This window comes from Chelonia mydas, chromosome 7, assembly GCF_015237465.2.
Source record: "Chelonia mydas isolate rCheMyd1 chromosome 7, rCheMyd1.pri.v2, whole genome shotgun sequence".
NCBI lineage: Eukaryota > Metazoa > Chordata > Testudines > Cheloniidae > Chelonia > Chelonia mydas.
Genome location: NC_057853.1, coordinates 121,723,063 through 121,791,380, shown reverse-complemented (window position 1 = coordinate 121,791,380; position 68,318 = coordinate 121,723,063). Strand labels below are relative to the sequence as shown.

At 61.0% G+C, this 68,318-nt stretch overlaps 1 protein-coding gene across 5 annotated transcripts; it reads left to right on the top strand.

The window, feature by feature from the left end:
• Positions 1-17,859: 17,859 nt before the first annotated feature.
• On the top strand, positions 17,860-67,102 carry LDB1 (LIM domain binding 1). 5 transcript variants are annotated; one of them, XM_043551093.1, is made up of 12 exons: positions 43,396-43,526; positions 57,445-57,547; positions 58,332-58,376; positions 58,867-58,942; positions 59,245-59,347; positions 59,921-60,093; positions 60,608-60,730; positions 61,088-61,171; positions 61,792-61,915; positions 62,308-62,456; positions 65,599-65,831; positions 65,882-67,102. In XM_043551093.1, the coding sequence occupies exons 2-11, from the start codon at positions 57,528-57,530 to the stop codon at positions 65,827-65,829; spliced, it is 1,128 nt and encodes a 375-aa protein (XP_043407028.1). In that variant the 5' UTR covers positions 43,396-43,526; positions 57,445-57,527; the 3' UTR covers positions 65,830-65,831; positions 65,882-67,102. The 5 variants fall into 5 exon arrangements, with proteins under 5 accessions (XP_043407027.1, XP_037760174.1, XP_037760175.1 ...); XM_043551092.1 differs by lacking the exon at positions 43,396-43,526 and adding an exon at positions 17,860-18,075 and having other exon boundaries at positions 62,308-62,450; positions 65,599-67,102; XM_037904246.2 differs by lacking the exon at positions 43,396-43,526 and adding an exon at positions 17,862-18,075 and having other exon boundaries at positions 65,599-67,102.
• Positions 67,103-68,318: the final 1,216 nt, after the last annotated feature.

Here is a 68,318-nt window from a genome sequence, read left to right as displayed (position 1 = left end):
AGGGACTATTTAGAAAAGCTGGACGTGCACAAGTCCATGGGGCCGGACGAGTTGCATCCGAGAGTGCTGAAGGAATTGGCGGCTGTGATTGCAGAGCCATTGGCCATTATCTTTGAAAACTCGTGGCGAACGGGGGAAGTCCCGGATGACTGGAAAAAGGCTAATGTAGTGCCCATCTTTAAACAAGGGAAAAAGGAGGATCCTGGGAACTACAGGCCAGTCAGCCTCACCTCAGTCCCTGGAAAAATCATGGAGCAGGTCCTCAAAGAATCAATCCTGAAGCACTTGCATGAGAGGAAAGTGATCAGGAACAGCCAGCATGGATTCACCAAGGGAAGGTCATGCCTGACTAATCTAATCGCCTTTTATGATGAGATTACTGGTTCTGTGGATGAAGGGAAAGCAGTGGATGTATTGTTTCTTGACTTTAGCAAAGCTTTTGACACGGTCTCCCACAGTATTCTTGTCAGCAAGTTAAGGAAGTATGGGCTGGATGAATGCACTATAAGGTGGGTAGAAAGCTGGCTAGATTGTCGGGCTCAACGGGTAGTGATCAATGGCTCCATGTCTAGCTGGCAGCTGGTGTCAAGTGGAGTGCCCCAGGGGTCGGTCCTGGGGCCGGTTTTGTTCAATATCTTCATAAATGATCTGGAGGATGGTGTGGATTGCACTCTCAGCAAATTTGCGGATGATACTAAACTGGGAGGAGTGGTAGATACGCTGGAGGGGAGGGATAGGATACAGAAGGACCTAGACAAATTGGAGGATTGGGCCAAAAGAAATCTGATGCGGTTCAATAAGGATAAGTGCAGGGTCCTACACTTAGGATGGAAGAATCCAATGCACCGCTACAGACTAGGGACCGAATGGCTAGGCAGCAGTTCTGCGGAAAAGGACCTAGGGGTGACAGTGGACGAGAAGCTGGATATGAGTCAGCAGTGTGCCCTTGTTGCCAAGAAGGCCAATGGCATTTTGGGATGTATAAGTAGGGGCATAGCGAGCAGATCGAGGGACGTGATCGTTCCCCTCTATTCGACATTGGTGAGGCCTCATCTGGAGTACTGTGTCCAGTTTTGGGCCCCACACTACAAGAAGGATGTGGATAAACTGGAGAGAGTCCAGCGAAGGGCAACAAAAATGATTAGGGGTCTAGAACACATGACTTATGAGGAGAGGCTGAGGGAGCTGGGATTGTTTAGTCTACAGAAGAGAAGAATGAGGGGGGACTTGATAGCTGCTTTCAACTACCTGAAAGGGGGTTCCAAAGAGGATGGATCTAGACTGTTCTCAGTGGTAGCAGATGACAGAATGAGGAGTAATGGTCTCAAGTTGCAGTGGGGGAGGTTTAGGTTTTATATTAGGAAAAACTTTTTCACTAGGAGGGTGGTGAAACACTGGAATGCGTTACCTAGGGAGGTGGTGGAATCTCCTTCCTTAGAGGTTTTTAAGGTCAGGCTTGACAAAGCCCTGGCTGGGATGATTTAACTGGGAATTGGTCCTGCTTCGAGCAGGGGGTGGGACTAGATGACCTTCTGAGGTCCCTTCCAACCCTGATATTCTATGATTCTATGATTCTTTGATTCTATGAAAGAAAGGGTCTGACCCATCCCCACCGGCTCCTGCAGGCTGGCGGGCGTGGCGGGCACCTCCCAGCATGCCAGGTTTGACACGTCTCAGCTACAGCTCACTGAAGAGGAATCTGGAACCCACCCCGGAACACAGCAGGTGGGCGGCATCAGGTCGCACAAGCGGGTGAAGGGCCCTGGGTCCAGGCCCCCATCTCAGCTCCCCCGGGGGCCAGGACCTGCTGCATCAAAGGCAGGCGCTGAACATCTCCCAGCCAGTGGACACTGCTGCACTGACCCGGCTGTGGGGAAGGCTTCGTCCTCACCCCTGTTAGTGGTTGGTCCAAGCCCTGTGGCAGGGGGTATTTACGGCTGTTTGTAAGGGGGACGCTGGCCTACGCTCTTCCTGCCCTGGTGCCGTCCAGCCGTGGATCTCAAAGCACCATTCATGGTGTCGCCTTATCATTGCTCCCATTTCACAGGTGGGCAAACTGAGGCACAGAGCGGGGCCAGTGTCACACAGGAAGTCCATGGCAGAGCTGAGAGTAGAACCCAGCCATCTTGGCGCTTGGGCCTGTGTGTTACCCACACGGCCCTCCTTCCCCGGCACAGACAGAGCCTTTGAGGGGGCAGCCAGAAGGGCTAGAGACGGGGCAGACTCCTGAGCACTGTCACCCGTTCTACCAGCTCTAAAGCCCTCCGCCTTGGGGGGCTGCCGGCAGGGAGGCAAGGCAGGGGGCTGGCAGAGCTCACCACCGGTGCTGGGGTGCCTGCCAGGCTTGGAGGGACAGACCCTCTGTTGTGGCTCCCCAGTGCTGCCTGTAGGTGTCGCTTCTGCGCTTTCTCCCCCAAATCAGAGTGTGCAGCCTCCTCCCAGCCTGCCGGGGGTGGTGTGACACACACACACACACCCCTCCTCCCAGCCTGCCGGGGGTTGTGTGACACACACACACACACACACACACACACACGCCCCTCCTCCCAGCCTGCCGGGGGTGGTGTCACACACACACACACACACACATGTTCTCTTGCAAGTGTTCACAGCTGCCCCAGGGAGCTGGAGGGAAACACCCGTTCAGGCGGGCGAAAGAAAGACTGAAGGAAAGGCGAGGAAAGACCTTGCAAGCCGGAGCATCGGCCCAGCCGGCCGCTCTCTGCCCTGTTCTAAGGGTATTGCTCAGGCAAGGACCAAGCTAGAATCTTGGGGTCCATCCGTGCCCAGTGGCCTGGCATAGGCCTGTTTTGGAAAGGGCAGTTGGGGACACAGCTAATGTCCCCTGCCAGATCCTTCACCAGGAGGCTGAAGGCCCAGTACAAAAACCCGGTTCCCTGCGACCCAGGGTTTGTAGGGAGCCCAGTGTCTGGGGGGCTGTCGGTGGGGCAGAGGGGCCCATGCAGGGCAGCCTGGATGTAAGAAGATCCCCAGGAGGCTGCTCCCTCCCTTGGGTGGCTCCTCCTGGGGTGCTGTGGGGAGCCCTGGGAAAGGGGAGCTGGGGCCGCGTTTCCATCTCTCCATGGCCGTGGCCATTTGTGCGAGAGGTTGCGGAGAGCACTGGCCTGGCCGCTTGGCCGAAGGCCTCGGTGCGGGCCCAGAGCCGGCACGGCACGGGCAGGGGGCACGGCTGATGCCCAATGTCCACAGGCTGCGTGCCCCAGCCCTGCCTGGAGTTGCTGTCTGGCCGGGAGGTCAGAGGAGAAGCTGGGTGCCCCAGGGCTGGGAGCGGAGTCCAGCTGCCAGGGCTCACCCCACAGCCTTGCTGGGGGGGCAACAAGGGGCCAGGCAGCTCTACCTGTGCTAGCCCTTCCTGGGGTGCAGAGCCCCCCTTCTCTCCTGCCAGCCTGACCACACCCAGCCTGGTGGGCTTCCTGGCTGTTTCAAATGCCCCAGCTCCACCGCCAAGGCTCTGCCTGCAGCACCAGCGCCTGCCGTGTCTCGGCACTCATCTCCTACCTCCCGCCTGCGTGTGGGCACCTGTCACGGGGCACCTGCCCCACACTGGGCTCTAAGGAGTTGATAGAGCCTTAGGGAGGCTACGCAAGAGGCAGCCAATCAGAGAAGGGCTGAAGGGAGCAGCCAATCAGAGCCTGGCAGGCCCATATAAAAAAGGGAGTTGGGGGGCAGAGGACGGTAGTTTTCTGCTGGGAGCCCAGGGAGGAAGGACTGTGTCTCTGGAGGGCTGAGAGACCTGCCCACCCCCTGGACAGAGCAGTGCTGCTAGCAGGGACCGGGGGAGCGAGAGACAGCTCCTGGCTGGCTGCTGGGGTTTGCAGGCTGAGGCCCTGAGGCAAGGGCAAAGAGGATGCTGGGGCCACGAGGAAGTGGCCAGATAATTTGCTGCAATAGCCACTAAGGGAAGTGTCTGAACAGCGGACTGCAGGTCCCCTGGACGGGGGGAGCACAGTGTGTGGCATGGCCGGAGGGCTGTGTCGCTGAAGAGAACGCCGCAGTCCTGAGAGAGACGTGAGTCCCAGAGCAGGAGTGACAGCACCACCCGCTGAGCTAATTCCCAGGACAGCCAGCAGGAGGCACCGTGGTGGTGAGTGAACCCGGTTACAGCACCTATCTCCTCCTCCCCCCCGCCTGCATCTGGACACCCATCTCCAGTGCCAGGCCTGTGACACTGCACCCCACGTTCCTCATAGAAATCGAGTAATGGTATGAATATGACAGAACTAAGATATGTTTTATGCAAGATGGGTCATGTGAGGTATCATTGGAAAGGTTATAATTTACTGACTGTGTTTATCCAATGTGTGTGCCTGTATCTTCTCTGTCTCTGAGGTTAGGAATATTGACTTGTAACCATTACAACTGTGTGTATTTTGAGGAGTGTCAACCAGGCAGTAGGCAATCAGCCTCAATGGGCCACTGGGAAGAACCATAAGATTGGGAAGATACGAATCTCCTGCCTTCCTGAGACGCTCCTGCGGTTGCTGCTTTGATACAACAGGGTCAGGTGATCATGTCACCTGGTACTAGACCCCCATCTTGAGCTCTCAGTGTTTTTTCCATGGGGAGGTGAGGGGTCAGACTGGGAAACAAGATTCCCACCTTATGTAAATTCTATTTAAGGCTGGGAAGGAAGTCAATCAGGACTCTTCTCCATTGCCTCCCCGTCCAAGAAGAAAGATTGCTAAACAGACCTGAAGGAAAAGGAACTAAACAAGGGAAAGGCCAGGGCTGAGTCCAGGCTGAGACAGGGGTCTAGCCTATAAAGAGAAATAACTGGAACTCTAAGCTACAGAAACTCTGCAACCTGCCTAAAACAACATTTAGGGTGAGCAATTACATTTTGTAACCTGACAGGCTTCAGAAGGGGAGCCGTGTTTGTATCAGCAAAAACAACGAGGAGTCCTTGTGGCACCTTAGACTGACAAATTGATTTGGGCATAAGCTTTCGTGGGCTAAAACCCACTTCATCAGATGCATGGAGTGGAAAATACAGAGGCAGGTATAAATACACAGCGCATGAAAAGATGGGAGTTGCCTTACCAAGTGGGGGGTCAGTGCTAACGAGCCAATCCAATTAAGGTGGAAGTGGGCTATTCTCAACAGTTGACAAGAAGGGGTGAATACCAAGGGAGGGAAAATCACTTTTGTAGTGCTAACGAGGCCAATGCAATCAAGGTGGCCCATTTCAAACAGTTGACAAGAAGGTGTGAGTATCAGCAGGGGAAAATTAGGTTTTTGTAGTGACCCAGCCACTCCCAGGCTTTATTCAGGCCTAATTTGATGGTGTCCAGTTTGCAGAGTAATTGCAGTTCTGCAGTTTCTTGTTGAAGTCTGTTTTTGAATTTTTTTTTTGTTGAAGAATGGCCACCTTTAAGTCTGTTGTTGAGTGTCCAGGGAGATTGAAGTGTTCTCCGACCTGGTTTTTGAATGTTATGATTCCTGATGTCTGATTTGTTTCCATTTATTCTTTTGCGTAGAGACTGTCTGGTTTGGCCAATGTACATGGCAGAGGGGCATTGCTGGCACATGATGGGTGCCATGGTGTGCCAGGTGCTCGGGGAGGAGGGGGGACCACAAGCAATAGTTATCATCCCAGCTCTGGTCTCCAGGCCAACACGGATCCAACATTGCTTTTCCTCCACATTGCTCGTTTCCAGTTGGGGTGAGCTGGCAGGGTGGGGGGTCTGGAGGGGCAGGTTAGGGATTGCATGGGCACCCTGCAGGCAATCCTTGTGCTGGGGCTGTTCCCCTGGATTACGTCCCCCAAAGGCATAGAAGGATCTTGTTAAAATCACGATGATTTGTAGTGGGGCAGTTTACCAGGCCGGCGCACCCCGCTGTGGAGAAAGGAACCGCAAGCTCCAGGGACAGAGAGAGAGCTCCTTGTGCAACATGCATCCCAAACCAGAGTGCGGCCTTTGCCTTCTGTTCTCTTTTCCGGCGCCCACTGATCATTGTGAACTCCGCACAGAACTGGGCAGTAATGGCTCTGCACCTGCCTGGCAGTGCGGGGCGATCTCTGGGCCTTTGGAAAGGGCTCTGGAGCCTGAGGCGGGCGATTTCCCTCCTCAAAACTTCAGGATTGCTAGATGCTGAGGGCGCAAATGAACTGTGCCCCCTGAATGCTTCCTCCAGCACTTTTCCCTGTTCTGCACCTGTGGCTACAAGGAACCTGGCTTGACACCTCACCCACACAGGGCAACCATCTGAGCAGGGCGGCTGGCAGCAAGGACATGGGCGGGGAGGGGGCATGTTGGCCAATAGTTGTGCGATTTGATATTTCCAGGGCTTCTCTGGCATGTTTTAAGCAAGCTGAGAGGGGTGGGCTAGACACTGAGGGTTGCCACACATGGTGATGCCCTGGCAGGACCCGGGCAGTGCTGGTTAAATCCCCCTGTACTGTTGCATTGTGATATCACAGTAGTTCCTAACCATATTGCTCGAGCATGAAGGAGTGAAATCAGGAAGGCCAAAGCACAACTGGAGTTGCAGCTAGCAAGGGATGTGAAGGGGAACAAGAAGGGTTTCTACAGGTATGTTAGCAACAAGAAGAAGGTCAGGGAAAGTGTGGGCCCCTGACTGAATGGGGGAGGCAACCTAGTGACAGACGATGTGGAAAAAGCTGAAGTACTCAATGCTTTTTTTGCCTTGGCCTTCACAGACAAGGGCAGCTCCCAGATGGCTGCACTGGGTAACACAGTATGGGGCAGAGCTGAGCAGCCCTCTGTGGTGAAAGAACAGGTTCAGGACTATTTAGGAAAGCTGGACACGCACAAGTCCATGGGTCCAGATCTAATGCATCTGAGGGTGCTGAGGGAATTGGCTGATGTGATAGCAGAGCCATTGGCCATGATCTCTGAAAACTCGTGGCGATCAGGGGAGGTCCTGGACTATTGGAAAAAGGTAAATATAGTGTCCATCTTTAAAACAGGGAAGAAGGAGAACCTGGGGAACTACAGACCGGTCAGCCTCACCTCAGTCCCTGGAAAAATTATGGAACAGGTCCTCAAGGAATCCATTTTGAAGCACCTGGAGGAGAGGAAGGTGATCAGGAACAGTCAACATGGATTCACCAAGGGCAAGTCATGCCTGATCAACCTGATTGCCTTTGATGATGAGAACTGGCTCTGTGGACATGGGGAAAGCAGTGGACATGATGTACGTTGACTTTATCAAAGCTTTTGACACGGTCTCCCACAGTATTCTTGACAGCAAGTTAAAGAAGTATGGGCTGGATGGATGGACTATAAGGTGGATAGAAAGCTGGCTAGATTGTCGGGCTCAACAGGTAGTGATCAACGGCTCGATGTCTAGTTAACAGCTGGTATCAAGCGGAGTGCCCCAGGGGTCGGTTCTGGGGCCGCTTTTGTTCAACTTCATTAATGATCTGGATGATAGGATGGATTGCACCCTCAGCAAGTTTGTGGATGACACTAAGCTGGGGGGAGAGGTAGATAGGATACAGAGTGATCTAGACAAATTGGAGGATTGGACCAAAAGAAATCTGAGGTCCAACAAGGACAAGTGCAGAGTCCTGCTCTTAGGACAGAAGAATCCCATGCACCGCTACAGTCTGGGGACCGACTGGCTAAGCGGCAGTTCTGCAGAAAGGACCTGGGGATGACAGTGGACAAGAAGCTGGATATGAGTCAACAGTGTGCCCTTGTTGCCAAGAAGGCTAAGGGCATATGGGGCTACATTAGTAGGAGAATTGCCAGCAGGTTGAGGGAAGTGATTATTCCTCTCTATTTGGCACTGGTGAGGCCACATCTGGAGTGTTGCGTCCAGTTTTGGGACCCCCACTGCAGAAGGGATGTGGACAAATTGGAGAGAGTCCAGCAGAGGGCAACGAAAATGATTAGGAGGCTGGGGCACATGACTTATGAGGAGAGGCTGAGGGAACTGGGCTTATTTAGTCTGCAGAAGAGAAGAGTGAGGGGGGGATTTGATAGCAGCCTTCAACTACCTGAAGGGGGGTTCCAAAGAGGATGGACCTAGGCTGTTCTCAGTGGTAGCAGATGACAGAACGAGGAGCAATGGTCTCAAGTTGCAGTGGGGGAGGTCTAGGTTGGATATTAGGAAAAACTTTCACTCGGAGCGTGGTGAAGCACTGGAATGGGTTACCTAGGGAGGTGATGGAATCTCCATCCTTATAGGTTTTTAAGGCCTGGCTTGACACAGCCCTGGCTGGGGTTGGTCTATGCGGGGCCTGGGGCCCTCTAAGGGGCCGGGAGCACGTTTCAGGGAGCCTGCTAATTAGGACCAGCATTGGACTCACTGGGGTTCTCAGCAGAAAGCCAAAGTCCCGCTGCATGGGGCTGAAGCTGTTGACCTGAATTTGATGGGTCAGTTGTTATGGCTTGCTACTGATCGCATCACACCAGAAGATTTATAGGTTCTTGTCCAATTCAGACTACAGGGTCTGAGAGCTCAGAGTTCCATATTGGGAGAGGACTCTTGGGGTGCTTGGCAAAAAACACTTACACTGAGGACAATACCAAATTGATAAAAGCTTTATTGAGATCAACAAAAGAATAATAAATGCTATGAAACTTATGACTGCAAAACAGTAAAAGAATTCCAAAACTCCTGGTGGTAACATTTCTATCATAAGTACCTTAACCTAGCATACTCGCACCCTTCCCTGAAGACCCGGTAATAGGAGGAGAAGGACCAGCCTTACTCCTGGCATGCCCGATAACAGGATGGTGCTGGCTTCCCCAATCGTTAGGAATGTTGAGTAGTTATACTCTACTGCACAAACTGAGCTGATAGCGTGAGAGAAGAGAGTCTATAGCATTTAGGGGAACAAAGAAAAGAAAAAGCCCCCTAAGATAGCCTTCCATGGCATTTTACAGGATCCTGACACTAAGGAATTCAGGCCCAACCTACGATACCCAAATGTTAATTCCGTACCCTAAGAAATGTATGGGTCCCCTTCTGCTGTAGGTTAGTGGGTTATGACACTTACGCTCTACATATTAATAAGGATTGTCTCGCTCCCAAAACTGCCCCCCTAGGCTCTCTTGGTGACTTCCAGGTTTGTGGCGTGCCCTGTGGTTACCAACTGGCTGCGGACACCGGAGAAACCTGTTCAGTGTTGTGTGTAGTTCCTCCCTTTGGTTCCCCAAAGTTCAGGGACCATTTCTATCTGTGCCAAAGGTTGCCAGCTTTTATGCTGATTTACCCTTAATGGATCAGACTTGTATCTGTTTAGCTGATCTGACCAGATACAGGCCATTAGTATTCTTGCATTTCAGCAAAACTTATTCTATGTATAATTATTAGGAAACACACATCACCTGCCTCAACACACCCTAATTTCATAGGAACTCTTACTGATAAAAATATAAGAAAGAGAAACGGATTATTTGATACGGCTGGCTGGATTAGTAGGCTAGAATAGCTAGCAAAGCAATCCTATGGGCTACAAAGCCCAGGGCCCTGACCACGCCACTCTGGGCTGAAGCCGAAGCCTGAGCAATGTGACATCACGGGGGCTCCTGGGGCACCAGGCAGCTGCTGCCCTGCTGGCTACGCCATAACACCAGCCCGGGCTTTTATACACAGGACCAGTTGCTGTGGCACTGGCGGGCCGTGGCGGTTTTATAGCGTGTTGGGGGGGCCTCCCATGGCATCACATGATACCAACTGGAAGAGGTGCCCACCCAGCGCCGGCTGGGCCTCGGTCTCCTGGGTCCCTGGGATTGTCTCTGCCTTAGCATGCAGGGGGTGACGGGATCCTGCCTGGTGGGCAGTCTCTTATGCAGCTTGGCTTATGAACTGGGACAGTGCCTTTGTGACATTATTGACATAATCTGGGACCATATAGATCATTGTTGCAACCAAGGTCCTGGAGTGGCACCAAGTCTTGTATAAAGGAGGTCAAATAAGGTGTCTAAGATGAGGTTATGATATGCTGGTTAGGATTATGCAATCTGTTTGCATGTATCATTTTTGTATTTAAAGATATAAGTATTGGCTCTATACTGTCTGTTTTTCAAACTTATGCTCTGCTTCTGGGTGACACCCCAGACAAGTTGGTGTCAGCTCTGCCTAACCTGCTTGATGGCCCATTAAGGACCATCAGCTACACAACTGACCCATTGAGAGAAGGCAGACACGCCTTGCAACTCAGCCAGGTGTGCAGTGACCTGCCTATGGACAGAACTCTGTGTTTCCAGGCCGTGTGAGGGACAGCTTGTCCTTGGGACAAAGAAAGACCACATGGCAAGAGACTATAAAAACCTGATAGGTTTCAGAGTAACAGTCGTGTTAGTCTGTATTCGCAAAAAGAAAAGGAGGACTTGTGGCACCTTAGAGACTAACCAATTTATTTGAGCATAAGGTTTCGTGAGCTACAGCTCACTTCATCGGATGCATTCTGTGGAAAGCTTTCGTGAGCTACAGCTCACTTCATCGGATGCATTCTGTGGAAAGCTTTCGTGAGCTACAGCTCACTTCATCGGATGCATTCTGTGGAAAGTAGATCTTCTACACTTTCCACAGAATGCATCCGATGAAGTGAGCTGTAGCTCACGAAAGCTTATGCTCAAATAAATTGGTTAGTCTCTAAGGTGCCACAAGTCCTCCTTTTCTTTTTATAAAAACCTGCTGCAGCTCCTCCATCTGGTCTTCAGTCCTGCTTCTGACCTCTGGAGGGACTTTGCTGCACTGAAGCTTTGAACCAAGGACTGAAAGACCCACCCCAGCTGGGGATGTTCTCCAGAGACTTGATTTGAGCCTGCCGTTTATTCCATCACTGCTACAAGCCTGAACCAAGAACTTTGCCATCACTGTCTGTCATTGATTCCATTTAACCACTTCTTGCTCTCATCTTTATCTTTTTCCTCTTATGAATAAACCTTTAGATTTCCAATTCTGAAGGATTGGCAACAGCATGATTTGTGGGTAAGATCTGATTTGTATATTGACCTGGGTCTGGGGCTTGGTCCTTTGGGATCGAGAGAACCTCTTTTCTTTTACTGGGGTATTGGTTTTCATAACAATCTGTCCCCATAACGAGTGGTGATACTGGGAAACTGGAGTGTCTAAGGGAATTGCTTGTGAGACTTGTGGTTAGCCAGTGGGGTGAGACCAAAGTCTGCTCTGTCTGGCTGGTTTGGTGCCTTAGAGGTGGAAAAAGCCCAGCCTTAGGCTGTAACTGCCCTGCTTGAGGCAATTTGTCCTGAATTGGCACTCTCCGTTGGGTCCCGTCAGAACCAGCCTTGTTACAGCCTTTCATCAGGGTCTACCATCCCTCCCTCTTCTTGGGGCACCCGGCTTCAGGTCCACGCAGACTCTGGGTCGGGGCAGCCTGCAGCAGTCAGCGGTCGCCCAGGTGTCACCGTCTTCCTCCTGCTCCCCACCCCTTCCTAGGCAGGTTTGCCCCCTGCCGGCACAGCTGGCCCTCCAGGTACTGGGTTAGCTTGGGATGAGCCGGGAAGGGCTCTCCCCTCTCCTAGAGCGAGGTGGTCCCCTTCCCAGCCCCATGGCAGCAGGGAGCTGGCAGGACTGCAGGCAGCGAGGGGGGCATGACAAGCTGGCCCAGAGACAGTCAGGGGTCCAGGAGGGGCAGATCGTAGAGGGAGTCGGCCCTGTTAGGGGATGAGGCTCGGCCTCACCTGGGCCAGGTTTCAGCTGCCTCCCCAGGTGATGGGTTTTGGGGCTTGGCTCAGGTGGTGCCCCACAGGATGCGTGAGCCTCAGACCAGCTAGGCCTGCCTGCGAGTGGGGGCCTGCTCACTCGGATGCAGCCAGCCGCTCCAGGCACCCGGGGCTCTCTGCAGCAGCCACATGGACACACCTGCCTTCCCCGAGCCATGCCACGCTGGGGCCGAGAGCACCCAGAGCAAGCGGCAGGAGAGCTGAACCTAGGCAGATGGCCTGGGGGCTGAGGCTGAGCCTGCCCCAACGGGAGGGGTGCTGGCTGGAGGAAATGAGGCCAGAGTAACCCCTTCCTGGGACCCCTTCCCCTCCTGCTCACGGGACAGTGGGCACTGGCAGCAGGGGCAATGCTGGGGCAGCCCCACACCCTCCCTGGGAGGCTGCAGCCTGTCTAGCTGGCGGGATCTGAGCAGGAGCCTCTCTCCCTGTGTGCCACCCTTGCAGATAGGCTGCCTGGGGCTTTAATACCGCCCCACCCGCTGAGGGCTCATGGAGAGCACCTGGAGGGGAGAACTTGGGGGGGGGGGGGAGGAAGGTCCATCCCAGGAGGAGCCTGTAAGTGCTCCCCTGATGGCTCTGTCTCTCCTCCCGCTTTGCGCTTCCCACCCGGCACCTCGGTGGCAAACAAAAGCTCTGCAGCCACAACTCAGGGTGAGGGGCTGCAGGTGGGGTGTCCAGACCAGGGGGCCCTCACTGCTCAGATTCCCCAGGAGCAGGGGCCTGACCCCCACCTCCTGGCCAAATTCCTCTCCTCCTCACCCCCTGCAGCATCAATCTGATACAACGCCCACTCCACTTCCTGCACTATGCTGGCATGCTGTGCAGCAGCCCTGCCCCACCCCAGAGGTGGCTGCATTGCAGCAGCAAGTGACAAGATACAGCAATGAGTTTCCAACTGAAACCACAGGTCGAGTTTCGGGAGGCCCTGGCCAATTGTTCATGCTGAGGTTTGGGCCGTAGGCCAATGTCTCCGGTGCTAGCTGTGCCCTGAACCCAGCCCCAAGGCTGCTGAGCCGGTAGCTTCCGCAGCTAAGCGGCCTCGCTGAGAGGCCAAAGCCGTGGTTCTAGGCCTGATTGAGGGCTCTGCTGCACTGGCTGGGGGTCCTATTAGCCCCTGCATGTCCAGGCAGCAGAGGTGCCCATGGGCAACCTCTCTCCTCCTGCGCCTAGGGGAAGAATTAGTCTGCTTTACTCAATGAGTCGACCTTGCTGCAGTCTCCCTCCCTGGCCCCGCAGGGCTGGGCCGCGGGGGCCCTGAGTCACGGCTCCAGGCTGAGATTGCAGGGGCAGAGGGGGCGGTTGTGATCAAGCTGCACAGCACAGGCCAGAGACCTGCCCCGTGTTCCCCTTTGAAAACACAGCCAGTCTCGATATAAAAGTTGATGGAGAAGCCACCATGGCCCTTGGGGGCTTGTGCTGATGGCTAATTACTCTCCCCGTTAGAAATGTCGGCCTTCATTTCCTGACTGAATGTGTCTCGCTTCAGCTCCCAGCAGTTGGATGGTGTTAGCTCTCCGCCAGACTGCAGAGCCCGCTCCGCTCCGTAGGGACTTCCAGCCTGTGGGTGTCCCCCCGTAGCCTCCCAAGGAGGAGTTCAATAGACAGAGGTGTTTGCCAAGCTGTTAATCATTCTCGTGGCTCTTCTCTGACCCCTCTCCTGTTGAGCGACATACGTCTTGACTTGTGGGCACCAGAACTGGGCACAGGATGCCAGGAGGACACTGCCGTCCTAGGCCCCAGCGCAGGGGGGTCTCTGGCATGTCTGGTCTGGGACCCTGCTGGGAGCCCCAGATGGCCAGGAGGCACCTGTGCTGCCCCCCATGGAGCCCAGCTGCAGGGCTGGAGCCAGGTCTCTGCCCTGGAGCGGGCAGAGGCAGCAGACCCCAGGCTCAGGCAGGCCCCATGGAAGGGGCTGGTAAGCCTGCGGAGGGGGCATGCTCCGCCTATGGGGACCCTGCGGAGGCAACAAGCCGTGGCCAGGGGACCAGGAGCAGCTGGCCCAGCTCCCGGAGGCCCTGAGCACCCCTTGGTCCTGGCAGCCCCTCACTGGGCGGCCTGGACTAGATAGCTACTTGGGCCAGGCCTGCGTGTGCCTCCTCAGGGCTGCACGGGTTCCCACCGGGCTGGTATTTGACCAGCCTGCCCAGCGATTTATCGATTTGCCAGGAAAAATAATTTAATCTGCCAGGTTTTTTTTACATGGGTCGAAAGATTTGCATTGTTCTCCCAATACCCGGGGCTGGCTCCGGGTAAAAGTTTCTGTGTCCAGCCACAGCCGCTGCAGCGTTCCGGCTTCCACAGTGCGCGTGCTAACAGATCAACGCCGGTGAAAATGCAGCAGCTGTCTGCTCACCACCACGCAAGGGCCCCACGCGTGTGCGAGAGAGGGGCTGAGTCACGCACGAGTGAGGAGACGTGCAATGTTCTGTAAGTGGCTGTTGGGGGGCGGGGGGGTTGCTGAGTTGCCCTGTGGTTGGGGTGGCGGTGGGTTTGCCTTGTGGCCTGGTTCTTTTTGCAGGTCCAAGGTGGTAATGCTTCTCAGGCTCTGCGCGTTGGGGGTCTCTGCGCGTTGGGGGGCTCTGCTCATTGGGGGGTGGTTCTCAGTGCTGGGGGACTGGGCTGGGGAGGCTGCATGCTCCACCCCAGGGAGGTGGGGGGCAGGGGGAGGATTCCCTGAGCAATGTCCCAGTCACCCCCCCCCCCACAGTGTCAGCAGGGTGATACTGGGGTGGGCATCCCAGAGAGCAGGAGGCCCCTATAAGCTGCCATGTGCCCCCACCCCAATACACAACCCCTCTTCCCTGCTGTTCCAGAGCCCCCCAGGCTGAGCTCTGCCAGGGAGGGGCTGCGCCCCCCAGCCTGCCCTCACAGCAGTGGGGGCAGCAGGCAGCTATAGGGCAAGGGGTGCTCCTGGCCTAGGGGCAGCCATAGGGGGTGGGCTGGAGGCCCCATGCCTGTGAGGTGGGGGCAGCACAGAGCCAGTGATAACCACGGCCTTTGTCTTGTGGCCCCCCAAGCTGGCACAGGCTGCCCCCCAACCTGGCACAGGCTGCCCTCACCCACGACAGGGCCCTGGACATCTTGGCGCTGAGCCAGCAGGGCCCCGATTCCTGAGTCAAGCTGTTCCCCAAATGCTCACAGCCCCGAGACAAGAACCCTGCTCCACAGCCGGGGAGAAACTCTCCCCAGGGACCAGATATTCCAGAGGTGCCCATCGGGGGGCATCTTACACCTTTTCCCGGGGTCAGACTTGATGCTGGGCTGGACGGCCCCTAGCGGATCCAGTCCCTGGCCTGGCACTTCCTAGATGCCTAAGGGGGGAGTTGGCACTGGTGGGGAGGGGGCTGGCAGCACCAGGACAGAGGCAGGGTCCCCCCTCCCTGCCCCCTGGGCACCAGCCCCAGCTGCCTATCCCGGGGCAGGCTCCGCCTGTCATTAGGGGCAGGGGGGAGGGTGTAGCTTAAACTCCCCTCCCCTCCCCCCAGGATGTCTGTGGCCAGGAGAGGGCTGGCCTGGTGCCAAGCAGAGGAAGTGGCCCAGAAGTGGCCGGGAGGGGGATGCTGGCAACCAGCCCTGCTGGGACCCCAGCACCCGTCCATGCCCCTCCGTGGCACAGCACTTCCTGTGCGTGTCTCCGGCAGCAGCTGGGCCCAGGGCTACGGCCCCCGGGCCTGGCAGGCCGCATTGGGCGCGGGACCCAGGGATCCTGGCCTGTTCTAGTGGGGGCAGCTGCGGAGGGTGAGCGCGGACCCCTAACCCTGCCCCAGCGGGGGCGGGGATGGCAGCAGCTTGGCTGGGCCGTGGGGAGCAGGGCACAGCTGGCTGGCCCACTTGAGCGGGGGGGGGGGGCGGGGGGGCTGCAGTGCTCAGGGATACTTCAGGAAGACACGGAGGATGCTGGGAAGAGCCACGCGGGGAAGGTCTCTCCAGCAGCCTCCTTCCCCACTGCGGCCTGTCCCTTTGTGGGTCTGTCCCTATCCCTGCCCCCTCTGCCTGTCTGCCCAGGGAGACGAGCCCAGGGCTTCAGCGGGGCTCCTTGCCCTGCTCCCAGCGGGCCCCACTGTGTGGGGAAGCAAACCCAAAGCTGGTTTCCAGGGGGCATGACCCCTGCAAGGGACTGGGGGTCTAGGGGCCAGGATGGGACCCAGGGGCAGTCCCCCAGCAGAAGAGCCAGAGCTGGCTCTCCAAGCTCACTGGGACAATGGACCCCAGAGACAGCACGCCCTCCCCCCGCCCCCCCAAAAGAGAAAGCAGCCGGATCCCTGGGGCCCTCCAATTCCGCTTCTTCCCCTCCCCTGGGGCACTGCATTCCGGCTCCATTGCGGGGCACAGGGATCCAACCCTAACCCCCCCCCACCCCGGGCACTGCATGGGGCACAGGGATCCAACCCTAACCCCCCCCCCCCCCCCCCCCCGGCACTGCATGGAGCACAGGGATCCAACCCTAACCCCCCCCCCCCCGGGCACTGCATGGGGCACAGGAATCCAACCCTAACCCCCCCCCCCCCCCCGGGCACAGCGCAGGGCACCAGGATCCAACCTTAACCCCCCCCCGGGCACAGCACAGGGATCCAACCCTAACCCCCTAACACCTGTCGTCCCCCCCCCGGGCACTGCGCAGGGCACCAGGATCCAACCTTAACCTCTCCCCTCCCCCCCCCCCCCCCCCGGGCACTGCATGGGGCACAGGGATCCAGGCTGCGCCCTTCCCTCGCCCCTCCTGCCCCCCCGCCGGCATTGCACAGGTGGGGCTCAGTGGCTCCTTGCTGGGCTGAACTGGCATTTTGGAGGCACATGGGCACTTCTTGCCTTGGCAGCGCAGCGGGCGCCGGGGGGGGGGACGACAGGCAGCCGTGACCAGTGACTGCCTGTGAACTAGAGACAGGCAACTGCGCCCCGGCCCAGCCCCCTCTACCGCCCTGCACCCCCTCGCAGCCTCTTCCTCCCTGATCCCACTGTACTGCTTTCCTTCACCTCCCTGCCCCCCCGCCTCCTCCTCCTCCTAGACCTCCCACCTCCTTCCCCACCCCCCTAGCCCTCCCCAACCGGCCCCCCTCTGTCTCCCCGCCTGGCTCCGGGTGGCTCATGTTACACCAGGCAGCCCATGGGGCCCCGCGGCTCCGTTCGGGCCCAGTCCCCATGCGCTGCCCCGTCAGCTCCAGGCCCAGCCAGAGGGGTCAGCCAGGCCAACCCGCTCGGGAAGGGGCTGCCGCAGCCGGGCAATGTGGGGTGTCCTCACCCCTGTGCTGCGCCAGGGATGCCGAGGAGGGGGCACACACACACACGTATGTGCATGCGCACACACACACGGTCACACATACACACACCTGAACATAGTACACACACATACATGGTCACACATGGGTATACACACACACACGTAGCTGCACACACACGCACGTGCATACATGACCACACATGCACATACACGTGCACACACGGGCCTATGCGCACACCCAGATACAGTTGCACACACATGCACTCTGGCCCTGCCATCACCCACCCCTCACACACACACATGTACCTGCACACACATACATAGGGTGGCCACACATACGTACAGACATGGCCACACATGCACACACACATACACGTATGCACACAAAGATGTACACACACATACACAGTCACACATGCATGTATATACACACACGGGGCCATGCCTACACCCAGACGCAGCCGCACACGGACCCTGCCTCCCCCACACGTTTGTGCGCACACATGCGCACACCCACAGGGCCACAGAGGCACGCACGCACGCACACACACGTATGTGCGCACACACAGGGCCACACATGCACAGAGTGCACACACGCATGGCGGCACACGCACGGCCGCACACGCACACACACGGGTCCCTGCGCCCCCCAAACCCAGCTGCACACGGACCCCCCCTCCCCCACACGTTTGTGCGCACACATGCACACACCCACATGCAGGGCCACACAGGCACGCACGCACACGCATGTGCGCACACCCAGGGCCACACGCGCACAGACTGCGCCCACGCACGTCCACACGCGCGCACACACACGGGTCCCTGCGCCCCCCCAGACGCAGCCGCACACGCAGGCACGCTGGCCCTGCCCCCGCCGCGCACACGCGCTCGCTCGCTCACACTCACTCACTCACACTCACGCACGCACGCGCGCGCGCGCAGCCCAATCACCATGTCCCAGCCCTCGGCTCCGGCCCGGTTTTTTCCGCGCTGCGTCACGCGCCCGTGACTCCCCCCGGGGCGGCCAGCGCGTGGGAGCAGCGCCGCGGGGAGCCCCTGCGCCGGGGGCCCCGCTCCGGGCGGCCGGCTCGTGTCCCGCCGCGGGGGCGGCTCGCAGCGCGCCGGGCCCGGCCGGGCATGTGAAGATGTCAGTGGGGTGCGCCTGCCCCGGTGAGTGGGGGGCCGGGCTGGGCGCAGGGACCCCGGCTCCCCGTGGGGCGCGGGGGGGCGGCCTGGGGCGTGCAGAGCCTGCCGCCGTGGGGCGGGGGGGGGGGCGGCAAGCGGCGGGCCCCCGGGGGGCGCCGGGGCGGGCTGGGTTTCCGCCCGGCTCGGCGGAGCCCAAGGGGCGTCGGTCCCCGCGAAGGGGAGACGGGCCCGCGGGGGCCGGGGGCGTCCAGGGGAGGGGGGCGCCGCCTGGCCGCGGGGTGGGGGGCAGGGCCCCGTGGCGGCGGTGCTGGAGCGGGGGGCGGGTGGGGGTGCCCCTGGGGGGGTCTGGGCACCGTGACGGGTGTGCCGGGGTGGCGGTGGTGCCCCTTGGCCCGGCCTGGGGGGGTCGGGGCACCGTGACGGGTGTGCCCGAGTGGCAGTGGTGCCCCTTGGCCCGGCCTGGGGGGGTCTGGGCACTGTGACGGGTGTGCCCGAGTGGCAGTGGTGCCCCTTGGCCCGGCCTGGGGGGGTCTGGGCACTGTGACGGGTGTGCCCGAGTGGCGGTGGTGCCCCTTGGCCCGGCCTGGGGGGGTCTGGGCACTGTGACGGGTGTGCCCGAGTGGCGGTGGTGCCCCTTGGCCTGGCCTGGGGGGGTTGGGGCACCGTGACGGGTGTGCCCGAGTGGCGGTGGTGCCCCTTGGCGTGACCTGGGGGGGTCGGGGCACCGTGACGGGTGTGCCCGAGTGGCGGTGGTGCCCCTTGGCCCGGCCTGGGGGGGTCTGGGCACCATGACGGGTGTGCCCGAGTGGCGGTGGTGCCCCTGGGCCCGGCCTGGGGGGGTCGGGGCACCGTGACGGGTGTGCCCGAGTGGCGGTGGTGCCCCTTGGCCCGGCCTGGGGGGGTCGGGGCACCGTGACGGGTGTGCCCGAGTGGCGGTGGAGTTGGCGCCGTGAGCACCCGCCTGCTCTAACTCAGAGAGGAAACAGACGGTTGTAACCCCCTGGCTGTTAAGGGGCCGCTGGCCGCCCTTCCCTGTCCCCCGTGCAGCCCCTGGCAGCGCTCAGAGGGGCTGCCTGGGCATGGCCAGGGCACAAGCTGGGTGCAGGCAGCACCTGGGGCGAGAGCGGGTCTCCTGGAGCCGTGCAGCGGCTGCCCCATGCTGGGAGGAGCAGCAGGCCTCGGTGCCCCTCAGGCCCTGTGCCTGGCTGCTGTGAGCTGGCCGGGGCAAGGCCCAGGGTTGGGGGGGATGTGGAGTGGCTGGGGACGCGGGCAGTGCTGGTTCAGGCATGTGGGGGCGCCGGGGAGCGGGTGAGATGTTGCTTATTCCTTTCCTTCCCGTTCCCTCACTCCCTTCCTCTGCCCCGTCTGTCCAAAGCCATTTGGGGACCTGCAGGGCACAGCAGACTGTGGGGAGAGTGCACTGACGGGTTAGGGCCATTGTGGGGTCTGGCTGGCAGGGCCAGCGGGCAGTGAGGGGGGAGTGGGGTCTGGCTGGCGGGCAGTGCGGGGTCTGGCGGGCAGTGCGGGGTCTGGCGGGCAGGGCTGGCGGGCACTGGCAGTGGGGGGTCTGGCTGGCAGGGCCGGCGGGCAGTGCGGGGAGCGGGGTCTGGCTGGCGGGGCTAGCGGGCACTGGCAGTGGGGGGTCTGGCTGGCGGGGCCGGCGGGCAGCGCGGGGAGCGGGGTCTGGCTGGCGGGGCCGGCGGGCAGCGCGGGGAGCGGGGTCTGGCTGGCGGGGCTGGCGGGCAGTGCGGGGAGCGGGGTCTGGCTGGCGGGGCCGGCGGGCAGTGCGGGGAGCGGGGTCTGGCTGGCGGGGCCGGCGGGCAGTGCGGGGAGCGGGGTCTGGCTGGCGGGGCCGGCGGGCAGTGCGGGGAGCGGGGTCTGGCTGGCGGGGCTGGCGGGCAGTGCGGGGAGCGGGGTCTGGCTGGCGGGGCTGGCGGGCAGTGCGGGGAGCGGGGTCTGGCTGGCGGGGCTAGCGGGCACTGGCAGTGGGGGGTCTGGCTGGCAGGGCCGGCGGGCAGTGCGGGGAGCGGGGTCTGGCTGGCAGGGCCGGCGGGCAGTGTGGGGAGTGGGGTCTGGCTGGCAGGGCTAGTGGGCACTGGCAGTGGGGGGTCTGGCTGGCAGGGCCGGCGGGCAGTGCGGTGAGCGGGGTCTGGCTGACAGGGCTAGTGGGCACTGGCAGTGGGGGGTCTGGCTGGCAGGGCCGGCGGGCAGTGTGGGGTGCGGGGTCTGGCTGGCAGGGCGGTGGGCAGTGGGGGGAGCGGGGGCAGTCACCCTGCCTCCCAAGCCCGGCATACCCCTGCCATCAGGTGGTGAGGCCCTTCCTCATGTGGGGCATTAGCTGATGCCCCCTGAGCCTGGCCTGAAAACTCTTGGCTTTGATGTGCCTAGAACCTGTCTGTGAGCAGCCTTTGGCAGGGCCAGCTGGGCCTCCCGGGCATGGCCTGGGGGCTGGCTGTGGGGCTGAGCCCTCCCCAGCGCTCCCCTTCTCCCGACTGGGAAGGGTTTGGCTGGGGCTGATGCTATCATCTGTGGGTCGCATTGGAGCGGGGGCAGGGGTGGCCCGGGGGCCCAGGAGACCTGGAGTCAATCCCTGCTCTGCCACAGACACTATGTGTGACCTTGGGTGAGTCACTCAGCTCTGTGCCTCAGTTTCTCCGCCTGTCCAGTGGGGCGGGTGCAAGGAGCGTGTTGCGTGTGGCCGTGAGGTGGCCCGGGCGCGGTGTGGCTCCAGCTGCCTCCACTTCGGGCCGTGCTGTGCGTGGGGTGAGGAGCTGTGCTCAGGGGCGGGTGAGAGAGCCTGAGCACAGGGGCCTGCCCGCCCCCCACCATGGGGCCAGCCCCCCCAGCAGGGCACAGAGCAGGCTGTGCAGCCCCAGGGCCCAGCCCCCCCAGCCTGCTCCCCCTCCGTTCGGGGCAGGGGGCCCTGCGGTGCCTGCCCGGCTGCCCCTCCCCCGCACTGGTTCCAGGCGGCCCCTTCCCCCACCCGCCTCCCCCACTCCCGTGGAAGCTGCCAGAGCCAGAGCGCTGCTTCCTCGAGCAGAAAGTCACGTGAGCTCCCTGCCAGCCCGGCCAGCCTTTAAAGGGCCAGCCCCAGCCGGCGCCCTGCAGCCCCCCAGGCCGGGCACTCCCCAGCCAGCGCACGGGGCCCGCACCCCCTTCTGCCCAGGGTGCGGGGGGCCCCTCGGCCCTGAGGAGGTTCCGCCGGGCAGCGCCAACGGGCCCTACCGCCTCCTTGCTCCCGCTGCAGCCTGGGGTGGGGCACCGGCCCCCGACCCAGCTCCGCCATGAGGTTGTGTTGGGGGGCAGTGCCCGCTGCATGGCACAGTAGTGGTGACAGGCAGGGCCTTACACGGGAGTTGGGGGGCATATCCTCCCTGCTCCTCGGCCATCATATGGTGCAGAGCCCTGTGGGGTCACTGAGTCCGGCCCTTCCCCCCACCCCTTGCAAGAGCAGCCGTAATCCTCTCCTAGGGCTCCCAGAGCACCAGCCAACCAGTCCTCCCCACACATCTCCCCCTCTCTGGCTGGGGTGTGCGTGTTACTGCCCAGGGGGAACAGCCAGGAGTGGATATACATGCGTGTGTGTGCATGCGTGTGCGAGATCCGTTCCTGCCTCCCTCCCCACGCAGGGCTCGAAATGCAGGGAGAGATTTCCCCGCCAGCCGCCTCCCCCCACCCCCCGCCCTGCCTGGGCTGTTTATGGGAATATAGAACAAACAACCTCTGCCTCTGGCCGCCTGCCAGCCAGAAACATTTAATGAGCCGCTGGGCCCAGGCTGCGCTCTGGGGCTGTGTTAACTTGGAGGAGTTTCCTGCTTGGGATTGGCCATTGGGGGGTCTGCCGCTCCCCCAGCCCCGAGGAACCTCTCATCCCATGGAGGGGGCGGGGTCCATGGCCACCCCTCTCCCTCTGCTCTGTTAGGGGCGAAAAAGCAAGAGGGGGGAGGGCAGATACCCTGTCTCCTGGAGGGAGTGGTCCTGCTCGTCCCCTTCCTGCACCCCCCCATCTTGCATCAGCAATTCTGGCCCCCCACCCCTTGCCCTGCGCCCGGGTGAAAGAACTGAGCCTGGGGGCTGGTGCAATGTAACGAGCGGGGCATTGCGAGGGTCTGAGCGCTGCCCTCGGCCTGGTGGGATTGGAACAGCTCCGCTGCGTTGCACGGGGATCATAGGCCCTCTATAGCTAACGGGGGGTGGGGATTCTCCTGCAGCTCAGGTGGCGGGGGAGAGTTGCTTTGTGGGGCAGGGGGGGTGTCGGAGCTCTGTGCCCCCTGGCAGCGTGGATACCCATGTGGACAGCGGCGGGCGTTGGGTCATTGCCCCATTTCCCCTTTGTGCTGAGCCCACAGTGGGGTGAGGTTAGGGGGTGAGTGTGTGCGCAACCCCTGTGCCCCAGCAATGGAGAGACAGCAGGAGAAGGGAACAGGCCCCACCAGGGCGGTGGTGTTCCTCCCCACCCAGCATCCTGTTCGCGCTCCTGCACACCCCCCCCCCCCCGCCATTGCCTGGGGCCCTCCGGGGCCCTGCCCTTTGCTGAATTGCAGACCTGTGTGCCGGGCGGGGGGGAGTCTGGCAGCTGCCGGAGCCCGGCTGAGCTCTGACCCCTGGGGGCGGCAGTTTCCATAGCACTCCCGGCTTGTCCCTTGGTAACTGAGTCACAGGCCCCGGGGAGGGGGGCAGCGAGCAGCGTTGTCGGGCCAGGAGCCGGGTGGGGAGTAGCAGGGGCCTGGTTCTGCAAAGGGGAAGTGACTTGCTCATGCAGGGACCTAGTAGCAGAGCCAGGGAGAGAACCCAGGTGTCCTGACATGCAGGCTTCTGCTCTAACCACCAAACCCTCCTTCCTCCCACGCGCTGGGCTCCCCAGCAGCCCTAGTGCGAGTCGCTGCGGATCAGCCCCTCGGTGCCTCTTGGCCGGCCTCCTCCTCTTGCCACAGCAAAACGGAGAGCGTGGGGGTGTCTGTGGGGGGGGGGGGCTGGGGGAGCAGGTGGGGTGTCTGGGGATGTGGGGGTGTCTCTGAGGAAGGGGGTCTGGAGTGGTTTGGGGGTGCAGGTGGGGTGTGTGGGGGTTGGGGAAGCAGGCGGGGTGTGTGGGGATGTCTCTGAGGAAGGGGGGCTGGGGTGGTTTGGGGGAGCAGGTGGGGTGTCTGGGGATGTGGGGGTGTCTCTGAGGGAGAGGGCTGGGGTGGTTTGGGGGTGCAGGCAGGGTGTGTGGGGGTGTCTCTGAGGGAGGGGGGCTGGGGTGGTTTGGGGGTGCAGGTGGGGTGTCTGGGCGAGGGGGGCTGTGGGGGCATCTCCGAGGTGGCTACGCAGGAACTTGTCCAGCCTGCAGTGGGGTGTCTGTGCCGTGTGGCTCCCACGTGGCCGTATGGGTGAGCTACACACATGCCTGTGGGTCCTGCTGCTGGTACCCCAGGGGCACCCGAGCCTTGTTCCCATGGGGCCTCAAGGGCTGGGGCAGCCAAGGGGCTCTGGTTGTGGGGGCCACGAGGTTCCGCCCCCATCACACGGTGCCCAGGGCCCGATTCCCAGCGGCGCTGAGCCCCAGCTCCCGCTGACTGCAGCGAGCTCTCAGTGTCCAGCCACTCTGCGAATCAGGCCCTGGGAGCCCCCGGACTCCGCATCCGTGTCCGAAAACCCGTCAGGCAGTAACTGGCCCAGGGACACGAGGCAGGCAGCTGCCAGGCCCAGCCTCCCGGTCCTGCTCCCCGTCCGGGAAGCCCTCCAGGCTCCAGATGGCTCCCATGCAGCCCCCACGTGTCGCCAGGGACGCCGCTTTCCTCCGAGGCAGCGCTGTGGGCCCAGGCTGTGTCTGGTGTGGCGCTCTCGGGGCTCTGTGAGGAGTGGGGTGGAGCTGGCTGTGGGGGAGGGTTCAGGGCAGGGTTCGGGTGTGAGGGGGTTCCCAGCAGGGGGCGCTGTGGGGAGCAGGGCAGGGCTGGCTATCGGGGAGGGTTTCCAGCAGGGGGTGCTGTGGGGAGTGGGGCCAGGCTGGCTGTGGGGGCGGGTTCGGGGCAGTGTTGGCTATGGGGGAGGGTTCCCAGCAGGGGGTACTGTGGGGAGCGGGGCAGGGCTGGCTGTGGGGGCGGGTTCGGGGCCGGGCTGGCTATGGGGGAGGGTTCCCAGCAGGGGGTGCTGTGGGGAGCGGGGCTGGGCTGGCTGTGGGGGCGGGTTCGGGGCCGGGCTGACTATGGGGGGAGGGTTCCCAGCAGGGCGTACTGTGGGGAGGGGGGCCGGGCTGGCTGTGGGGGTGGGTTCGGGGCAGGGCTGGCTATGGGGGAGGGTTCCCAGCAGGGGGTCCTGTGGGGAGTGGGGCCGGGCTGGCTATGGGGGAGGGTTCCCAGCAGGGGGTGCTGTGGGGAGGGGGGCCGGGCTGGCTATGGGGGCGGGTTCGGGGCCGGGCTGACTATGGGGGAGGGTTCCCAGCAGGGGGTCCTGTGGGGAGTGGGGCCGGGCTGGCTATGGGGGAGGGTTCCCAGCAGGGGGTGCTGTGGGGAGGGGGGCCGGGCTGACTGTGGGGGAGGGTTCCCAGCAGGGGGTACTGTGGGGAGGGGGGCTGGGCTGGCTGTGGGGGTGGGTTCGGGGCAGGGTTGGCTATGGGGGAGGGTTCCCAGCAGCGGGTACTATGGGGAGCGGGGCACAGTGTCTGCCCCGAGTGCATGCAGCCCAGTGTTTGGCATCTGGCCAGGTGTGGGGGGTCAGTGCGGGGGCCTGGGGTTAGCCTGACACCCTGCAAAGCAGAGGACGGGCGAGCAGAGCAGTGGAGAGAGGGGCCTGTGGGTGGCACCCTGCCGAGGGGGTGACGGGAGCTACGCAGCGCTGGCACCTAGCCCCAGGCTGCAGGGTCACGTAGGTCGCCCAGCCTCTGGCAGCTGAGCACGTCCCAGCGTGAGGTGCCCCAGACATATAGGAATCACTTTTCCTACCCCTGAAATGCAGCTACCTCTGGGGTGTGCTGCAGCAGCTGTCTGACTGCGCCTGGTGCCGCCGCCCAACAGGGTAGGGCAGAAGGGAAGGAGAAGCCTTGTCCCGTGGAAACTGCAAGCGCAGGCGGAGGGCAGCTGTCCGCCTGGGTGCCTGGGGGCGGCTCTTGCTTTGTGGAAGGAGCTCTCGGCTATACGGGTGTGGACAGCGCGGGGGGTGGCAGGTGTCCCAGCCTCCTGGGGAGACGTTTTCCCCAGCCCAAGCCAGGTGGGTTCTCCGTGGCTGCGTCAAGCCGCTCCCCCACTGGGCGGGTGTCACTCCTTCCCCCAGGAACGCATTGCTCCCCAGCTGTGGGGCTTCCCCTGGGTCCCGTACACCACCGGGGGCGCTCTCCTCTGGCAGGGTGGGGCTGCTAGCAGGGAGCTGGGCAGGTGGGGCTGCCCGGCGAGGGGCAGCGGTGCACACAGACGCCAGCCAGGCGGCGAGGGTGTCTGCATCTTTCGGGGAGGGAGGGGAGGCAGCAGGCTGGGTTGGAGCCCAGGAGCTGGGGGAAGATGCCGGGCTAGGTCGTTGTGTGCTCCGTCCCTGGCGGGGCGTCCGGGCAGCGTAAGGCGCATTCCACCGCCAGGCCTGTGACTGCTCACAGCCCCCGCGTGGCTTTGCTCGGCTCCACGCTGATTCTCCGCGCCCCTGCGGGTGACACGCACATTACACTGCCCAGAGTCAAGGGTCCCCCACATCCGCGCACGAGTAAACATAAACATGTGTGTGCCTGCGGCCCCCCACAGCCGTCACAGGGCTGTACGCATTGGCCATGGGCATTTCACAGCCGTGGCAGGACAGAGCCAGATCCTCCTGCTCCAAAATGCAATTCCTGGAGACTCTCCTCTAGCAGTATAGGGCTTATGGCACACAGCCAAGCAGGTCTGGTTTGTCCCCAGTGGGGGGCAGTGCTGCACAGATATGCTGCAGTATATGTCCCCCTGTCCTGGGGTGGAGGAGTCTACTGAGGTCCCTGTACGGATGACCTGGCTTCTGCTGTGGTCAAGAAGGGTCTGTTGTCTCCAAGCCCAGCCTCTCTGTGTTGGCCCGCGGGCTGCACTTTGCCTGCCCTGTATGCTGGGCCCAGGCAGGCCTAGTGATCCGGGAGGGTCAGCGCTGGGAGGAGGCAGGGGCCCATGGCCAGGGTCCCCACTTGGTTCTAGCATTAGGGTTAGCCCACCAGGTCCCCCTGCCCAGAACCAGTGGGGCCAGCATGCGGGAGAGCTGCGGAAGGGACCCAGGGTGGCACTGGGGCAGCCCCCTGGCATGCTGCGGGGGGGTTGGAGCGTTAAAGGCTCCCTTCCCCTGCCTCTCCTGATGTCTATCAGTCTGCCTGCAGGGTGCGGCTGTGGTTTCCTGCTGCTGCTGGGGGGCTCGGGGGAGCCCCTGGTGGGAGCACAGGGTCCTGCCAGCCCCAGCTGTGCTGAGCACCGCCTGGGGTCTGCACACAGCATGCCCGAGGGGCTCCTGGTGGCGGTGGGGGGGCCTGTTATGCATACGCGACTGTACATACACACGTCCCCCCGCCTGCACACGCGACTGTACACACACACACACACACACACACACACACGGCACCCAGGACTCACAGAAACCTATCCTGTTGGCTGCAGGGTCTCTGGTGTGGGTCCCATGGGACAGTTGTCTGTGGGAAGAAGGCAGGGCTGGGCCCTGAACCCAGCTCCCTGCTGTCTCTGGGTCTTTGTCTTTCAGAACTGTGGAGTTTTCCATCACCCCCCCCCCCCACACACACACACACACTCAGCTGCTGGGCCTGGGTCAAAACAAGAGGGACCGTTAGGGAGGGTTTGATCTCCAAGTGTCACAGATGCCAGCCCCACCCCTCTGGGGCTCCGCCAGTGACCACAGATAACAGCCTGCCCCTCCTGTAATCCCGCGTTCCCAGGCCCTGGCATGGAAGGGGTGCGTCCCGCAGCCCCCAGAGCTGGGTGCAGTAATAGCAGGTAGCCGTAGTGCAGAAGGACTGGGGGGGACGGGGACACAGGGTCCCCATTTGGTTCTCGCATTAGGGTTAGCCCACCAGGTCCCCCTGCCCAGTACCAGTGGGTCCGGCGCGCGGCTGGAGAGCTGTGGAAGGGCCCTGGGTGGCACTGGGGCAGCCCCCTGGCATGCTGGGGGGGGTTGGCAGGAGAGCGTTCCCTGACCCCAAGGGGGATGGGAGGGTGGTACGCAGGGAGCTTGGAAGCTGGAGGGGTGCCAGGAGCTCAGCAGCAGAAGCTGCGAAGTGGGGGACTCTTGGCTTGTTTCACAGATGGTGATTTGTTATCTGATGGTGGCAGTGCCCAGGAGCCCAGCCAAGGCCTAGGTCCCCGCTGCGCCAGGCACTGTACAAACAGGGGACAGAGAGACAGTCCCTGCCCCAAGTGCTTAGGTGAAATGACCTGCTTTATTTCACGATCTGCCAGGGAAACGGGCTGGAAATGCCAGGGCACCCTGGCTGGGGGCTCGGCTGGCCCAGGCTCAGGGCAGAGTAGGAGCCAATGGCAGGGGGCCAAAGCAAAGCGGGGTCGAGCTCCTGGAGTCGTCCCCTGTGCACAGACCCCACTGGGGTTTGCTGGGCCCTGGATGGGGTGGGGACGAGCAACAGCCTTGATGGAGGATTCTTAGAACTGGGAACCCAATGTATTGTCCTGGGCTGGCCGGTGGGCGTAATCAGAAGTGCCCAGCTGTGTGTCATAGGCACTTCACTGCATGCAGCTCGTGGGGATTCTCCCTGAGCACAGGTGCAGGGGCTGGTGTTGTTGGAGGCTCAGCGCTCTCCCTGGCCTGCGGCTGTGAATCTTGGCGTGATCGGAGAGGGCAGTGTGGGGAGAGGTGTGCGGGCCATGTGCCTCGGAGCTCCCAGATCAGTGTGTGACGTGTCCCCCTGGGGGGTCTGATCTTCGGAAGATGAGTCTGGTGCAGCCAGACACAGGGCCTGGCTTTTTAGCTCCGGCTGTAGGGACTTGTACTTTCGGCTTTGGAGGCCCCCGTCAGTGCTGAGGTGTCGGCCGGGACGGTGCCTGTCTTGGTGTCCTGTTTGCATCTCATCGTCCCCTTGTGCTGCGGGCGCTGGTGTGAGGACTCCCTAGCGAAACTGCCCCCTGGGCAGGTGTGAGTCATGCGGGGCCGCTGGCTTCTCTGTGAGGCCCTTGGCTCAGGCTCTGCAGGGCGGGGAGCTGGCGTCACCCTTTGGACGGGGCCCAGTGCGCACTGCGACGTAGGATCAGGTTGTCTCTGAGCTGGCTGAGCGGCTCCCGGTGCAGGCCGGCTGGCCGTGCCAGGGCACTGCTGGGGGGAAGTTCCCAGCGCAGCAGTTCTCACGGGCAGCGCGCTGTTCGGAGGCAGGTCGCGTGGCACTGGATTTCCAGTGCGGCTCTCACCGCTGTAGGGTCCACCTGGCACACGTTGCTCCAAGCCTCAAAGAATCTCCTGCCGGTGCAGCAACCCGGTCCCAGCTCCAGGCTCTGTGGAAGGAGGAGAGGCCGGAGAAGCGAAGGCGAATTTGCAGGCAAAGCTCAGCAATGGTTGCAGCTGCCCACTGCACCCCACCAGCCCCGAACGCTGGCAGTGAATGGCTCCTCCCCCAAGTGCACATCACACACACACACCTCGGGGGGCTGCAGCTGGCTCTCTGATACCAGGAGTGCAGACCCCCTCCACAGGGGTCCCAGACCCAGCCTTCCCGCTGGTCCCTCGGGCGTGGGAGAGGGGTGAAGTGTGGCCCAGGCCTCAGGGCAGGCTGGGGCTCAGGAGCAAGCTAGGGGCAGTGCTAGCGGGGGCCTTGCCCCACTGGGGACTGCTGAAGGAAAACTCTGGGCCTTAGAACCATTGCAGCTTGCAGAGGGAACCGGGAACAGACATGAGTTAGTGGCTCTTAAGAGCCACCCAAGCCAGGGCCTGTGGGGTCTCTGGGGCAGCATGTTAACACTGTGGAGGGGGCCAGGGCAGGGGGGCTTTGTCCTCAAGCTTCCCCCTAGGGGGTGGGTGGCTGCCGTGGGTCCCTGGCAGAGCAGGTGTGTTCAGGAGCCCAGGGCTGGGCTAGCAGGGGGCTGTGGGTCGGGATTGAGGGGCACTGGCAGAGCTGGGGGGGGTGCTGGGCTAGCAGGGGGGGGTGCTGGGCTAGCAGGGGGCTGTGGATCAGGACGGAGGGTGATTTTGAGATCGCAGGGTCCCTGAGAAGCCTCTTGGTTTTCCCCTCCGTCAGGACACACGCTCCTTGCTGTGCTGGTTTTGCCCGCACCTGATCTCCGTGTCGCGCCTGGCCCCCTCTGTATCCTGGTTCCATTTGCTGGCTCCATCAGTGCGTTTGCTGGGACAGGTTGTGCTTGGCAGTGGCTTTAATTGTCTTTCCCCCCTTGAAACTCCAGTGAGCCCCTGGGTGTTGCGTGGCCCTGGTGTGTGGGGCTAAGGCAGGGGTTCTTAGCCCCCATGGGTCTGTGGACTACGTCTAAGGGGTCCGCAAAAGACTTAGGCTGAAAACTGATGCGACAGAACTGAACGGTAGATTTCCAGAGGGGGCCGCGCCTGCATTCGAAATGAAAAAGAAAAAGGATTGAGAACCACTGGGCTAGGGGATACTTCCCGCCCTGCAGCCCCCCCGGGCAGGGCAGAGTCTGCGGTCGGAGTGGCCGTCGGTTTGGTGGGCGCTGGCGAGGCGCTCGCGGCTGTGGCAGCAGGTTGCCTTCGGCCCAGCTGGCAGAACCGGGGCGGCTGTTCCACAGGAAGGAGGCACGTATCAGTAACCGGAAAGAAGCAGCAAAAGGAAACAGAAGCGATACATTATTGATGGAGCCGTTTGCTGCTGCTATATTGGGAGAGCAGCTTAGGAGCACTCAGCCGCCCGGCACTGAACGGGGGAGACAAGCGCATAATAAACCGTGCGGTGACTGTTCTAGGGAGACACTGCACCCGGGTTGCCCTCATGGGGGACGGAAAAGCTGATTTTAAAATCAATATTTATAGTTTATGGAGTTGACATTCTCCAGTGGTTCGAGCAGGGGTGACTGGGAGCCAGGACTCCTGGGTTCTGTCTCTGGGAGGGGAGTGGGTTAGAAAAGGGAGGGCTGAGAGCCAGGACTCCTGGGTTCTATTCCCAGCTCTGGGAGGGGAGTGGGTGGGGCAGAAGACTGGCAATCAGGTTCCTGGCTCTGCCTTTGGCCTGCAGTGTGACTCTGGGCAGAGTGATGTGCCTCAGGTTCGCCTTGTGTAGACTGGCGCTGGTGCTGTTCTCCCTGAGGGGGTGTGAGGATTAGCGGATGGTTGCTGATGGCCTGAGGGATGCTCAGGTGGAAGTTGTGCTGGGTTTGCAGGAGGCCAGGGTCTGTTCCCATCTATGTGCAGCTCCTGGGTTGACTTGACCAAAAAGCTCCCAGAGAAACCAACATAAATGAGGGGAAAACACACACACACACAGTCCCATGTGGTCCCAGGACACTGGCCCAGCCAGACCCTCTTCACACCACCTTTCTGTGCGGAGATAGCGGGAGCGGCCTGGCTGGTGAGACTAGCCTCAGGCTGGGAGAATGGCCAGAAACCAGAACGTTTCTGTAACCTGAGAAAATCCATGGGGCCGGGAGCTGTCAAACCCCAAGGTTCTGGCTGACGTGCCCGGGCCATGGTTTCTAATGTGGCCAGCTGAAATCCAGAGCCGTTAAGAGATGCAAAGACCTGCTACGGGGTGTCAAAAGACCCACCCACCACTGGGGGCTGAGCCATCCACTTCTGCAGAATCTGGCTTTTAATGTTTTAGAAACCCCCAGCGTTTGTGGCCCTGGTGTTTTGGGAGCAGCTGTCCCCGTGGGCGAGGTGCGTAACAGTGCGGCGACACCGGCTGGAGACTGCAGACAAGGGCTCCCAGCCCTGGGGCTGCTGCTCTGCCACACTGGGAGTGAAATTCACGAGGCTCCGGTCAGTTTCAGGCAGCTCTGCCAGGCCCTGTGCCCAGCAGGGAAACTGTCAGGCATCAGGTCGGTTTCACCCTGACCTCACTGCTCTGGACCCAAAGGCAGAGGCTGTGGAGGGGACGTATAGCAAAGGCTCCCTCCCCGCCCCCTTCCGCAGCAGCTGTGGGGGCCCAGGGGACAGAAGACAGACAGCAGCTGGAGTGGGGGGAGCCCAGATTTAGCAGACAGCACCTGGCTGGAGGCTGAGGGATGGAGCTGGCCCCAGGGTGAGGCGCAGCTGCTGGCAGTTCCAGCCCCTCCCCGTCCCAGCAGGAGGGATTGTTCTGAGTCTGGGGGCTTCCCCGCCCCCCCCCGTTCCTGGAGAGCGGATCGCTTTCAGCCTGATTCAGTTCCCTGGCTGGGAGTGTGGGTCTGAGAGGTTCCTTTCCCCATTTCCTCCCCTTGCTCCTACCTACATGCCCAGCCACTCCTGCAGGATGCTGGCCTGGCTCTGCATACCCTCCCCCCGGCCACGCTAGGCACACCCTGCCATGAGCCTTTCCCCGTGGCCGAGTCCCTCCGGCGGCCCAGTCACTAGCGATGTGTGTGACAGCAGCACCTCGAGCCCCGGACTGAGACTGGGGCCCTGCTGGGCCGGGTGCACCACAGACCCCCCTCTCGTCCCCCCGTGGCCGAAATCAGGGCCCCGCTGTGCCGGGTATATAATCAGAACCAGTCCTTGCCGGGAAGAGCTCAGTGTGCAAACAGCCAAAGAGGGGCGGGGGTGGGGGCGGAAGGCAGGGTCTGTCTCCCCAGAGGGTGAGCTGAGGGGACTCCCCCCAGCTACAGGGGGAGTCTCTCCATTTCTGCTGCTCTGTGCTGAGCTCCCCTGCTTTCCCCGTCTCTCTCTGTAATGTGGCGCGTGGGAGTGAATGTGACATTGCCTCTGTGGTTACACCAGAGCCTACCTCCCACCCACCGTGTGTGTGGCTCCAGCCTCTTTTGCAGCTGTCTCAGATTGCAAACTCCTCGCTGCCTGCTGTCACCCTGTCCCCAGCTTTCACCGCTGGCTGGCTCTAGGGCTGGGGTTATTTTCCCCCGGTGGATTTACTTGTCTGTTCGCTGTTTGCCAGGTCTCTCTGGATCCCCCTGGGTGATAGAATCAAAGAATTCCAGGGTTGGAAGGGACCTCAGGAGGTCACCTAGTCCCACCCCCTGCTCAAAGCATCTCTCTGTGCTCCCTGCCCTTTGCAGCTCCTCCCAGCTGGGTACCCGCTGCCCTTCGCGCTGTGCACCCGGCTGCGGGTGGTTGATGTAGACCAGGGGTAGGTAACCTATGGCACGCGGGCCAAAGCCGGCACGCGAGTGGATTTTCAGTGGCACTCACGCTGCCCGGGTGCTGGCTACCGGTCCGGGGGGCGCTGCATTTTAATTTAATTTTAAATGAAGCTTCTTAAACATTTTTAAAATCTTATTTACTTTACATACGGCGATAGTTTAGTTATATATTATATAGACTTACAGAAAGAGACCTTCTAAAAACGTTAAAATGTATGACTGGCATGCGAAACCGTAAATTAGAGTGAATAAATGACAGGTTTCAGAGTAACAGCCGTGTTAGTCTGTATTCACAAAAAGAAAAGGAGTACTTGTGGCACCTTAGAGACTAACCAATTTATCTGAGTATAAGCTTTCGTGAGCTACAGCTCACTTCATCACTTCAGCTGTAGCTCACGAAAGCTTATGCTCAAATAAATTGGTTAGTCTCTAAGGTGCCACAAGTACTCCTTTTCTTTTAGTGAATAAATGAAGACTCGGCCCACCACTTCTGAAAGGCTGCCGACCCCTGATGTAGATGGTGAATAAGCCCCGTCCTAGCAGCGATGGCTTTGGGCACCTCCCCGTCACTCACCATCCTCCAGCCATTTTCGCTCCATGTCCCAGAGTTTTGCCCTGGCCACTTGGAGTTATTTTTTCTCCCATTCAGACTCCAAGATGCGGGATCCAAAGGGCTTAATTGCAGGAGCCCCATGGGATTTGATGTCCAAGATGACTAATTTCTGTGCACATTTCTGGGTTCGCAGGCACAGCCTGGCCGCCGTGGCCTGATGATCCAGCAGGAGGTGGGATGTTTTCAGGGTGAATGATTCATTCTCCATGAGAAATACTATCTTTGTGTTCTGTCTGTGCAATGCCTGGCGTGGCCTGGGGCTCCTGGGGGCTCCGATAATACAAATAGATAATCATCATAAAAAGGCCCCATTCCCTCCTCCCAGCCTCTAGCAAAACACCTCCTCTCCCGCACCCCCATGGCCAGAAGCCAAGGGGAGTTCACGTTCCTCTTAACATTGCTGGGTGGAAATTCTCAGCTGAGAGCCCTCAGCTCTGCAGCTTGTTTCCTCTGTTGGTTTGACACAGCCTGAGTCTGTTGATCTTCAGGGCATGATGTGAAGCCATAAGTCCATCTAGCCCAGTATCCTGTCTTCCAGCAGTGGCCAATGCCAGGTGCCCCCGGGGGAATGAACAGAACAGGGAGTCACCAAGTGACCCATTCCCTGTGGCCCATTCCCAGCTTCTGGCAAACAGAGGTTTCAGGACACCCAGATCATGGGGTTGCATCCCTGACCATCCTGGCTAATAGCCATTGCTGGATCTGTCCTCTGTGGACTTAACTAGTTCTTTTCTGAACCCAGTTTTACTTTTGGCCTTCGCAACATCCCCTGGCAACGAATTCCACAGGCTGACTGTGCGTTGTGTGAAGAATTTCCTTGGGTTTGTTTTCAACCTACTGCCTATTACTTCCATTAAGTGCCCCTGGTTCGTGTGTTATGTGAAGGGGTAAATAACACTTCCCTGTTCACTTTCTCCACATCAGTCATGATTTTACAGACCTCCCTCATATCCCCCCTTAGTCGTCTCTTTTTCTAAACAGTCCCAGATGTTTTAATCTCTCATATGGAAGCTGTTCTATACCCTTCATCATTTTTGTTGTCCTTCTCTGTACTTTTTCCAATTCTAATATATCTTTTTTTGAGATAGGGCGACCAGAACTGCATGCAGTGTTCACGGTATGGATGTACCATGGATTTATATAGTGGCATTATGGTATTTTCTGTCTTATCTATCCCTTTCCTAATGGTTCCAATGTTCTGTTAGCTTTCTTGACTGCTGCTGCACATTGAGTGGATGTTTTCAGAGAACGATCCATGACGACTCCGAGGTCTTTTTCTTGAGCTAATTTAGACCCCATCATTTTGTATGCGTAATTGGTATTGTTTTCCAGTGTGCATTACTTTGCACTTATCAACGCTGAATTTCATCCGCCATTTTGCTGCCCAGTCACCCAGTTTTGAGAGATCCTTTTGTAGCTCTTTGCAGTCTGCCTGGGACTTAACTATCTTGAGTAATTTTGTATCATCTGCAAACTTTGCCCCCTCCCGGCTTACCCCTTTTCCCCAATTGTTTATGAACATGATGAACAGTGCTGGTCCCAGTACAGATCCTTGGGGGACCCCGCTACTTACCTCTCTCCACTGAGAAACGTGTTTATTCCAACCCTTTGACCAGTCACTGATCCATGAGAGGGACCTTCCCTCTTATCCCATGACCGCTTACTTAGCTTAAGAGCCTTTGGTGAGGGACCTTGCCAAAGACTTTCTGAAAATCTAAGTACACTATGTCCACTGGATGCCCCTTGTCCACGTGCTTGTTGACACTCTCCAAGAATTCTGGCAGCTTGGTGAGCCCAATGAGCTTTGCCTGCCGGGGTGGCTTGCAGCGACCTGTTTGTCTAGGTGCATTATGTGATCCCAGGCCCTGCAGTATCTGAGCCCCCTCCCGACGGAGCAATCGCTCTTTGCTCAGAGGAGTCATGGGGATAGTTAGATTTTTTTAACATGAATGAGAGTGAGGTTTGTGTGTTGTATGTCCGTGTGTGCCTGTGCCATGTGTTGTGTGCCTCTGCGGGGTGTGTGTGCGTGTGAAGAATCTCAGTCCCAGCTCTGAGCGTCATGAGGCCCAGTCTCTCCTCTCTCTTGTGGCAGTGAGTTCCATAGTCCCCGCTGCCTGGGACAGTTCTGTCTCCCACGCTCACGAACCTTTCCTGACAGTTGATGGTGTCACTGGTCCGGTGGGGGACAGCTGTGGCAGGAGTTGTGCGCACACAGCGCGGGAGGACGGGGCGTCTCAGCAGAGCCAGGGCCTGCCCTGTGGAGACTTTGAATACCAGACACCTTGCGCTGGGTGCTGGGGAGCTGTGCAGCGAGGGAGCCCTGGGATGCTGGGCAGTACGGTGCTGAACCCTGTCCCGGCTGGCGCTTGCCCCGGGCCCGTGGCAGCTTCGTTCCTAGGCTGATTGATCCTGGTGGTGGCAGACGGGCTGGTCACTGTGAGTGGGTCTGTGCCTGGCTGCAGGGGGCATGTACTCCTGGCCAGTCCCAGTGGAAGGGGCGTTTTGGTGCTGGGGGCTGGTGGAATGATTGGGGGGTGGGGCCGAATTCTCTAGTTCAGCCAAAGGAGTTTCGTGATGGGAATGTGCTGGGACTCGATCGATAAATCCCAGGCCTGTGTTTAGAGACGAGGCAGGGAAAGCAACCGTCAGGCACTGATGGAGCGTAATGCTCTGGGGGGGGTATTTTCCCGTATTAATTTACTTGCCTTAATGGCTGCAGGGGACTGCTGGGAATCCAAAGTCTCAGGCTTTGGACTAGCTGGTGTCCCTGGAGTCCCAGGCTGAGCTCTCCACCAGGCTCCCTCACTTTCCCCGCCCCGTACAGCAAGGACGCAAGGCCTTTGATTGCTGTATTCCACTGCGGGGCAGAGGCCGGGGCTCGGCTCCGTCTGTGCAGCTCCCCGCCCGAGGGGGCCCCTTCGGCCCCACACACCAGAGACCCGGTGCTCCAACCCCTGTGGCCAGTCATGAGCCACCAGCTCTTAGCCTTGCAGGAGCTGGCCAGGGGGCTGGGACGGAGTCACACTCAGCTGGCGTTACACAGTGGTCGGCTACTCACATTCCAGCACAAGGACTGTGCCTGGTGCAGGCTGGTGCCCGGGGTTTTGCTGTGTGGGTCAAGACCTTATAATCCAAACCCCTGTCTGCTCTACCTGGGGCTGGAAGATCAGAATATCCCCACTTTTCCTTGATCAGAATATCCCCACTCATGCAGCCTGCTGGTGGCAGCTGCTTGCTGTGCTTCACCCCAGAGGTGGCTGCATTTCAGCAGTGCTGCGTGTGTAGAGATTGTGAAGGGCTTCAGCCTGAGAAGTGTCATATACGTGTGATAGGTGGTTACTCCCTGTGAGATGAGCCCTGAGCGAGGTGTGAGGGGGGCCCCCCATACTGTATGGGTCGTGGCCCATTGGAGGGGCAAGAGGGCTAGCTGCAGGGGAATGGGCCAGCTCCTAGGTGGGTGTCCATACTCCCCCTCACTGGCCCCCCTGGGGTCTGCTGGATGGAAGTTTGTTCTCCACTCCCTGGCCCCGGGGCTGTCCCCAGGGCGGGGGCTCTGCAGCGCGACAGCTGCCGGGCTGCCCTGTCCCCTCGGGAAGGCTGGCTCACATCTAGCTCAGGCCAGCAGTGAAGTGTGGGCCACGGTTGTAGCCTGGGAACTCAGCCCTGCCCTGGTGGTGGCAGCTGCCGTGATCTGTGCGTGCAACATGGCTGGTTGTGTGTGAGGGGAGAGGGTGTTGCGTGCAGGGGATGTGTCCAGCTCCTCCTGGGGGATCCGGGGCTGGAATAGCGGGGGGCTGCAGGGCAGGACCTGGACAGAGCTGGCTTTGCTCTGCCTGGCAGGGTGCAGCAGAACAGAGGTCAGGGGGCTGGCAGGACTCCATTGGACGAGGGGGATCCCCTGCTGCTGGGGGCAGCCCCCTCAGGTCCGGCTGTGAGGGGGAGCAGCCCCCTGGGAACGAGTGCCACCCAGGATTCCTTGGGCTTGAAGACACAGGCTGCGCCAGACAACAGGGTCAGATTTTGTAATCCGCCACCTGACCTGTGGCCCCAGTGAGTCCGAGCCTGGGGGCCTGCCTGCCTCGGGGGGCCGCTGTTGTGCACTGGAGCCCTGTGTCTCAGGCTCTCCGTTCCCTGCCCAGCAGTGCCAGAGAGATGCTGCTAGCTGGCTGGCGGAGCCGGGCCCCGTGTGCAGTGAGTTTGGTGGATCTCAGCTCAATTCCTACCAGATCACAAGAACCCCGCGTCTGAGGCTGCCTGAGTCCTTGGCTGGCTGCTCGCTGGCAAGGCCAAGGAGACCCCACAAGAGCAGGGCCCTTCTGGGACAGGGCTGGGCAGCGGTGGAGATACGCGGAGGCATTCGCTTCCCAGGGCTGTTACACCCTGGCCTTGGGATTGGAAACAGGCGGGAGTCCCCCCAGCCACCCTCGGTGCCTCTGATCTCCCACCTGACGTGTTCAATTGGGCCTGCCCTGGGCCGGCGCATGCGACAGGCCCCTGCCAGCTGCTGCCTATCTCACAGCCCAAGACCCTGCCTGCAGCACGGGGCCTGGGTGCCACTTGGGCTGCTCAGTAGCCATAAGCCCCGCACTGCCGGCTCGGAGACCCTTCTCCCCTCCCCCCGCACACCCAGAACGCACGGGGCAGAGTCAGTTTGTGGAGGGACCTGGGGGACGGCAGACAGAAATGGGATCAGGGCCCCAGAGATGTGGGAATTCAGGGTGAAGGGGCCCTGCTGGGCTGCACCCTGTAAATGCAAGAAGGGGCCCCAGTGCCTCAGGAGGGAGGGAATGGACCTGCCCCTCCCCAGCTGCATCCCAGCCTTCCCTCTCCAGCCAGCACCTATTTAATTATTAACTCCGCTATAACCATAAACAGCTGGGGCTGCTGCAGCCACGTGGACCCGCTGTCGTCAGAGTGGGGCAGGACCACGTGAGCTGCCCGCTGAGCCTTTGGGGGAATCACAGGGATGTCCTCTCTCTGGGTGTCCTGGGGTACCGGCCTTCAAGCGCTCGGTGTGCGAACACTCACGCGTGTGCCGTGCACGTCTCTGCGCCATGTGACTGTCACGCGGGCGCTGGAATATCTGGTGCCCTGCTGGATCTTATAAGGGGGAAAATTGCCCAATTTTGCAGTATTTGAAAATACAACAGCAGCCAAGCTGCGGGTGAGCTCAGGTGTCTGCGTCGGCATCCCCACTTAGCACAAAGAGCATTTAAACACACGGGGATGAACACACACACGTTTCATTTCAGGCACCATCTGAACGTGTTCGAATACTTATCTGCCTTCCCCTACCCATTGTTGTTACTATGTATGTGTGCTGTGGAAGTGTGTAGCTGCGAAGATCAGGGCCCTAGTGTGCTGGGCATCGCACAGATGCAGAGATAGAGAGAGACAGGCCCTGCCCTAAGAAGCTTGCTAGCTAAATAGGCAACGTAGACAAAGGGTGGGGGCAGAGGGGAAACTGAGGCACAGAGTGGGGAAGCGACTTGGCCAGGGTCACCCAGCAGGGCGGTGGCAAAGTCAGGAACAGGAGCCAGGTCTCTTCAGCCGCAGGCTAGAGCTTTGTCCGCTGGGCCGTGCTGCATTTCTGTAGCTTTCGGTGCCCAGGTCCGTCGGTCGCTTGGTGCGTGGGCGCTGCAGCAGACCTGATTGACGTGTAACAGCCCTTTTGGTCTGTTGGCGGCAGTGTGTGGTTTTACACACGTGTGCACTTCTACCTGCACACACACCGGTGCACGCAGAGGCAGCTGGTCTGAGCGGCAGAGCCTTGAGTTGCCTGCAGGGGGCCTGGCGAGCTGCGGCAGGGCCGAAGGAGTGGTACATCGTCCTGATTTATATGCTGTGCACCAGGTAGACGGTGGCTGGCCATGCCTGGCGTACGGAGGGCACAGAAGACCAGGCACAGCCTCGGAGCATGGGCATGCGGGGGCTGCCAGCTTCCCAAAGGGGGGGACCAGCAGGGTGAGGGCAGGGCCACATGGGTCCCCCCTGCCCTGGCTGGGGTCTGCTGGAAGATGGCATGCTCCAGCCCCCTGCAGGGAGTTCCCCATGCTGACTCTGCTTATTGGCTTGCTCCAGCGCAGGAAGGCTCGGCATGGGGTTTCCCCCACCTGGGGCTCAGTGGGATGGTTACGGGGTGGCTGTGCCAGAGGGGTGGTCCTGGATGGCCCCTAGGAGAGGGGTTAGCCCTGTCGCGGCTGACCTTGGGGCCCTGATCCCATGTGAGGAGTCTCACTTGCTTAGTGGGAGTGGGCCTTGTGGCTACGTCTACACTGCCGTGAAACCCCCATGGCTGGCCTGACTCCGGCTGGCGGGGTCTAAACAGCTGTGTAGACATCTGGTATCGGGCTGGAGCCTGAGCTGTGGTACCCTCTCCCCTCGCAGGGTCCCAGTTATGCAGCCCCACTGCCCAATCCCTGCGAACTCAAGTCAGCTGGCCTGGCTGGCCACGGGGGGTTAATTGCAGTGCAGCCAGAGACAGGATGGTGAGGATGCATCGAGCACCCCAACCTGCCCCGTGGGCTTAGCTGTGCGTCTCCTGTGGGTACCACAGCAGAGATGTGTTACTTGCCGGGGCAGCAGGTCGGAGCTGCGTCCGCAGGCATGGGATCACGTGGTGTTCTGCGCCTGCCTCAGGGCGGGGAGGAACATGAGTGGACAGAGAAGTGTGAGGTGCCGCAGCATGCTGGCGCGCGTGTGTGTTTGTGTGTGTGCTCGCACGTGTGCGTGGCACAGGACCGTATACCCACGTGCAGGCCTAGGTGAAGGGGGAAGATATTGTTGGCGGGGGGGCTGAATAAAACATGATAGCTCCTGGGGAGGGTGTAGAGAGGGAGCCTGCCCCACGCCCACTGCCCCATGGTGTAAGTGCTGGGGTCCCTCACTGCTGCCTCCCTGCGAAAGAGAAGGGACCCCGTTTGCTTCCTACGGGAGTGCCACCCGTTACCGTTCCTGAAAGGACAAGGTGCCCCGATGCTGCCGCCCCAGCCTCTCGGGGGAGGAGGGGCCCTATTGCCCACAGTTCAGAAGGATGGTGGGGTCAGGGCTGAGCATGGGGGGTGTTCTGGCCCCAGGCGTGGATCTCCGGCTATGCAGACTCATGTTTCGGGTCCGGAGGGCCTTGGTGTCAGCCCAGCTGGTGGCCATGACATAACACATGGAGCCGGGTGAAGCTGATAACATCAGGGCGTGTGTGTGCAACAGCAGGATTGTTGGTGTGCGATAGGGGGTTTGTTTGTGCACGTGCTTTCCACTGGAGGGTTGCTGTCTCCTACCACCTGCATTGCACGACGGGGACAACACTTCAGTGCTGCAGTGCTGGGCGCGCCGGAAGTACCGTAGACAGACAGATGTGGTAACAGCCTCCCGCTGTGCTGGCTCCCCCCCTCCGCGAAGCAGCGGCAGTACAGATGTGGGGAGTTGGGGGGGCGGGGGGGAGAGACTCAGAACAGTACATGTGACGTTAGCAAGACACATGCTAAACCCCAAGGATGGCATGTTCTCCTGCCCACACCTCACCCGTCTGGGCTGCCAGCTCCGTGGGGCAGGGACCTGGCTGCCTAGACTGTAAACCGCCTGGCTCGGCATGGCCCTGGGCGAGGCTGAGAGCCCGGGATGGGGTCTCACGGTACCACATGCCAGAATGCTGTACTGCACGCAGAGCTCCCGCTCGCTGAGCCCCATCCCCGGCGTCATGACCCAGCCCAGCACTGGGGTGGCTGAAAAATTTCCATTCAAATGTTTGTTTTTGAAACAAAATTGGCTTCTTGACCAAATGGAGATTTTCATGAAAACTCCCATTGCAAAAAAAAGGGGGGGGCAAAGGGGGATGTTTGCAAGAAACTGGAAATATTTGGGGTTTTAGAAACTGAAAACCAACTTTATAAAATTTCAAATTGGAAAAAAAGGTGATTTCTGGTTGCGGAAAGCAGGAAAAGATGCAGTTTTCTGATGAAAACCTGAAAAAATCTAAGGCAAAAAGTGAACTAATAAAAAAATTGTAATTTTCTACGGGGGGAAGAACCCACCACCCTTTCCCGGCCAGCTGCGCTTAGTGTGCAGCTGTCTTCACCACACTGACTCGCTCCCCTGCCTCGCCCAGCCCGGCTGCAGGCATGTCACCGCGGGGGCGGGAGTCTCTTATCGCCCCGGAGCAGCAGTTCCCAGGCCTGGCTTGTATCAGTTGGCTGCCGCGCACGGTGCGGGGGTCCTGAGCTCTGCCGCCATGGACAGTGGCTTCTCTTTAATATGTGCAGGCAGCTAGACGCATTTAGTTGCTGCATTTCTGTCCCCCGTCCCCGTCCCCGTTCTCCGCTCCCGCTCTCCATTCAGTGCTTGGCCCCACTCCTGCACAGGGCGCGATGGGAGAGGTGCCCCAGAATACCCCAGCGCAGCCATGGTTGGCAGGTGTGCTGGGTGGGACGGCGGCTTTGTCAGAAATAGGTTTGCTGCGGGGACGGGTTATACTGGTGCAAGGACAAACGAAACCACTGGCCACTTCATGCAGCCGGTGTCCCTGCTTAGTGCAAACGCCCAGAGAAATGAGGAGTCATGTTGTGATGTGAGAACCTTAGTTGTCCTTTTTTAGAAGTAAGTTCCTAGCCCTCCTGGTTGCAGAGAAGAGCTTGTAATAAAGACCCCTAAATGCTCAGAACCTCGAAGGCAAATAAAAGACGCAAAACATGTTACTTCTAAAATAATGATTTCTAAGCTAATATCATGATTTTTAGTGCCGGAGTTGATTTTTTTTAAATGCCCAGGGGCTGGCTGTGTCTGTTTGTTTTCCAGAGCAGCCCGGTATGAATGGCTCTTCCATTTAGTTGAGGGGAAAAGAAGAGAGAACAAAAGCCAAGTCTCCAGGAGAGAGCATAGTGTGTGCATCTCCTCTGGATCATACCACATCTGCCCTGCCTCACAAAATGGCAGCTGCTTCTAACCGTGTAAAACTGCCACGTGCAACCAAACTGACTTGGCTGACACAAAATAGGGTTAGGAAGTGAACGGGGCGGTTCCTTTGGAGACTGCTCTTTCCTAGCGCTGCATCTCTGCAGCCCAGCCGCTCCTGCCCCTCTTGGCGTGTGGAGCGGGACAGAAGCGGGGGCAGCTGCAGGAGCAGGATGGAGAGGGGAAGGGATCAGCATGGTCCACTCGTCTGAGCTCCTGCACAGAGCAGGAAATTCAGGTTCATGAGTGGGTCTTCCAGGGACCAACAGCGATGGGTCGGGCCCATGAGCCTGCACAAGGTGGGGAGCCCAAGCTTGTTCCCGGCTTGTCACTCTTGTTATAACCACCCGGCCTGGACATCCCTGTGCCTGGGGGAGTCCGGCTCTGAATTTCACAGCCCAGACCCCTCCTGTGTTAAAAATCCACAGATTAAAGGGGCTACTCCTCTCCCACCCCCGATCCTTCCATCAGCCTTGGCACCAGCTTTGTCCCAGAGCTCCAGGCAGCATGTGCCGGTTAGTATGTGATCAGATTGATTGTTATTTTCTCAAGGCCTTTTCTATTCAATTCCCAAACCACCCGCATCTCAGAAAAGCCTCTGAAAGCCCTTACTTTATTTATTTATTTTTTATTTAAAGGCGACTGCTTTGGTTTTATAGCAGTTGAGGGGCGGTGGGCGCGAGCCATGAAGCCAGACCCTCCTTTCATGCAGCCCCCTATGCATGGTGCGCCCTCCCTGGGCCCATACACCAGGCTCCTGCCTTCTCCTCCTGAAGACCCACTTTCCCTGTGATTCTAGTTATGCCCGGCCTGCTCCCTGCTCCTCTCCCCTTCGGGCTGGGCAGCAAACCGGTTTTGTACCGATTTAAACAGATACCCTTACATGGGTGCCACTCCCCGGCCCCTGGGGATGCAGGCACAGCCGTATGACAGGGCAGCTCATTTCCACCTGGAGGGGAAGCACCTGGCACATCACTGGGGCTACCCGAAACAGAGGATCCTTGGAATTTCCCAGTCTGAGCCCCGGCTGGCCCCGGCTTGAGTTCAGCAGGATCCGTGGCTCCCAGGCCCGAACCTGGCCGAGTCTGCGTGCGGCTGAAAGCCCGAGCTCCTGGAGGCAGGGGACTTGGGGGAGACCCTCGGCGGGCCTTGAAAGAGAAGCGAGCAAGGAAGGTCCCGGCCCTGCGAGTTGCGCTGCCCCGCGGCTCGGGACTGGTAACCCCGGTTCCTGATTTTGGAAAACCCTTGTGATGTTTTTTTCGGGGAGGGGGTCAGCCAGCCAGCCGCCTGCTCGGGGCCGCGCCGCACCTGCCCGGCCGGAGCCCCCGCGGCGAGGGCGTCGGGGCGGGTCCGTGCCCGGGGGCCCCCGCCCCGGGGCGGGCTCTGCCCTTTGTCTCCCCGTGCGGCGCGGGGGAGGCGGGGCGGCGGCGGGGCCGGGCTGGGGCTGGGGCTGGGGCTGCGTGTGCGAGCTCGGGGGCGGCTCCATCCCCCCGCCGAGGGCCTGGCGGGCGAGCCGCGCCGCAGCCATTGTTCCGGGGCAGGCTCCGAACAAAGGAAGGGGCCGCTCGGCGCGGCGCCCCACGCGGCCGGCCCCACTCGCGCCCGCGGCCCCCCGTGGGCAGCCCGGCGGCGGCGCGGGCCCCTGGGCCGCCGATGGGCCCGGGGCCGGGGCGCGCTGCGTGTCTGCCCGGCGCCTCGGCTCGCCCGCGGCGGGAGCCCGGCTCTTCTCCCGGGTAAGTGGGGCCGGGCCCGCGGGGGGTGCGGCCACGTGCGGCCTTTGGGGAGCCCGAGCCGGGCAGAAGGGGCCGGGGGCGCCCCCCCACCCGGGGAACCCCTCCGCGGCGCGGATCCGCCGCTAGGTCGGCGGGGGGGGGTCCATGTGCCGGGGACCCCCCCCCCCGCACGTCCCCACCTGCTCCGTGTTCTGGGCCCCGGGACCCCTCCCCCCCCCCCCGTCAGTTCTGCAAAGTTTGGCGGTGGGACAATGGCTGTTGTCTGGGGTTTCTGTGCGCTGAGCCCCCTGCCTGGGCCGGGGGGCGGCATCCAGGGCTCCCTCCCCCGTCTTTGTGTTTATGGTTTAAATTCGGGAGTGAATTTTAGGGCTCAGGGGAGAGGGACTGACAGCAGCCCCCCGGCCCGGTGTGGGGACAAGGGCTGTCCCGCTCTGCCCCCATCTGCTGTACCCCCGGCTGCTATCCCACGCCCGTACCCCGCCGGGCCCTTTCCTCCTGGCCAGCTGCCCCCTTTGCTACTCCACTCCCGCGCTCCCGGTGGCTTTGCCAGGGCCCCGCTGTCCCCCCCACCCTTTGGTAGAGGGCTCCCCCATTCTCCATGTGTGTGCGGTGATGGGGCAGGTGTTGCAACAGGGCAGGCCAGTGTCCACAGGGACTAGACTGAGAACCCCAAACTCATCCCACTAGTGACTTTCAGTGAAGTACAATGAACCCCTGGGTCCAGGATTCGTGCCATCCACCTGTTGGCCCCAGAGCCATGTTAGTGTAGCACCCTCCCTTAGAGGGGTCTCACTCTCGGTTCTGAAGCATCCACTGTCCGAGACAGGATCCCAGACTGGATGGACCAGTGGCTAGATCAGACATGGCAGGAGGCCCAGGCACGACCACTTACAAATTAACGACAATAAATAGACAAAGCATTGACCTGATGTGGGATGACGCTTCTGCTGTTCGTGGCCAGGGCTGGAAGGGGTGTGCGGCGACCCACCGGCGGTGTAGGCCAAGCCCCAGAAACTCCGTACTGAGCTGGAAATCCTGCTCTCCGGTTACACTGGAAGCTCTCTGGGGCAGGGACTGTCTTTTTGTTCTATGGCTGTTCAGCAAGTAAGGTTCTGCTCCGGGATGGGGGCTCATTGGTGGTACCACGGTACAAATTATAGTAATCCTACATCTGTTGCTGTGAAATGAACATGTGTGGGAGTGTTAGGCTGGTGGCGTTCTATCCGAGTACCCGTTGTGACAGCCCTCGATACGGTCCCGCAGACCCAGGGGGCTCCCTGAACAATCTCGCCCGGGGCACCCCCACGGAGCAGCTGTCTGGGTGGGAAGACCTGCTGCCCTATAGCAGGGGAGTGGGACTCCGGGTGAATCCCACTGGGTGCTAGCTGACCCATTCTGGCTAGCGCCGTAACTCTCCAGGGTGGAGCAGATTGTGTAGCATCACACACATGCTAAGTAGGTGGAGTTGAATGTGAACACCCCCCCCCGGCTTGCCAGCTAGCACGTGTTGGAGTGTTCACTGGACTGTTCGAACACATTACCTAACGCCTCTAACAACCTGTCCTCCGACCCTGTATTGATTGCCTTAGCCATAGCGCCTGGGTGCTGGAGTCATGGAGCGGGACCCCAAAGGATGGTTCCTGCTCCAACGACCAGAGAGACCGGGTGATGCAGACAGACCGGAGAGGAGAAGAAAACAATGGGAAAGGACTGGCCAGCATGCTAAGCAGTGGTCTCAGGCTGGGACAGGCTGTTGGCCAGTTGTCTAGCCCAGCTTCAGCTGTAAAGTCCGTGGGGCAGGGATAGTTTGCTCTGTGTCTGTCCAGTGCCCGGCCCGCTGAGGTCGTGGTCCGTGGCCGGGGCCCTGGGGCTGTACCACAATACGGGTGATGTTGATAGCAGAACACGGCCTTTGGGAAAGCTCCCCGTGAGTGGTGCAGCACGGACCGTCTCTTCTGGCATACCCCCAGTCCAACAATCGGCACGCGACTGGTAGCAAATGGATGGAGGTTGGAGATGACCCTTCTGGGAGGTGAGCCTGTGTTCCCTGGGATGCCACCTGGGGCTTCCTTCTCACAGTAGCATGTGGAGGCCCCAGCTGAGCAAGGCTCTGTACCTACTCACAGTGGGCACGTCCACACTGCAGCGTAAGCCCAGGGTTCAAACTCGGCCTCTAACCTAACCCCTCTTCCGCCTACACGCCAGTTGCACTAACCCAGCCTCGGACCCAGGGCCGCATGGGGGCGGAGAGTCTGACCCTGAGTCAAGCCGGGACCCAGGGTTCAAGCCCTGTTGCTTTGCAGTGCAGACACAGCCCCACTGGACCCGTGCTCTGGGAGTTCTCTGAAAGTGTCCCACAATGCCCCGGGCTGACTTCCTTTGTCCTCTGGCAGTCGAGTGTTCCCGCGCACAAAGGGCCAGAGCGGCCCCGTTTTGGGAGGGTGCTGGGAAGTCTGGGATATGCAGGGACAAGTCCAACCACCCATAACGCTGGGTAGACGCTGGGGCCTGGGCTCAACAATTCCACACCTGGGGTTACGTAGGAGGGGAGCCGCTCACGGCCTAGGTTAACAAACCCAGGGTCTGCTCCCCCGAGCTCTACTAACCTGGGGCTTGCGCTCAGTGTAGACAGACCCAGTAAGAGCGAGAGTCTACCCCGCAGAGCTCCCAGCCTAGACAGACAAAGAGGTGATTATGGGAAACTGAGGCACAGGAGATTAAGTGACTTGCCCAGGGTCCCACGGTAAGTGAGAGTTGCGTGGGGATCTGGCTCCCGAACCCGGTTCATGCTACTTCCCCTGTCAGATTCTTATAAGTTGTCTTCTCGCGCCTTCCGCTGGGAGCTGGGATGTTTGTTCCTCTGTCCTGTGTAATGAGTGCCGTCTCTGATACCCGCTCTACCAGGGGACTGTGCCCTGCGTATGGGGCTGAGCCTGGGGCGCTGTAGCTAGTTTTCCAATTTAAAATAGCGAAACTATTTTATAATCTGCGCCCCCCCCAAAGAAACGGGGGTCTTTCTGTGTAGTTGGGGTCATTCCTGGGAAAAACCTGTTTTAGATTAAGCCCCCAAAGCTGCAGTCAGAACCCAGGATGTTGCCCTGTGCAGGTGCCCCCTGGGTGCGGTGGCGGGATTGGGGCCAAAGCCGTTGGGGCCTTGATTTACACACCTGCTTGCACCGGTTTCATTAAAGGTCTGGTTTTAAACTGGCTCAGGTTTGTATGTAGACAAGGGCTTGGTCTAGAGCCCGGCTAATAACACAGGCAGCCCCCAGAGGCTTCCCTCCAGGGCCCTCTGTGTATTGGGAATTAAAATAATGGGGGTGGGGAGAAATGCAGTGTGGATCCACAGCTTGTGAACCCCAGGGATACGGGTCTGTCTTCTTCCCTTCGGAGTGAGGGAGGCAGGCTGTCTTGTGGGTCAGGCCATGGACTGGGAGATCTGGGTTCAGCCCCTGAGTGTGTGTCCTTGGCGGAGTTGCCCTGCATCTGGTCTGCACCTGTGAGATGGGGATAACATCACAATGACCCAGCTAGGGCTCCTCTGTCACCACTGCACTCTGCTGCACAGAGACACCTGCCTTGCTGTGTGTCATGAGCCCAGTACCGCAGGTAGCTGAAGGAGAGTCCCGGGTCCCTTTGGAGTAGGAAGTCCCGAGTTCTGTTGTCACTGTTGCTGGGAAATTCTGAATCTCTCCTGTGTGCAGCAATGAAGTGAGAGGTGCCTACAGATCGGCGAAGATCCTTAACTCCCTCGCAGGGAGGTGTGGGGGTTGCTTAATATTTGTCCAGGACTTGGTAGATGGAAAGCTCTACGGATCTATTGGGTGGGGGGGAACCCACAGTATTTGGGTTGACTCAATGCCTATGTCTGCTTGTTGTGACTTGGGCCTGTAGTATCAGTGGGTGTCTCTCTGGGACCCAGAGCGGCAGCTGCCCTGCTCGTTGGACTCGTGGGTTTGTACATTTGGGCTCTCCCTGCTGGGGATACTTCCTTTGCTCTGCCAGCTGTCGCCAGTCAGCATTTGGGGGCTGGGTGGGAAATTTGTAACCTCTTCTGTTTGATCTTTGTTCTCTTCCCTTGCCCTTCCCTGGATCTGTGTCCTCTCCCAATCCAAGCACTTGACAAACCTAGGGTCCTCGGTTCAACAGACCACGGCCTGGAGTGGAGAGAGTAGAGGAGCAAATGACTACTGGCTGTTTTTTCTAGTTTGTTTGCTTTGTGCCAGTCACTTTGCTGCCTCTCCCGCAGAGCGGGTCAGTTTCACGGGGTTGTCAGCTTTCCTCATTTGATCTCGAGGCTGGTACTTCTGGTGGTTTTCTCAGTCCCAGCTCTTGGAGTCAGGAGATTCGGGGCAAACTTTGGCTTTTGTTACAGTAAATTTCTAGGCCTTGTGGGAACGGAGTACATCCTGAAGCTGTGACCTGAGTGTGACCGTAAAGGCTCAGAAACTAGAAAGCAAATGAAAAGCCCCCCAAATTCATTGTTTTTGAAAGAAATCTCATGATTTTGGGTGGCCTGACTCACAGGTTGGAACACCTGGGCTGGCGATGCTGGCTTCCCTCGTGCACACTGGGCGGACTGATATCGCCCCATGTACAGGTGGGGAAAGTGGCGCACGGGGGTGAAGTGACTTGATTAAGGCCACACGCTGAATGCCTGGCAGAGGCCAGAATTAAACTCCAAAGTCCTTGGCTTCTGGCCCTGGGCTCAGCTTTATGGACCACGTGTCTGTTTTTCTCTCTGTCAAGGGGCTTGTCGTTCCGTCACTCAGGAGATCAGAGTAGCGGATCGTTTAGACCAGGATGTGTCCCTGTTCACCCTCCGAGTTCCCTTCTTTATCCCTGGAATACGGGAGCACCCCCTCGTGGTCAGAGGTCTCTCTGCGGCACCCTGCCTCTCTTTTCCCCCTCTTCACTGGGCACCAGAAAGCCACCTCGTCCCCTGTGGGATCGGGGCTGACCGAAGTTCCCACGTTCTGCACCATATGCAGCCTGGCAGGGCTTCTCCCCAGCGTAACAAGCCCTCGCTGCCATGCCCGGTCTCCATTAAGTAGGTTTGTTTGTTTTTCCAGACAAGCACATAACAGTCAAAACCCAGTCCTCAGCTCACGCTTTGTCCTGGGGCTTCTCAACCTCCCTCCTGGGATCTCTGGGAATCCTGCTCCATGTAGAGCCCGTGTCATGGAAGTCAGTGTTTATAAGGCCAGTCTATTTATGAGTCCCTCTGGGGGAGAGAGAGAGACGGGAAAATCCCCTCTGGGCTCTGGGCACCTCTCGGCCGGGGCAGGATGCTCCACACGTCCCAGCAGCTTCCCCCAGGGCGAGGATCCCACAGCCGGATGCCCAGCTGAAGGAGGGACGGGTCAATTTTTTAACGCGTATCCCACCTGTTCCTGCCTTTCCGTGGCCAGCTCTTTGGGCCTGCCAGTGCCCTGCACCGGGAACGCTCCCACGGCTACAGCACGAGCGCCTCATAGTACAGCTGTACTGGACGGGTGTGTCTGCTTTTCCTGACTTTTACGTGCCTCGCTGCACAGTCATCGGGTTAAATACACCATTGGGTTTGCAGAGGTACTTTGCTTCTTTATCATCTATAAAGAAGACCTGAAAGCTGGGGGCTTTTCCACCTTAGACCCTGGAACGTCAGGTCCCCCTTCTCCCTGTAGGTCATTCAGACCCATGGAGAGGGGGCTCCCTCCAGGCCGGGCTACGTGAAGGGATTTGCACTGGGGTAACAAACGGACGTAAAACTGATGGAGTGAGTTCCACCATGCCAGCCCCGACTGAAACCTGGGTTTTGAACCAGATTGACCCTCACTTGTGTCAATGGAGTGTAAGTCAGGCCTGGTCTGACATATAAACACTAGATCAACACAGACACATCGCTGAGGGGGTGCGAGCGCTGTTGTGAAGCTGTCCCAACCCCGGTGCAGAGGCAACAAGGTCGATGGAAGAATTCTTCTGTAGAGCAGACATGGCCTCACTAATTTCCTCTGCTTCCAAGAAATAGCCACTCAGCTCCTATTTATCCCTTTAAACTTTCCATCTCTTTAACAAGATCCATGCTCCACCCTGTTAGACGCTCCCCGCCGTTGAACAGTCTCAGAGTTCTCACTCCCTGTTCCACCCCGTGTCTCGCTGAGCCCTCTCCGAACCAGGGTGCTTGGGACAGGGTCCCTTTGACCATTCAGCACCACACAGAGCTATGGAGCTGACCAAATAACGCTGCTGGGCTGTTACAAACTAGAAAAATGCCCTCGCCAGCAGCCAGTGAGAAAACCTTCCAGGCAGCGGGCAGCTTTCCTCTTCAGGAAAGGGGTTTTTGCCTTCGTGGCAGTGAAGAAAGCCTTCCCTGGGTGATCTGACCCAGCGCTATCCTCCTGAGTCTGCCACCAGCATGTCTCCCCAGAGCATCAAGGCAAGATTAGCAAGACTCCGGCCCAGTTCCCTGCTGCTGTTCTGAGCCCCTGGGGGGCGGCAGCAGGGAAGCTGTCAAGAATTACACTGTGGCTGCTGGGGGACAGCTGGAGCGTTGTCGGGGAGCAGAACCCATAACCCTGAGGCCAGGGAGGCGGCGCAAGGGAGACCTCGTCTTCCCCCCCGTCAGGAGGCTCTGCATAGGGCAGATGAGAGAGCAGGGAGCCTGTGGACTTCATCAGACCCCCGCCAGCTGGATACGGACGCCCCAGAACAGGTACGAGGATGGCACCTGTCAGTAGCAATCCCAGCACGTTCCTCCTTCCCTGGCAGCTGGGGGGGTTGGGCTTGATCACCAAGGCATTACCCTGGAACTCACTCTCCTCCCCCTTTGTCTGGCGTATTGGTCTCTGGCTAGTGGGTCTCAGGCCTGCCTGAGTGTGTTAGTGGACTGCACCGTTCAGGACTGGCTGGAAAGGCAGAGAGCCCCTTCGACGGCACTCCTGTCCCTGTTATTTCATTAGTTTTATTTGGTTTCCAGGTTCTGTGGACTCCCCTGTCTTAGGCTGGGCGGGGAGGGTGGAGAATCCTTTAGCAGTGCGCAGGCTTTGCCCACCCACTTCCTGGATCCCAAGAGGACCTCCTCCCAGGACTGGGCTGGAAACACCAGCCTGCTCGCAAGCCCAGGTGGGGTCCAGGTGGGCACCCTCCCGGCACATGGAGAGTGGAGATCCCAGCATGCCGTGCTGCACCTTGAGACAAGCAGTTCTTATTTGCAGCAGGGTGGAGTGTTGCATGCTGGGACATGTAGTCTCCAGGAGCCACCTCAAGGACAGCTGGCTTCCTATCGGGGTGAAGCTTCAGCCCCTCGCTGTGAGCTCTCGGTGAGCGGATTTGATGGAGCCGTGTCTCTGAGCTCCCCGGTACGCTCCTGTCTACTGCACCGTGATGGGACAGTGCTGGAAGCCCCGAGACTCAGAGCGTTTGGATGAAGCTGCGTGTCGGGGCACAGGGCAGGCTGCAGAATGGGAGGGGACGGACTTCGTAAACAACCCAACCCTTCCATCTCTAGCAGCGATGTTTGCTCCGGGAGCCCTGGCCCGGGCTCAGCAACACCAAGCGGAATCTGGGGCGCAGAGTTCCGATTCCACTTCCAGGAGAGACGCGCCAGGAGCCATGATTACTCGGTGGGGGTGTGTCACGGAGTCCCCGGGCGATGCTCTGGAACTGCTCCCCATGAAGCCAGGCAGGGTCCTGGGGAAGCCAGAGGGTCCTGCACCCCAACGCCGCAGTCAGACGTGACTCTCAGCCAGCCAGTAAAACAGAGGTTTATTAGACGACAGGAACACGGTCTAACACAGAGCTTGTAGGTGCAGAGAATAGGATCCCTCAGCTGGGTCCATTTTGGGGGGCAGTGAGCCAGACAACGCTGTCTGCACTTCACTCCATGTCCCCAGCCAGCCCCAAACTGAAACTCTCTCCCACCCCTCCTCCTCTGGGCTTTGTCCCTTTCCCGGGCCAGGAGGTCACCTGATTCCTTTGTTCTCCAACCCTTTAGCTCTCACCTTGCAGGGGGGAAGGGCCCAGGCCATCAGTCCCCAGGAAACAGGGTGTCGGCCATTCTCCGTGTCCAGACTCCTGAACAAACCTGCCCTCTAGGGCTCTGCAACGATCATACACCCTTATCCCACCCCCTAGATACTTAAGAACTGCCTAGGGGAAACTGAGGCACCCCCACAGTATTCAGAGGAAACATTAAGAACAGTCCCACTTTGTCACAGGGTGACAGAAATGACAGGGCACCCCCAGGGCCGGCATGTGCAACTGCGCATTCCTGTCACGCTCTCCACTTGTCTGTTACACTGCCTTGGGTCTTGTCCACATGGAGAAGTGGTGTCAGTTTAACTTAATTTATTCCTGACCCACTCTGGATTATTCCAGGTTAGCTTTGGACCATCAGGAATCAGTGTAAACCAAACTGAAATCAGCCACTCTTGAACAGAAATTGGAGCGTGCACGGAAGGGTGTGCACTGGGTAACTCAATCATTACAAGTCACACCTGGCCTTAAATCACTGCAGGTCCTCTGTGCAGACAGGCCCTTGTACGGGATGGTGAACTCTTTGGGCAGGTACCGCATCCATCCAGCACCTGCACAATGGGGCCCTGGGCTTGACTGGCGCCTCTGGGTGCTTCTGTGACATGAGCAACAGCTTTCGGGATTCTGCCTTCAACAGAACACGGAACAGCTTCCTTTGGCGTCCAGGTAGCGGGGGCGGAATGACCCCTGGGGTGTCGCTCCCACGCACAGGATGCTTGGGGGCCACGACCGCGGCTTAGGGACAGAGCGTTAGCCCCGTGTATTACTCGGCCGCAGGCATTCGCTCGAAGCTCAGTGCGTGCCGTGACAATCCCTGAACATCCCTCTCCCCAGGGCCTGGAGAGGACCCATGAACAGCTCCTGCCTGGTGGGTTTCCCCGCTGAGCTAACACCTTTGGGGTGCTGCGGCTCAGACAGCGTCACTTCATTCACAGCATGGGGCTGGGATTAATTACTGGTGTTACGGAAGCCTCTCGTGTGCAGACCCCGGCTGCTCCCCAGACACGAAGGCCGCCGTCGGAGCAGGTGCATAGAGCTTACGGGATACTCGCGGAGCTACCAAGCTACCACAGGCTACCCGGGCCAGCCGGATACAGAGAAACCAAGCAGTGCCCCTCATGCTGTCCTGGTCCGCACAGCCTTCAGAGCTCCCCGGGGGACGGCCAGCACGGGAGCCCGCGGGACTGCTGTTCTGTGCAGGTGCCACGGTAATACCCTGCGCGTGCACGGAAGATAACGTGGTCCCTGCCTGGAAGAGTTTACGGTCTCCTGCCACGTCCTCCGATGGGCGTAAGGACCGACTGCAGGAGAAAGGGGCGTGTCACCGGATAGTGGGTCCCTGGGAGCAGACCAGGCTGAGCTCCTGCACTGAGCGCTTCTCCTCGGGCCACGGCTCCCTCAGGTGTGTCCAGCACGGCGGGGCCCTGATCCAGACACGATCCTTTCTGCGCTCCTGCAGACGCAGGCGGCAGCAGCTGGGAACTGCGCTGTTGTTGCAAGGAGAGGAAATACCACGAGGTGGCCAAATGCTTTTGTTTTAGCGTCCACCGCTCTGTAGTGAAACTGGGGACGGAACCGTCGCTGTGGGTCTCGGCGCCTAGGGGCTTCAGTGGACCGGGGCTTTCCGAAGAGGAGAGCCATCGGTAAGGATGACGGAGTGATTGGGGCGTGGGGGTCTCTCTCTCCTGCACACACAGAGCTGGGGGTTTAGGAGGCGGTGAAGATGCAGGAGTGGAGCAGGCTGGAGACCCGGGCGCTGGCGTGTGGCTCTGTGCGTTGCTTGGCCTCCAGTAACCAGAGTTAAGGGGGTGCTTGGCCAGTGGGGTGGGATGGACGCTTGTGGCTGCAGCTGTGTATGATTGGAGCGTGGATAGTTGACTGGGAAATACAGTGGGGAAAATCTTGCCACGAAGATGTTAGTGGTGATATGGTCCAGCAGTGAGAAGTCACTGGAATTTTTTGGGTACAGAGACCTTGGCGGCTTGGCACCGTGGCAAATGCACCCTTCAAATTTCCAACACCCCTGTTTTGGTCCATGAATTTTGGGCTCCATGCTCCTTTGCTGACCAGCCGCAACCTCAGCGCAGCCCTGGGACAAGGAGACGTCTCGGTTTGGAGCAGCTCCGTCTTTGCATCGCCCTCTGGTGCCGTTCTCCTTCGGCATTCGTGGTCAGAGGCGACTGCGGCGCTTGTCAGCAGCTGATCTCACACGGGAGGAGCATGATGGGCCCTGGTCGCTCCAGCAGCTCTGACACCCCCCTGCTGCTCCCCGAGGCTTTCACAGCCCCGCTGTTTGTTGTTGGGGCAGTGAGGAGGGTTCTTGGGAGCAGCCCCGATAGAGGCCGTGGCCCTGGTGGTTCCAGGGGGCAGGATGATCCTGTGCGGATGGAGGTCGCCCGTCCGTGGGCTGAGCCCATCCCGGTCTGCCTGGCTGCTCCCAGCTCCCATCTGTGCCGCTGGCCCTGTGCCCAGGGGAGGGGGGCTGAGTCACCGGCTTGCGGCATGCAGAGGGAGCCAAGGATGGGAGTGATGGGGTCAGGGAGAATTCCCTCCCCACATCACGCGCCTCCTTGTCTCCAGCTGCTCCGGGGGGAGCAGGCATGCCAAGCCTGGCGCTGGGCTGGGGATCGGGTCCCGCTGGGGCTGCGGGAATGGCACCGGGCAGAGACTGCTCTGGCATTGACCCCGCGATCCAGGCAAGGCGGCCCAGTGGGGCTGGAATCTCAGACTCCCCACGCTGGCTGGGGCTGGATCCCGCTGGGGCTCGGCCCTGACGGGATGAATTACCTGGGTCTGTCGGACCTGCCACCCCGGCAGCTGGGCCCTACGCCCCCTGGGGGGCCTCCCCCCTTGGCCTGGGAGAGAGCGTCCCCTCCTGCTGGGCACGCTGGGCACCTTTCCTGTCCGCTCTGGTGGGGGCAGCTAGGAGAAGCCAGTACCTGCGAACGGGGCCCTGCCTGCGCCTCCCAGCCCAGTGCCAGCTCGGTGCCCGCCAGCCTCGCCACAGCAGGGCTGGGGTCAAGAGAAGGTGCTGGGGGCTGAGGCCCAATTGGTGACCCGCTGCCAAGGGCCCTGCTCTCAGAGACAGGGTCTCCCTCGAGGATGGTGTCTTGGATCTGCCTGTCCGGAGTGGCTCCTCTCCGGCTGGCAGGGGTGCAGTGCTGGTGGGGGCAGGGCTGGGTGTATTCTGGGGGGAGGTAGATATGGGGCTGCCAGCTCTGTGCCGTTTTGATGCCTGCCTGGCCGGCCCCAGGACCAAGCCTTGGGGGTGCTGCGCGAGGCCAGGTTGGCCCTGGCTGAGTGGGCACGAGGCTGGGTTGTTGGTGGAGCTGGCATGTGGGGTTGCTGACCCAGCCGGGTGGCAGAGGGTGCTGGTATCAGTGTGGGAATGGCCAGAGGGCCCAGCCCAACCCCCCAGCGCCCGTGGCTGGAGGGGGCAGAGGGATCTCTGTGAACTTGAGCCCCCGGGGTCGAATTGGGCCCTGAGAGCTCTCGGGGGGTGTTGGCTGGGCCAGTCCATGTGGGCAAAGCTGTGGCAGTCCTTCACCCAGGTATCGGGTACCAAGGGAAACTGAGCAAAGAATAAGGCACAGGATTTTCATCAGTCGGGGCCAGGGGGTGGTTAAGTGGTTACTGACCCGGTGTCTGGAACCCGTGAGATCCTGAACCAGACCAACAAACCCTGCATGGACCCCCCAGCCCCCTCGTCCGTCCCAGAACTGCCCTGCCCCTGCTTGCCAGAGGAGCCAGCGTGGCCCAGGACGGGCCTGGCTCTGCCGTGCGGCGGCAAAGACCTCTCTGAGGTAGCGGCGACCCACTGATCCCTACGAATGCCCTGAGCCTCTCTGGGGCGGCTCCAGGGGTTTATAATGGAGCTGGGAGTCTCGGGGCTGGTTTTCCAGGGCTCGTCAGTGCATCCAGCCAGGCCGCAGACACGCCGGCTCTGGGGCAGGATCCACCGCGCCTCCCCTCCCAGCTGGTCTGTCTCCCGCCTGCTGCCAGAGAGGGACCGGAGGGGCAGGCGTGCCCCACGCTGCCCTGCATTGCTGACATTCCTGTCGGAGCAGCCAGGGGACGGGGTGGGATCCTGGCCCTTGTGCCACCCCCCTGCTAGTCCCCCCCTCCCCCAGCTCTGCCGGCGCCCCTCAGTCCCGACCCGCAGCCCCCTGCTTCCCCCCCCCCCCGCTCTGCCGGCGCCCCTCAGTCCCGACCCGCAGCCCCCTGCTTCCCCCCCCCCCCTGCTCTGCCGGCTCCCCTCAGTCCCGACCCGCAGCCCCCTGCTGTCGTCCCCCCCCCCCGGCTCTGCCAGCGCCCCTCAGTCCCGACCCGCAGCCCCCTGCTTCCCCCCCCCCCCCGCCCCCCAGCTCTGCCAGCGCCCCTCACTCCCGACCCGCAGCCCCCTGCTTCCCCCCCCCCCCCCCCCGCTCTGCCGGCACCCCTCAGTCCCGACCCGCAGCCCCTGCTATTCCCCCCCCCCCGCTCTGCCGGTGCCCCTCAGTCCCGACCTGCAGCCCCCTGCTATTCCCCCCGCCCAAGCTCTGCCGGCACCCCTCACTCCCGACCCGCAGCCCCCTGCTTCCCCCCCCCCCTGCTCTGCCGGCACCCCTCAGTCCCGACCCGCAGCCCCCTGCTATTCCCCCCCTCCCCCAGCTCTGCCGGCGCCCCTCACTCCCGACCCGCAGCCCCCTGCTGTCTTCCCCCCCCCCGGCTCTGCCAGCGCCCCTCAGTCCCGACCCGCAGCCTCCTGCTTTCCCCCCCGCCCCCCAGCTCTGCCGGCGCCCCTCAGTCCCGACCCGCAGCCCCCTGCTTCCCCCCCCGCCCCCAGCTCTGCCAGCGCCCCTCAGTCCCGACCCGCAGCCCCCTGCTATTCCCCCCCTCCCCCAGCTCTGCCGGCTCCCCTCACTCCCGACCCGCAGCCTCCTGCTGCCCCCCCCCCCCAGCTCTGCCGGCGCCCCTCACTCCCGACCCGCAGCCCCCTGCTTCCCCCTCTCCCCCTGCTCTGCCGGCGCCCCTCACTCCCGACCCGCAGCCCCCTGCTTCCCCAGCTCCCCCTGCTCTGCCGGCGCCCCTCACTCCCGACCCGCAGCCCCCTGCTATTCCCCCCCCCCCCCCCCCAGCTCTGCCGGCGCCCCTCAGTCCCGACCCGCAGCCCCCTGCTATTCCCCGCCCCCCAAGCTCTGCCGGCGCCCCTCAGTCCCGACCCGCAGCCCCCTGCTATCTCTCCCCCCCCCCCCCCCCCCCCAGCTCTGCCAGCGCCCCTCAGTCCCGACCTGCAGCCCCCTGCCAGCCCAGCGCTGGGCTCCCCCCAGCTCTGCCGGCGCCCCTCACTCCCGACCCGCAGCCCCCTGCTATCTCTCCCCCCCCCCAGCTCTGCCGGCGCCCCTCAGTCCCGACCCGCAGCCCCCTGCTATCTCTCCCCCCCCCCCCCCCAGCTCTGCCGGCGCCCCTCACTCCCGACGCGCAGCCCCCTGCCAGCCCAGCGCTGGGCTCCCCCCAGCTCTGGTGCCGTCACTGTGCCCTGCGGTGCCATCGCTCAGCGCCCCCTTAGCTGAGCACTGTGCCGTGATGGTGCCCGGCTCTGGGGCAGTTTGCAGAGGGGGCGAAGCTGCCCCCGGAGCAGGCTGAGGTTCCCCAAACACAGCTGGGTCTGTGAGCTCCCAGGCTCCGAGGCCAGCTGAGGAGACCCCGGGGCCACGGGACAGTGTCCTTGGCCCCCGGCGCAGAGCGGGCTCCTTCAGGTCCCTTGGCCCCTCCCGGCCGCACCGCCTGCAGCGGGGGGGGGCTATGCCTAGCCTGATGGGCCCGATCCTGCCGGGGCTCAGCTCGCTCCGTCACGGGCCGAGCGCTGCGGGCTGCGCATCCCACTGACCTGCTCCCCCCACACCTCTCTCTCTCCCGCCAGGCTGTTCCTCTAAGTCATTCAAGCTGTACTCGCCAAAGGAGCCCCCAAACGGCAACGCCTTCCCCCCTTTCCACCCGGGCACCATGCTGGATCGAGATGTGGGGTGAGTGGCGGCTGACGGGGCACGGAGCGGCGGGGGCCGGTCCCCCTGCATGCGTGGGCCGCCCCGAAGCGGCAGGGCGGGTGTGGTGCGGCCGGGGCTGGAAGGTTAGAGACACGCGGGCTGAGGTGCCAGGCGGCAGGCAGGGGCGTTAATAGCCCCGAGAGAGGTGGAAGAACGGCATGGAAGACCCAGTGATCCTGGGGGTGTCCTTGACTCCCCTGGGCTCTGGGGGGAGCTGGGGGGGCTCAGCCTCAGGGTGGCACCGGGGGGGGGTTACTCCCCACAGTGCAATGGGGCAGCCACAGGCACCCATGCACCAGCCCCCTCCTCCCTGGCTCCCAGATCCTGGTGTAAAGCAACAGTGGGCCAGGGCAGGTCCGACCCCCCTTGCTCCCAAACGGGGTCACACACTGTGTTTGGGGTTCATCCTCGGGGTCCATTTGTTTCCCCCCCGACCGGGCACGGGTTTTCCTCGCCGTGCTCTGCCCAGACGGCTCCCATGGCACCTGGTCACTAGAGGGAACCTCCTGTGGGCCCCTTGGGCAGAACGTGCCTCCCGCCTGCTCTCTGCTCCAGGCTGGGCTCGGGGGGGCTGGGCTCCCCAGGCCGTGTGTGGGGAGAATCTGCCCCAGTTCTGGGGGCAGAGAGACCTGCCAGCCTGGGATGGGGGCAGAGAGCCCCGGGCAGCCTGTCACTCGGGGGGCAGGGAGGGGGTGACAACACAGGCTAGGTCTGAGGTTCATGGGGATGTGCCCTAACCGCCCGTCGGCACCTCTCTCCGCAGACCTACCCCCATGTACCCGCCGACGTACCTGGAGCCCGGGATAGGGTAAGAGCTTGCGCTCTGGGAGGAGGCGGGGGTCACTGCTCGCGCTCTGGGGGGGCTCACGCCTGGGTGTGGGAGGCAGCAGGAGCCCTGGTGGTGCCGCCCAACCGGGTGCCAAGAGGGGGAGAGGCTGCTTTGGAGCCCCACGCCAACCCCTAGGCTAAACGAGCCATGGGGCACCGCTCCTCTGCTCGGGGTGAGCGTCCTGGGTCCACAGCTCACGCCACCCTGGGGCAGGCTGTGCCCCAAGGCCCGGTCCTGCCCTCCCTGCATGGAGCACTCAGGGCTGGGGCGGGGAGCGCGGGGGCGGGCGGGGAGCGCGGGGACGGGCTGGGGCTGGGGTGGGGAGCGCTGGGGCTGAGGTGGGGCGCGCAGGCAGGCTGGGGCGGGGGCGGGCTGGGGCTGGGGCGGGGAGCGTGGGGGCGGGCTGGGGCTGGGGCGGGCTGGGCATGGCCGGGCCCCACTGAGAGGCCCCGCTGTGCTTGCTTGGCAGGAGGCACACGCCGTACGGGAACCAGACCGACTACAGGATATTCGAGCTGAACAAGCGGCTGCAGAACTGGACAGAGGTGTGCGGGCGGGGCTGGGGCGGGGGAGTGGGGGACCCTGGGGGCGGGCGGGGGGGTGAGCACCCATGGGTGCTCGTGGGTAGCCTCAGGGTGGAGCATCGCATGCTGGGCCCAATGGCCACACAGCCTGTGTCCACGTTGGCAGAGCCCCTGGCCAAGCCCCTCAGACCGTGCGGGTCTCCAGGGGCCCGAGGGCGTTACCGCTCCCTGTCTCAGCCCAGCCAGGATGGAGGGTCCCAGGTCCCCCGGCGGGGCGGGTTCTCTCCCCTCCCCGTGACGCCGCGCCCATCTCCCGCCCCCAGGAATGTGACAATCTCTGGTGGGACGCCTTCACCACGGAGTTCTTCGAGGACGATGCCATGCTAACGATCACCTTCTGCCTGGAGGATGGACCAAAGAGATACAGTGAGTGGCGGGGGCCCGCCCCGACGAAGCTGGGAAAGGGCTGACAGCCAGTCTGTGCGATGCCACGTGCTGTGCGGGCCGGACTGGGGGCCCCAGCTGCCGCGCTGGGTCTGTGCCGTGGTTCCGGGCTTGGCCCACAGTTACTCCAGGGCAGAGCTGAGCTCCGTGTCAGATCCCGATACCACGGTGATGGGCACCTTCGCAGTCCTGTGGACAGGGGGCGAGGACCCTGCCTGTATGGCCTCAGGGACAGGGAAACAAAGGCAAAGCGGAGCCAGAGGCGGGGAACCCAGGGTGGCTTCCTGCCAGCAGGCGCTCGGCCTCGCACAGCGGCCCTGGGGACGTCTCATCCTGCAGGCTGCCCGCCCTGCACCTCTCACCTCTGCCCCACGGCTGCCGTGTGAGCTGGGTTCCTCTGTGCCTGGCTCCCGGCCCATCGCACTGGAGGATGGGGTGGCAGGGCGGTAGCTGGGGGTGCCTGGCCTGAACCACAGCCCTGCAGCGAGCTGAGCCGGGGCTCCAGGGAAGCCAGGCGTTGACTCTCTTTCTCCCTCTCTCCCCTCCCTGCTGCAGCCATCGGCCGGACTCTGATTCCCCGTTACTTCCGCAGCATCTTTGAGGGGGGTGCCACGGAGCTGTACTACGTGCTCAAGCACCCCAAGGAGTCCTTCCACAACAACTTCGTCTCACTGGACTGCGACCAGTGCACCATGGTGACCCAGCACGGCAAGCCCATGTTCACGCAGGTAGGGGCGGGCGCTGGGCCTGGCTCCCTCGGGACTCTGCAGGGCTGGAGAGCCCAGCTCTGGGCACCGCCGCGGTGCTGGCCCTCGGGAGACGATTAGCCGCCGGGTACTGCCCAGTGCAAGAGGGTATCTGGGGTTCCTGGCCAGCCTGGGCACCCCCTGCATGGCTGTGCCTGCCCCTGCAGCCCGAGATGCTGGCAGGTCAGAGCGTGTTCGGGCGAAGGGGAGACGGGCGCTGGTGCAAGGGGGCCAGCAGGTGCCAGCTGCGTAGGCTCAGGGCACTGGAGTCTGTCTGGGCCACACGGCTGGCAGAGCGGGAAGCCTGTCTCCTGGCACTGTGGACGAAGAGGCAGGCGGGTGAGGCCGAAGGCGCTGCCGTGCATTGCACGCTGGGTGGGAGGCCAGGTGCCGTTTATCCTGCGGGGAGGGGAGCAGCAGATCGGAGCCAGGAGGGGTCGAGGAGGCTCGGCTGGGTCTCGGGGCGTTTGGGGTTGACGTCTCGTCCCCGCCCCAGGTGTGTGTGGAGGGGCGGCTCTACCTGGAGTTCATGTTCGACGACATGATGCGGATAAAGACGTGGCACTTCAGCATCCGGCAGCATCGAGAGCTCATTCCCCGCAGCATCCTCGCCATGCACGTGAGTCCCTGGCTCGGTGCCGATGGCCCCGCGGCTGAGCCCCAAGGCCCCAGCAGGGCTGCAGCCTGGCCCGGGGCAGGAGTCCCTCGGGACAGGGCGTGCGTCTCTCTCCAATAGTTCAAACTCTCACATCCACCCCCGGGGCCGGAGCCGTGTGTGCTGTGACGCTGTTTGCTCAGCTGTCTCTTCACCATGCGACTGTCCGGGGGGCTGCAGACCTACAGGGGATGAGCCTTGGCTCCCCTGGGCGCACAGGTGGGGCAGGCCAGAAATCCGGTGGGGCTGGGGCTGGAGCTGTCCAGGTGCCGTTCCCAGCCCTAGCGCGGCTGAGGTGTCCCTGTCCCCCTGCGCTCCTAGGCACAGGACCCCCAGATGCTGGACCAGTTATCCAAGAACATCACCCGCTGCGGGCTCTCCAACTCCACCCTCAACTACCTCCGGGTACGTGTGTGCAGAGCGCGGCGTGGGGCTCGGCTCTGTCATCGGGGGCCCCAGACTCTTCCTGCCCGAGGGCTCTGGGGTTATTGCCCTGGGGGGCGGCTCTAGGACTCCGGCCTGGGGAGCCCAGCCCTAGAGATGTAGCTGGAGCTCCCGGCACCATGGTGAGCAGAGACCTGAGGGCAGGGAGAGGGGGACCTGAAGGGGTGGGGGAGTATTCAGGCAAATATGGCAATGCATATTCATGAGCTGTGCACGTTGTAGGATGTTGTCATGCCCACCAGGACCCCCCAGTGATTAGTGGCCTGTTATTGCCCCGGGGAGTCCCACCCACCTGGGGGACGGTCCAGAGCCCAGCCTGCTACCGTGACACAGCTCGTCTGGAGCCTGGCGCCCACAGGGACTGGGGCAGCCCAAGGGACCTAGGCAGGCAGCCCAGCCCCTGTGGTGGGGGCTGGTGGAGAGGATACGTGGGGCTGGTGCAGGGGGGCCTGGGAGAGGCTGGGCCCGTGGGGCGGGGCGGGGGGGGCGCTGGGTGTCCTGATGGCTGCATGCGGCTGTGCCCGGGGTCCTGGGGGGCGCCGGCTCGGACGCGGCGGTGGCTGAATCTCTCCTCCCCCCAGCTCTGCGTGATCCTGGAGCCGATGCAGGAGCTGATGTCCCGGCACAAGACCTACAGCCTCAGTCCCCGCGACTGCCTCAAGACCTGCCTCTTCCAGAAGTGGCAGCGGATGGTGGCGCCGCCAGGTGAGACCCTGGGGCCCGCAGCACCTGGCGGGGCGGGGCTGGTGGGGAGACCTGCCCTGGGAGGGCCGGGGGGCTGGTTCTGTCTCTGACCACCCAGGACGGGGCTCTCGGCCGCCCCCCCCCGGCTGTGAGTGCGTGGTCTGAGGGTGCGTGGCAGGGAGCAGCGTGGGCTGCGGGGGACTGGGTGTCAGGACTCCTGGGTTCCGTTCCCAGCCGTGACCGTGGGCGCGTCTCCCTTCCCCTCGGCCCCCCTGCCTGGGCAGTGGGGCTGAAAACCAGGCAAGTGCGGTGGAGAGAAGGGGAGCGGGGGCTGGGCAGGGTTCCTCGGGGTGAGGATGGGGAGCCAGCTCCAGCCCAGCCTGGTTAACAGCCGCCCCCCCCCGCCCCCCCAGCCGAGCCGGCACGGCAGCAGCCCAGCAAGCGCCGGAAAAGGAAGATGTCGGGGGGCAGCACCATGAGCTCCAGCGGCGGCAACGCGAACAACAGCAACAGCAAGAAGAAGAGTCCGGCCAGCACCTTCGCCCTGTCCAGTCAGGTACCTGTAAGCATCCCGTTTCCATTTCTCTTCCCCGTCCTGCCGAGCCGCCCCCGGAGCCCTCGCCCAGGCCGGGCCCATAGAGCCCTGTCTCCAGGGGCTGAATGTGCAGGAACCCTCCATGTCCCGGCCCCCGACGGCCAGTTCCCCTGCATCAGGCCTGAGCTGGGGGACGCACTGGGGCAGAGCCGGCAGGCCACTGCCTGGGGCCACGTGGGATCCCAGGCTGGGCCCGGGGCGGTCCTGCCGGAGCCCAGCAACTCCAGTTTGCATAGAATCATAGAATAACAGAGTTGGAAGGGACCTCTGGAGGCCATCTAGTCCAACCCCCTGCTCAGAGCAGGACCAACCCCAATTAAATCATCCCAGCCAGGGCTTTGTCAAGCCTGACCTTAAAAACTTCCAAGGAAGGAGATTCCACCACCTCCCTAGGTAACGCATTCCAGTGTTTCACCACCCTCCTAGTGAAAAAGTTTTTCCTAATATCCAACCTAAACCTCCCCCACTGCAACTTGAGACCATTGCTCCTCGTTCTGTCATCTACCACCACTGAGAATAGTCTAGATCCATCCTCTTTGGAACCCCCTTTCAGGTAGTTGAAAGCAGCTATCAAATCCCCCCTCATTCTTCTCTTCCGCAGACTAAACAATCCCAGTTTCCTCAGCCTCTCCTCATAACTCATGTGTTCCAGTCCCCTAATCATTTTTGTTGCCCTTCGCTGGACTCTCTCCAATTTCTCCACATCTTTCTTGTAGTGTGGGGCCCAAAACTGGACACAGTACTCCAGATGAGGCCTCTCCAATGTCGAATAGAGGGGAACAATCACATCCCTCGATCTGCTGGCAATGCCCCTACTTATACACCCCAAAATGCCATTGGCCTTCTTGGCAACAAGGGCACACTGTTGATCATATCCAGCTTCTCGTCCACTGTCACCCCTAGGTCCTTCTCTGCAGAACTGCTGCTGCCGAGCCATTCGGTCCCTAGTCTGTAGCAGTGCATTGGATTCTTCCGTCCTAAGTGCAGGACTCTGCACTTGTCCTTGTTGAACCTCATCAGATTTCTTTTGGCCCAATCCTCCAATTTGTCTAGGTCCCTGTGTATCCTATCCCTACCCTCCAGCGTATCTACCTCTCCTCCCAGTTTAGTGTCATCCGCAGACTTGCTGAGGGTGCAATCCACACCATCCTCCAGATCATTAATGAAAATATTGAAGAAAACCGGCCCCAGGACCGACCCTTGTGGCACTCCGCTAGATACCGGCTGCCAACTAGACATGGAGCCATTGATCACTACCCGTTGAGCCCGACAATCTAGCCAGCTTTCTACCCACCTTGTAGTGCATCCTTCCACCCCATACTTCTTTAACTTGCTGACAAGAATACTGTGGGAGACCGTGTCAAAAGCTTTGCTAAAGTCGAGGAATAACACGTCCACTGCTTTCCCTTCATCCACAGAACCAGTTATCTCGTCATAGAAGGCAATTAGATTAGTCAGGCATGACTTTCCCTTGGTGAATCCATGCTGACTGTTCGTGATCACTTTCCTCTCGTCTAAGTGCTTCAGAATTGATTCCTTGAGGACCTGCTCCATGATTTTTCCGGGGACTGAGGTGAGGCTGACGGGCCTGTAGTTCCCAGGATCATCCTTCTTCCCTTTTTTAAAGATGGGCACTACATTAGCCTTTTTCCAATCTTCCCGGGACCTCCCCCGATCATCATGAGTTTTCAAAGATAATGGCCAATGGCTCTGCAATCACATCCGCCAATTCCTTTAGCACTCTCGGATGCAACTCGTCCGGCCCCATGGACTTGTGCACGTCCAGCTTTTCTAAATAGTCCCGAACCACTTCTTTCTCCACAGAGGGCTGGTCACCTTCTCCCCATGCTGTGCTGCCCAGTGCAGTAGTTTGGGAGCTGACCTTGTTCGTGAAGACAGAGGCGAAAAAAGCATTGAGTACGTTAGCTTTTTCCACATCCTCTGTCACTAGGTTGCCTCCCTCATTCAGTAAGGGGCCCACACTTTTCTTGGCTTTCTTCTTATTGCTAACATACCTGAAGAAACCCTTCTTGTTACTCTTAACATCCCTCACTAGCTGCAACTCCAGGTGTGATTTTGCCTTCCTGATTCCATTCCTACATGCCCGAGCAATATTTATATACTCATCCCTGGTCATTTTGTCCAATCTTCCACTTCTTGTAAGCCACTTTTTTGTGTTTAAGATCAGCAAGGATTTCACTGTTAAGCCAAGCTGGTTGCCTGCCATATTTACTATTCTTTCTACACATCGGGATGGTTTGTCCCTGTAACCTCAATAAGGATTCTTTAAAATACAGCCAGCTCTCCTGGACTCCTTTCCCCGTCATGTTATTCTCCCAGGGAATCTTGCCCATCAGTTCCCTGAGGGAGTCAAAGTCTGCTTTTCTGAAGTCCAGGGTCCGTATTCTGCTGCTTTCCTTTCTTCCTTGTGTCAGGATGCTGAACTCGACCATCTCATGGTCACTGCCTCCCAGGTTCCCATCCAGTTTTGCTTCCCCTACTAATTCTTCCCGGTTTGTGAGCAGCAGGTCAAGAAGAGCTCTGCCCTAGTTGGTTCCTCCAGCACTTGCACCAGGAAATTGTCCCCTACAGTTTCCAAAAACTTCCTGGATTGTCTGTGCACCGCTGTATTGCTCTCCCAGCAGATATCAGGATGATTGAAGTCGCCCATGAGAACCAGGGCGTGCGATCTAGTAGCTTCTGCGACTTGCCGGAAGAAAGCCTCGTCCACCTCATCCCCCTGGCCCGGTGGTCTATAGCAGACTCCCACCACGACATCACCCTTGTTGCTCAGGCTTCTAAACTTAATCCAGAGACTCTCAGGTTTTTCTGCATGTGGATCCCAGCCCCACCTCTGGGGCCCGCAGCCGAGCAGTGACCCGGGTTGGGGGAGGTTGTGTACGGCCCAGCAGGTAACGCGCTGGGATCCTGCTGGAAATAGGTTGGCAGCGTCGGGCATAGGGCCGTGGGAGAGGGGCCGTGGGGGGCCCAGGGAAGCGGTGGCTGGGAAGGAGGTGGCACTCGGGGCTAGAGCCTTGTCCCGTTGAGAGGAGGGGGGGCCGGGGCTGCCTCTGCCTTGATTATGTTTCGGGACCGTCTCCCCTTTCAGGATGTGATGGTGGTGGGCGAGCCCACGCTGATGGGGGGCGAGTTCGGCGACGAGGACGAGCGGCTCATCACCCGGCTGGAGAACACGCAGTTCGACGCCGCCAACGGGATCGACGACGAGGACAGCTTCAACAACTCGCCCGCCCTGGGCGCCAACAGCCCCTGGAACAGCAAGCCGCCCTCCAGCCAGGAGAGCAAGTCGGAGAACCCCACGTCGCAGGCCTCCCAGTAACGGCCCGCCCGGCCCACGCCGGCCAGGCCCATCCACCTGGACGTTTGCAAAGGAAAGGGACTGGGGAGCGGATCGGCGCTGCCTGGTACCAGGGTGTGGAGACGCCAGCCGCCCTGCCCCCGCTCTCTGCACTCCTGCTTTCTCATGGGGCCCCCTCTCTACTCCACCCCCTGGGAGAGCCTGCATTCCCTCTCCCATGTTCCCAGTCCTGCCCTTGCCAAGTGGGAGAGCCCGGCCCCGGTGGGAGGGGGGGCTGCTTCCGTGGCTCCCGCCCGTTACTACCTGACACCCTCCTTTGATGGGGAAACCAGCAGCTGGCAAGCACCCGAGGACCACGGGTTGGGGCTCCCCAAGCTGCGGTACACTGAGGCTGGGCGTCTGCAGGGCCCTGCCGCAATGGGGAGCGAAGTGAGTGCGTCGCTCCAGCCCCACAACCCACCAAGCGGCTGCTTCTCCCGTCCCCCTCCGAGCTGGCCCCTTGCAACTGCAAGCATGCCGTAGGCGGGGTGGGTTGATGGGGCTTTGGGGCAGGTAGCCATTCGGGAGGCTCGTCCCTGTCTGGCGGCTGGGGAAGCGGCAGCCAGGCACGGCCGCGTTTCCCTGCTCGCCTGGCTGGGAGAGGTTTTGCCCTCGGGAGCGAGAGCGCGGCGGGCCGAGGCGGAGCGTTGTGTATATAGAAACCCGCGACGGAGAGAATCCCCTGAAACCTGGGGCTGGAATGGGAGGAGGGGCCCGAGGCTCAGAGGCCGCAGTGGGAAAGCGCCCCAAGTCCACGCCTGGCTTCTGTGCCGTGCCTCTCGCTCTGCGTGCGTCGGCCTGGGCCCCGGTGCAGCCCCGGGCTCCAGCCCCCACCTGTTTTTTTTTAAAATAATATTAAAATTGTAAGTTTAAAAAAAATGGAACCCCCCGCCTTCCCCTGGTCCCCCCTCCTTCTCCCCCCTAAACCTGTCCTGATTTTTGTACAGGCTTCTAGATCTCTTGGGAGTCTTGTTTTATATACAGTTCAGAGAGCTTCAAACCAAGGAGAGACTTTGCAGACTTCCTTTCTAATCCCTCCAGGGGTGGGGGGAAGCCCCCCACCCCTCCCTCAATGTAAATCTTGTGTGCTGTTGTCCCCACTCCCCCCTCCTCGGGTTTGTGTACCTCGTGCTTGTACATTTCCGCGCTGTAGACGGTGTATGATCCTGTTCTTTCAATGTGTTCTCACTAGAGCAGCTGCCTCCTTTGATGTTAGGGGAAACCAGAAGAATAATAATGATTTTTAAAAGGAAAATCCTTCCCCGGCTTCTTCCGAGCAGGCAGGCGGGTGGAAGGGGGCGCCGTCACCAGTTCACGCCTGGGGCGTCCGCGGGGGGTGGGACAGGCAGTACCATGTGGTTGGCCGGCACTCTGCTGAGGGAGGGGTGATGGCTGCCCACGACCCCGCGGTGGGGCAGGTGAATTGCTGGGTGCCCAGCCGGGATGGGGCCAGGGCAGAGCAGCTCCAGCAGGGCTGGTTGAGCCTGGTGTGGGCAGCGGGGGGGGGCCTGTAGGAAATGGGCAGGAATGTGGGGGTGGGTGTTCTCTGCTCCCACCCTTCGCTGCACAGAGCGTGGTAGAGCAGGTGCCATCAAGGGGTGCCCTGTGGGCAGGGCGGGGGAGCGCGGGGGCAGCAGGTCTCTAACAGCCCAAGGTGCCCCCGTGCCCCGGCGCCAGCCGGTGGCTGCAGCCTGGGGTCAGGCCCCTGCTCCGGGCTGGGAGACGGAGACGGTGAATTTCCCTGCCGAACCTGCAGTGTTTGGTTCCCAGTGACCACCAGGGGGCGCCTCTGCCCCACACCAGTGCCCCCCATCCCTGTTCTCGGGTCACCCTGTGGGTCCCTCGGGTGGCCCCCTCTGGGGAGGGGGGCTCAGCGTAGGTTCCATCCCCTGCCCCCTCGGGCCACTTCCTGCCTTCCGGCGGCCAAACCCACTCTGGGGGGCCTAGGACTGGCGGCTGGGGACAGAAGGGCCCTGGCTCCCAGTGCCGGCTGGCTGCTCTGCGCGTCCCCAGCCCGACTCCTTCCCTGGCCCGAGCCGGGGGCTCCTGCTGCGAGGGCCCCGGGCAGATCTGAGCCCAGTGGGGAGCCCCATCAGTCCTGCTTGCAAGGCCCAGGGGAAAGCGCCGCCCCCCGCATTGGAAAAGTGTCCTGCAGGGGGCAGCACCGTCCCTCCACCATCCTGGGCCCCGGGCAGCTGGCCCAGACAAGCGCTCTGGCTGGGGGGAGTCATTGGAAAGCCTGGGCCCCCTGCGGGGCACCTGGCTTAGACTCCAGGCAGCCCTGGTGTCCTTCCAGCATGTCCCCCGCCCTGGCTCTGCTGACCGAGTTGCATGGCTCGCGCCTCTCCCTGGGGCCGGGCAGGTTCGTGTTGCTCGTGTAGGAGGCTGTGTGTGGAGCAGGAGGCCTGGACGCTCTTGGGGGGGCACCTTCTCCCCCTCCCACCCTGGGCACGGCTCTCCAGGCTTCTCGG

Excerpts from the sequence above, each read along its gene's own strand:
- LDB1 (XM_037904246.2), top strand. The coding sequence starts at position 18,051 with ATGTCAGTGGGGTGCGCCTGCCCCG. Across the intron at positions 58,943-59,244 it reads GGCTGCAGAACTGGACAGAG|GAATGTGACAATCTCTGGTG; the intron begins GTGTGCGGGCGG and ends TCCCGCCCCCAG. Across the intron at positions 61,172-61,791 it reads CCACCCTCAACTACCTCCGG|CTCTGCGTGATCCTGGAGCC; the intron begins GTACGTGTGTGC and ends TCCTCCCCCCAG.